We start from the raw sequence: 71,489 nt of genomic DNA, 5'->3' as shown, positions 1-71,489 counted from the left end.
ATCTCTTGTCATTCTGTCTTCAAGACTGTCCAGCAGTTGGATCTTTTTCACCTCTCTTGATCCAGTAGGCTCACCTTGCTTCTGAATTGCCTCCCAATCCATCCTCCATCTGTGGAACTCGCGTCTGTTGCCACTGAACTTGGGAAGTGCTGTTGGCTTTAATTTAATGGATGCTGCAGGATATCTGGCTGAAGCAGCCGTCTGCATTCCTTCAGTGTCCTTCTTTTTCGCCTGAATGAAGTCTGCCTTTCTGGAGAACAATCTTGGGAAATGGAGTTCAAACCCCCGTAGCTGGCTTTGCAGGTCCTCCCGCATTTCTGGAGGGATCCACTGCCTCCACCGACTGTGCACTTCTTTTGCAGTCCTCATAAGCTCTTTCAGATGGCTGAGTGTGGAGTCATAGGCCTTCAGATTACCACCAGGCTCTGCCGCAGAGCACATTCACCTTCAGCCTCCGCCGCATGAAGCGCTACTGACACTTCATGTTCTCCAAAGTGAGTCCACAGAGCTTCTTGAATAAGTCTCTTCAACTCCTCAAGCTTCCGCATACTCTCCTCTGCAGTTTCTTGTAGGTTGTCTTTTTGCTGACTCGTTAACTCAGCTTCTTCAGCTGTGTCCAGCTCTGCGATGAACCCAGCCTCCAAGTTGTCATTTTTTTTTCCATGACTTTTTCAACTTCTTTAGTGAATTTCTTGAAACTGTCTCTGAGTTCTTCTTCAGACATGTCCTTATAAGTCCTGGTGATGGTGTTGGCCAGTCGAGAGGCTAACCGCTTTGCCGTCGGCCTCTCCACCTTTAGTTGCTCCACAGCCTTTCCTCTCGCTTGATCCGCCATGATTTCCCCTTTTTTGGGCATTCTGCACTTTGCCTGGGGAGTGGTGTGATCCAAGAAGGAGGAACCTTGGATGATCAGGTCTCAGGTGTCTGCTTGAGTTGTAGTTCAGCGTCTCAGGTGTCTCAGGAGTTCTTCCAGTTCCTGGTCTCCCGGTTGTTCACTGTCAAGTTTCCTGGGCTTTTTGGGTGTATTCCCCACTTGAAAGGGATGAGGCGTCTACCGGACTTTGGGAACAGGATTTCACTCCAGTGACACAGCTTCTTTTCAATACTTTTGATTTTGATTTAGAAGTTCACTTTATGCAGGTGAAAAACCTTTGAAAACAAGAGAACTTTTTAGAATTTGTAAACATGTAAATAACGCAGATTCTTTTAACTTGACTTTTTTCTGGAAATGTTGACAAATCAAATTAATTATTATTTTTAAACAAGAAACTATTATGTCCTCCTTTAACAGAGGTATTCAATGAATAAAATAAGACTACACTATTAACGCTTCTACTAAAACAAATGAATTCTTTATAAGACATTACTTATCTCTTAAACAAGAGAGCTTCTTTCCAAGCTAAATAAGAAGCGCGTCTAAGCTCTGAATGTGCCGCACAATTTACGCACCACATTGAAACCACACATATAAACAATGCTGCGCAGCGCTCTAACAAGACACGTGCATATTATAAACAACTTAACATTCTGGCTCTGCGGAGCTCTCACAGCATGATGGATGTGATCTTACCGGCTGCCTGTCCTGACTCGGTAGAAATAAGTGTAGCCTCCCGTCTACACGCTTCCGTCTACTAGGATCGCACACAGCTACTATTTAAACCCTTCTTGAGGATGCAGCACTGGGCTCTGTAATTAGGGTGATTACACCCAGCTTGCCAGAGGAAGCAGGACTGCCTGCGATCATTACACCTGTTGTCTATTCTATTAATTGGTGGTTTGTCTTTCAATTAAACATTTGTAGCGTTTATGATTTAAATTCTGAATAAAGTTAAGATATTTTGTTATTCTATGTATCCATACCTATTAATATTCAACTACTTTTAATCTGTTTTTTATTTTATATTTCTTAAAGCCTTAGGCTCTGTTTGACTTTACAATGTAAGAAGTAGAAAGTACAGGTATTTGTGTTCAAAATGTAAGAAGTAAAAGTTAAAAGTCGTCATAGTAAATAAGTAGTGGAGTAAAGTACTGATACCAGAAAAATGTACTTAAGTACAGCAACAAAGTATTTGTACTTCACTAGTTCCTACCTCTGATTATTAGTTATTTTCTCACATTCCCCTTTACATACAATAGTACTCCACTTTAACAGTGTCTTTAACAAGGGCTCACAACATGTTTGAGTCTCATATCCTAAAATGTCAACATGAGTGTTAATAATGGGGTTAGGAAGGAAAAGAGAATAAGAGAGGAGATACGAGGAAACAGGAAAGCAAAAAAGAAAGCAGATATGAGGAATCAAGAGAGGAGACAAGGAAGAGAATAGAACATGGGCTAGTGAGGGGAGGAAGGACACGAAGTGAGAAGACATGAAGGTAGGAGACGAGGAAACAAAACAATAGAGGAGAAAGGGAGAGGAGATAAGAGATATCCTTATCTCCTCTCCCTTTCTCCACAAGAGGAAACAAAAACAAACGAGACCAGAACATTTTCCTACTTGTTTTAATGCTATTTTATGTCTATTGAGGTGTTTACATTTTGGAATGTTTATTTTGAGTCTTTTAATTGTTATTGTACAAATGCCTTGTCGTTGTATGCTGCAACGCAAACATTTCCCACATTACGCTCAATAAAGTTCTTCCTATCTTATCTTATCTTACCAGGCGGAGAACAGCAGGGGGTCTGCCTCGAGACTCAGAGCCCAAAGAGAGGTCTCCGTCGGGGGGGGAGGCTTCAGGTGTGTGTGTCCCCCCCCCCTTAAAGATTAAAGACGCTGCTGCTGGATGTGAAGAAGTGTTCAAAGGGTTCACACTGAACAGCAGATTCAGACCCGGGGATCATCTGCTCAATCCATCATCATTTTATGGGGAAATCGTAACTTGGATCAGTGCAGTAATCACATTGCATTTAGCACAATATCATAAGGGTAAATATGTAAAAATGTATGAATCAAGTAAAGCAACGCAAGTTTATTTATACAGCACAATATCAAACACACCTGTGTCTCAGTGGGCTCTACAGATCAACACACATAGATTACAGTGTGTGATGTCATTGAGACAAGAAATTCAAAGTGCTGTACAAATACATAAAGCATTACAATGTAGTGACATGACATTGAAAACAGTCAAGAGAACAATTTCACCGAGCTAAGATAGGATAAGAGAGGTATAAAATACAAGCGTAAAAGTCACAGTTCGGTATGAGATATAAATAATTTTTACAATTAAATCGGAAGCAGCTGCAAAAGGAAAATGTGGAGCTGCATATTTGTTTGGTACAGATCCTCTTAAAGGGGCCCTATTCTGCTTTTGGGGGTTTCCTCTTGCATGTAGTGCTTTCTATAGGTTTCTGTGCATGTAAATGGTCTGCAGAGGCTAAAATCCCTGCATTGGACTCCTTTGTTGACTTCAGGAACATGGTGACATCACTATAGAACACTCGCGCTCCTATTGGCTTGAGCTCCAACACATCGTACGTGATAGGCTAAGGGGTGGGACATCTCTAAGCTGGTTGACCAATCACAACAGAGCTGGCCAGCTAACCAATCAGAGCAGCTCTGTTTTCAGACAGAGGGTGAAAAGAGGTGCTGCAGCACAGGCAGTATGAGAACAATAAAGAGCTTTCTGAACATCAAAGCATGGAGACATGACCCAGTAGAGGAATAGCAGAATAAAGCCCCTTTAGAGATGTCAAAGTAGTCATTCAACTTAATATATATTACGATGAGGTTCCCTCCAATATCATAAATCATATCACAATTGCAATATCAGTCAAAATAATCACAGTTGGTATTTATTCCAAATCGTTCAGCCCGAGTCTGAAGGTTTTTTTGTTTTGTTTTTGCTCGTTAAGACGCTGGATTTTCTAAAAGCAGCTGCTGCCTACAGACATTACTATGTGAGGAAACAACTTCTCTGACTATTGCTGCTCTGCTCTGATCTTTATTTTTGTATAATCTATCATTTAACTGCTCTCTGTTTGTATCAGGGTTTCTGTTAGAATACAATGTCTGCAGTTCGTGGGGGAAAGCACAAATTGTCTAAAATACTGAATGAATGAAAGATAATTTGAAAAAATATTGTGTGTGTGTGTGTGTGTGTGTGTGTGTGTGTGTGTGTGTGTGTGTGTGTGTGTGTGTGTGTGTGTGTGTGTGTGTGTGTGTGTGTGTGTGTGTGTGTGTGTGTGTGTGTGTGTGTGTGTGTGTGTGTGTGTGTGTGTGTGTGTGTGTGTGTGTGTGTGTGTGTGTGTGTGTGTGTGTGTGTGTGTGTGTGTGCATTAACATCCATACATTTGTGTGGCTGTGTGTTTTGGTCTGTGTGTGTGCAATATTTAATTCAGTTAACACTAATAAGATCCAAATTTAAATCTGATGAGAATCACAGAAAACGGAGAGATTTAGAAATATGTCGGATAACGGAAACCCTGGTTTGCATCCATTAAATCAAATATCCTTCTTTAAAATGTCCTGTGGAGTTTTAAGTTTTAAAGCCTTCAGTTGGAGTTTCTCACTAAGACATACTGTGTGGATCTTTAAAGCTGAGAGTGATTAATATAAATTCATTTCCTTTCTTCTTTAAACTATTGAGTTAAATCTCCCTTCAATAAATCAAACACTGCAATATTTAATATCTTTAAATCCAACTTTTCTACAAGTTGAAAGTCATAGCGCAATTGGGTTTTCTGCAGAACTGATTATTTCCTTTCTTTATTTGTTTGTTGTGAGTTCTTCATCAAAAACTGCACAAACGTGTCGTAAATAACGTGTTTAAATGTGACGAATACAACCTTTATAAGGCAACCTGTTTTACGTTTCATTCAGAAAAATGTCTCGAAAACAAGTGTGAAGTTTTGCTGTCAGACATCAAGGATTGTAAAAGTTGTCATGCCAAAAACACTCCAGTATATTTAGCATCATTGAAGCTATGGTAATGGTATATCTATTAGCCGTAGCACTGCGGGTTGAAATACCGACAGGATAAATGGATCTAATACTTCGAATAATGTCTAAAATAACGGACAAACAATGACATTCCCATAAGCCTCAGCAGATCTTTGTTTTAAGTATGAATTTGCCAATGTTAGCATGCTAACACGCTAAGCTAATACCATGCTAAATATAAGCATGTTAATGTTTTAGCTGCGTTGACATACAGCCTCACATGCTACTAGCGTTGCTTCAGACTTTTATTCTTCATTTTTTGGGGTCGAAATGATTACACAAAAACTTTAACTCCAAGTGTGAAGTTTTTCTGTCAGACACCAAGGGTTTTTATAAGTTGTCATGCCAACACATTCCAGTATTTAGCATTATTGAAGCTAATGATATTTCTATCAGCCATAGCTCTGCGGGTAGAAATATTGATCTATCGTTGGGATTTATTTGTTTAATACTTCAAATTTTGACTAAAGATCTCCAAAATAATTGACGTTCCCCGCAAGCCTCAGAGGTTTTCTGTGTTAATTGCGAATTTGCCAATGCTAACACGCTCAACTAATACCATGGTAAACATAAGCATGTTAGCATTTAGCTGCGTTGACATACAGACTTTAATTCTTATTTTTTTGCGTTGATTTGGGGATTTTTAACTACAAATAATATAATTTAAAGGTGGGGTAGGTAATTCTCTTCAGAAACACTTTTTGTTATATTCCATGGAATGCTTTTAACATCCCGATAGCAATGAATACATGAAATGCTTTGACAATAAATAATTAAATACATAAAAAAATGTCCTCTGTGGAAGCCGTGGCGCTGTAAAAAGAACGACCAATCATCTGAGCCGGCTCGGCTAAAATAACTGGATGGCCTACCTACCTGTCAGCCTTCCATCTCTGCACAAACTTATCTCGTGCCCTCATTGGTCATGTGCGCGTTCGTGTGTGTTGGAGGAGGGGCTCTGTGAGGAAGTCTGAAGGAAGGGGCAGATTTTTTTCGGTTGTGTATTTACAAATTCTAGCGCACTCAAGCTAGTTTCTCCATTCTTACCTACCCTACCTTTAAAGTGGTAAAACAAGCTCTATTGATGAAATCTCCTGAATAACAGGGCAGTTAAGAACAAATGTGCTCATATGAATGTCTTTTCTTGAGGCCTTATGTCCTCAAAGGGCCCATTCTTTGTGTTGTCAAATGTTAAGTGTGTGTGCAGTGGGATTGAACCTTTTGTGTGTTGTTTGACATTCCCGGAGAGCATGATTTGTTTTGTGGTGTGTTGTTTATTACCCGAGTACAATCTGTTTTAACCCCCAGCTTCAGAGGATAAACAGCTGGTTATTTCAAGTTTTCTTTACTGATTATTCGCTAAATGTATCTGGAAAAATTGTCATATGAATAATGACAACTCTACAAATTAAATCAGGGTGTCTGCAAGTCTTGAAAAATATATTGAACACTTGAATGGCGTTAAAATAAAACGTAAAATAGTTTGACATCATTTTGAAATGCTTACATATCAAATCAGTCCTGCAGACATTGTGATGTAATGTTTTCATATTTTATTCTGAAAACACCTGAAAGTACAACTTTAAACAGACGGTTGACTTGGAGAACGTTGTTGAAAAGAAAACCCAGAGAGTTTGACTTGCAGGGAATGTATCTAAGTGGAAGTCACTGGACATTTGTTTTCTGTGATTTCTGAGATTTTGATATGTTGATTTGTTTCCACTTTCAATAAACGTAGTCCCTTTCTACCTCTTGAAAGTATTTCAGCTAGTTTTTTATTGTTATTGTGGGAAATGAATCCATTGACAGCACCTAATAAATACGTAGTGGATGTAAAAAGGTGTAAAAAAGAGAGCAAAGGAGAGGGGAAAACTGGATTTGTATTTAGTTATCTATTCAATTGTTACTAGTTACGATTCAATTTGTATTCATAACCATATGGCAAGCCGATTTAGCTTTTATTCAATTCTGGAGGATATCAACAAATCTATTCTTAGTAATAATAATGTTTATTTCTGATATAAAAAATGTAACGTTAAAGGTGGGGTAGGTACCTTTGAGAAACCGGCTCGAGATACACTTGTTATATTCCATGGAATGCTCTTAACATCCCGATAGCAATGAATAAATGAAATGCTTTGACAAAAAATCCATTAAAAAATGTCCTCTCTGGAAGCCGTGGTACTGTAAAAAGCACGAACAATCATCTGAGCCGGCCCGGCTAAAGTAACTGGATGGCCGACCTGCCTATCAGCCTTCCATCTGTGCACAAACTTATCTCGTGCCCTCATTGGTCATGTGCGCGTTCGTGTGTGTTGGAGGAGGGGCTCTGTAAGGAAGTGGCAGATTTGTTCAAGCTGTGTATTTTCAAATCCCAGCGCACTCGAGCTGGTTTCTCCAAAATTACCTACCCCACCTTTAGTTAGACTAGTTAGAATGTGAATTCCTGATATCAGAAAAAATATTTTTAACTAGTTCAAATTGTATTTCTGATATCAACAATTGGCATTTCTTCTAGTTCAAATTCCAACTCCCATTGAAATGAATGAGAAAAACGATGCAAATCTCACTACTTAAAGGTAGGGTAGGTAAGAATGGATAAACCAGCTCGAGTGCGCTAGAATTTGAAAATACACAACCGGAACAAATCTGCCACCTCCTTAAGACTTCCTTAGAGAGCCCCTCCTCCAACACACACGAACGTGCAGATGATTGGTCGTGCTTTTTACAGTACTACAGCTTCCAGAGAGGACATTTTTTAATGGATTTTTTGTCAAAGCATTTAATTTATTCATTGCTATCGGGATGTTAAGAGCATTTCATGGAATATAACAACAAGTGTATCTCGAGCCGGTTTCTCAAACGTACCTAACCCACCTTTAAGAGAAGATTATAGCTAATAGCTAATTTCCATCTGTGGTCCTCAAATTGAATTCTTGATATCAGAAATTGGTATTTTTACTAGTTCAAATTCAATAGTAATTAGTTGTAATTTGTATTTTTGATATCAGAAATACAAATTACAACCAGTTACAATTTAATTTAACTAGCTAGAATTTGCATTCTAGTTAAATTCAATTTTTGATATCAGAAATAAACATTTTTACTAGAAAGAATTGATTTTTTAATATCCTCCAGAAATTAATAAAAGCTAAATCGGCTTGTCATACCATTTCTCTCTTTCTCATTTGAAATTGTAGTCAATGTTAATAACTTCATGGAAACCTCAGATTTTTTAAATTTAGGATCGTGTTTAGTCTAGAAAAAGGTAAATGTGTGCATTTTATTATAAAGTTGTGTATATTTACAGACTGTTGCAAAAACTAAGAAGCTTATAAACATCAGGCTCAAAAACTAAATTAAAGATTTTTGGAGTTTTATTTTAATTTGAGTTATTAATTTAGAATTTGTGTCCAAGAGATGCCGGAGAGAGAGAGAGGAGTTTGTTCCAAAGCTTTCTGCTGTTTTTACATCCTCAATCTGATAGGACAGAGACTCATTTAGCTGTGAGTTTCGAGTGGGAGTGGGTAGGGACAGGGTGTGGTTTGGAGTTGGGCCTATTGTTTGCACGGAACTATTTGTAAGCACAAGCAGCTTGTTTCCTAACGGACACACCCAGCGGTGAGTCCTTTCAGATGGAGCAAATCCACGGGAGCAACCAGGTGATGCCGACTCGCTGTTGAAGGGCTCTATACGTTATAACTATAACTTATAACCCACTCCCCCTTATCACTCGTTGGTTTGGAACAGCACTTAATGTTGCGAGAACATGCAAACGGGGGGGTAGCGTGTACGTGGCGGTTTGGAATTGTGAAAAAATCCATGGAGTTAAGAATGCTAGCGGAAGTTAGCTAGCTCCACATAAACGGTGACGGAACTTGACTACACAGCGTTCATTGCAGGGACCAATCTGTATTATTTGTCGGGGGGAAACCGTCAAAACACACCTATCTGAATGGAGTTTGTGGTGTTTATTGCTTAAGAAAAGTCTGGAATATCTCCCCCCACGAAGCTAAAGATGTTAGCTTTCTAGCTCGAGACGGACGGGAACGTCGCCTAGCAACACAGCTTTGACTGGAGGAAAGGTTGCTGTGATTTGATAAAAACATGTCTAAAGTTGAAACGATGAGAGCATTTGTCAACGAGCGGCTCACTGCAGCTGCTGAGGAGATATTCGAGCTGTTTGAGAGGACGATAGCAGAGGAACTGGAGTCAACTTTAAAGGAGAATCAGCGACAACAGAAGCTACTGGACGCCCTTTTGAACCCAGAAGTCCGGCTACAAAGAACAGGTTTGTCAACTGTTTTTGTTTTTCAGACGTGGAAAGTAACTAAGTACATTTACTCAAGTACTATACTTAAGTATCATTTTGAAATACTTGTAAATACTTGAATACATTTCCTTTTTATGCTGCTTTGTACTTCTACTCCACTACAGTTCAGAGGTAAATGGTGTACTTTTACTCCACTACATGTATTTAATCCCTTTAGTTACTTCACAGATGTGGATGAATGATGTGAAATATAATCAAGTGTTAAATCAGACTTTAGTTCCACCTGGAGTAAATCCACCAGCTACCCTGCAGTATACAAAGTCATTCAAACTAGCTGCACCTTTACCAGCTTTGAGAACACTTTAATGATCAATCATTATAAAACATATCATATATATTATTCTGAAATGGACCAATCTGCACAACGACTACTTTTACTGTCGCTACTTTCACTATATTTTCGATGGACTTTCACTGTAACAGAGTATTCATACACTCTAGTACAGGAGTATTCAACTAAAATTCAACGAGGTCCAGTTCGAGAAAATCTCCCCATGCAAAGGTCCGGAACATCAAAATGTCTAACTTGCTTCATGAATTAGTGTGATATATAGTGAAGTAGCCTGTAGCTTTATCAACGTCTGCATGTAATCAACAACTGACTGCCAATCAAATAAAGAAAGTACAATTAAAAAAAAAAAACAATATTTATTGTCAACTGTGGACATGTGTAATGTTCCTCTGGCTGCATTTATGTGAAAATATGTGCATCTTAAAAATGCTTAATTTTAGATAAATAAAATAAAGTGTAGCAGCAGCTTGAGTTTCCCTTTTTCTTTGTTAACCGTTTCACATCATGACTTAACTGTTTCAGACGATTATAGAACAATATCAGTCTTTAAACACATCATAACAATTGAACAGTTTTAAAGTTTCTCTTTCTTTCCCTCTTATATTGCAGTCCCTCACTCACTTTTTGTATTCAGTGCGAGAATTGAGCTGGAGCCTGTCCTGCCAGGAGTTTAAATCTGGGCTGAAATGGTGTCAGGGCCATTCTCATTCACACATGCAGGTGCTCATTGGTTAGCCTCGGTTAGTCTGCCCTGGAACAATATTTAGTTTTGATTTTGATCCTGGTCGACTGATCATATTGGGCTCTCAGTTCTGACTTGAGAGGGAATGTTTGGTCAAACACTTTGTGTTTTGTCTCATAGTGGCGTTTTGGCACTTTTAATGAGCGCGGTCTCTGAACAAATGAGACACACTGGCTCTGTGCTCCCAGTGGGCAGGATGAACATGAATGAGTCCACTCGGAGTTAAAAGCTCTGTTCTCTCTGTCCACTTTCCTCTTCTTGGAGAGCCCCATGTGTAATTATTTGTCTCTCCCCGTCTGCCGCTAACAGCCTGTTCACTCTCCTCTACGTCTTCTCTCCCTGTATCGCTAATTATTCTCTTCACTCACTTTCCTCTCCGCTTCTCTCTGCCGCGCTCTCATCTCTTCTTCTGTGTTTCTCTCTCTGTATCGCTCACTCGTCTCTTTCGCCCCCTGTCGGCGTCGGTTAAAATAGAATCACCCCGTCAAAATTGAAATCCCTGTTTAAGCCCTGAGCCTGTTTTTCAGGTCTCAGGCTCGAAAATGACACTCCCAGAACAAATGACCATATCTTCACTTCTAAAAGGGTTAAATGAATGATTTTTGTTCTCAAAGTAATGATAAACCTGTGAGTTGGTTGTAGAAAAGTCAGAATCAATATTGATGTTTTTTATTTTAAAGACAATTCAGATTGAACATAGTAAAAAATTGTAAATGATAGTGTCTGTGGAAAAATTCTTTTTTTCCTTATAGTGAAAACCAGGGACATGCACAGGTACGGGCTAATGTTGCCTGGGCAACGGCCTGTTTGCAATTTTTGTCTGACCTGCCCCTCTGGAGAGAGTGAGAGTTTTTTTTCTTTCTTTTCTGTTGTGGCCGAATAAACATGATGAGCCCACAATTGGTATTGTAGCGTCTCGCTATGGGAAACACACCAAGTCAGCGCTTTCATCTGACCCCAGTCACGTGACTTTGTTTACAATCTGACGGCTGGAAGCAAAGGAAAGCCCTCCGAGTCCGGCCTTATATGGCTATGGTGATCATACCAAATGCCCGCCTGGCTCTGGTGGCCAATTCCCGGGTCAATCTGTCCCCGTTTTTTAAATATGCTTTTAAGACCACCTCTAGTGTAGGATTTTGGAAAATAGATTTAGAATTTTCTCGTCTTGAGACAGTCGTTTCTTTTAACAAAAAAAAACACCTAATTATTAGGGGTGTAACGGTATACGTACCCGTACCAAAATTATTCGGTACGGCCCTTCGGTTCGGTACACGTGTGTACCAAACGAATATAACGTTAAACGTAAAAAATTGAGAACGTGAACAACTTTTTGGAAGTAATCTCCGGTGCTGCGTCTCAGCATTCAGAGTAATTTGCTCACATTGGGTTCAGCGCGTCATAGAGCGACCAAGTCATTTCATTGGACGAGAGGCATACTATGAGAGCTGTTTTGAACGTATCACAGGGATACGTTCAAAATAAGTCAGTAATTTGAGGAAATGGCGAACGCATATAAAGTTGAGCTTGAAAATCCTCCAGCATCATTGAAGTCTCCGGTTTGGGAACATTTTGGTTTCGCAGTTACGTACAAGGATGACGGACAAAGACAGGTGGACCAAACCTAAGCTGTTTGTCCGCTTTGTTCAACTAACATTGGTTACGCGGCTGACAATACATCAAACTTGCACACTCATTTGAAAAGGCATCACCCGAACGTGAATATCACCGGTACCAAAAGAAAACAGACTGAAGTGCAAACCCAACTCCCACTAGCATTTAAGCCTCCACCACTCGCAAAAAGTTCAGACCAAGCCAAAGCTATTACAAACGCCAAATATCCTTATGTTGCCATGTTAGCAAAGCTCTACCTGGCTGTATCTGCTACCTCTGTCCCTAGAGAGGGTGTTCTCCACAGCAGGAGACATTGTTAGTGCCAGCAGATCTGACCTTTCAGCAAGCAATGTGGACAAGTTCATTTTTCTTTAAAAAAACATGAAAATACAATGACAAGCAAGTCCTAATGTCAAACTGGCTGCTTAGGTACGAGTACAGTACGGTTCAAATACAGATTATTTCAGTTCATCGAAATGCTGCACCTTAATGTTTATTTTATTATATTTTTTATTTATTTGAGTGAATATTTATGGAAGCCCATTTCCGCCACTTAAAAAAATAAAAATCCCCATGAAAAGTCATGAGATAAAAAGTCATAATTATGAGATAAGAAGTGCGCAAGCGCTGCAGTGGCGCTGTCTTCAAAAGTCCCTTCATCACCTTGCTGCTCTCCACCATGCAAACGGCATCTAGTCCTAAATAAGGTAACTATTACAGGTGACTTTTGTAAATGTTAGATGTTACACATAGCCTATATTGCAGCTAAACTACAACAATGCAGTTCATAGCTTTGACATTACCTGTTATGAACTATAATATACATGCCTATAGTTTTGTGGTAACGTTCACGCCATTAATGACAATAGTGTAGGCATACTGCTGCTGTGAGTTGCTAGCCTAACTCTAACCTGTGAACGTTACCACAAAACTATAGGCATATATATTATAGTTCATAACATGAATAAATGTACAAATGGTTGATTACATGTTTAAAATATGATGCCATTTATAACTGTTTAAGTTCTAGAATTACAATAAATACATTAAAAAGCTTACAGTAAATATAACAAGGCAATTCAATTCATGTTAAAGCTGTGTTGATTTATATACATTTTGCATATTTGTGTATATCTATTTTGTCTTGTTTATTTTTTGTTTCACACCATCCTTATATCGTTAAACCTGTGGGCAAAGGATTCACGTCTTCAGAGTCTTTGTGTCTTTGGAGTTTATCTGGTTGTTAAGCTATATACCGGGGACAGCACACTGTTATTAAAGGTGACCTATCATGCAAAATGCACTTGTGTACGTCTTTTCTACATGAACATGTGTCCCCGGTGTTCCAGGGAACTCACCAAGTGTCAGAAAACACAACCCTCTCTATTTTCCTCCATACCCAAATCTCTTAAAAAGGGGCTGCAACGGATCTGATACAGACTGATCCAGGAGGCGCAGGAAGATTTTTTTCATTTGATTATTTTCTCCTTTTAGCTTTGTTCAGCACCTTGAGATGACGTTGTTTTTAAAGTGCGCTATATAAATCAAATGTATTATTATTCAATTGTAAACAAACACTGCTCGATCATATCTCGTTGGTCAGAGAGCTGTGGGCATATCGCTGCCTTTTGCAACCTCCTACTTGTGTGAGATAGGCTGTTCTGCTGTTGCTGCCATCAAAGCTGAACATTGAGAATGAACTGAGAGTGGCAGTCTCAAAACAACAGCCCCGGTTTGAGAAGATCTGCGAGGGAAAGCAAGCACACACAAGTAATTGATAAGCTATGTGTGGAATAGGAATGGTAAAGTGATGTGATCGTTTGCAGCCTGCAGTAGAAATAGTAGTTAATTATTATATTTTCCTTAAAGAAATTTGAATTAAAAAAATCTACTACTCAGGGAAGAAGGCCAACCAGTTTTAATTAGGCCAAATTCATTCACAGTATCCATTACAAGCACTTTAGTTCATGTGTAATCCATAATAAAATATAAAATGTATAGTTTGATCTTTGCATCTTATTATTAGCTGAGAAAATGTAATGTTTTTACAACAATATACAATTAATCCTACCAATATAGATGGGAACCGGGTTGGGGGGGGGGGGGGGGGTCCCGAAAATATTTCCAATTACCCAAGGGGGGTCCGACTGAAAGAGTTTGGGAACCACTGGTTTATGGATGATCAGAAATCATTTCAAAGGGACACAGACACATTGGATTAACCTACGGATTAACAAATGATCAGTTAGATTAGTTTCTTCCCGTTACATGGATATAAAACATTCACAGTTTATGAAATGTTAAGATGCCCTCAGACACTGATTCCTGCAAGATGTTGCGGGAGGGCCCCGGTACCGGGGTCTCTCTGGCTTAACAGGTTAATGTATTGATTATAAGTCCGGGTCCGTATAGGTCGGCGTCTGGGTCCGGATCCGGACCGCGGTCCGCCTGTTGCCGACCCCTGCTCTGGTACTTTTTACTTAAGAACACAATCTTAGTACTTCTCCCACCTCTGTTGTTTTTAATCTTTACACTTTAAATGGCTGCTGGGAAGACGAGTGCTGGAGGGAGTAATCAGGTCAGTTGCTAAAGTAAAAGACACTCAAAGTAATCTGTTAAAAGCAGTGGAGGACATTAACTCAATGACACATTTAAAATCATTCCAATGTATACATAGACCTGTCAAGATAATTAATTTAGTTGGACGATACATTTTCCCGGAAATTATTGCGATAAACGATAATATTGTCAACACCGTTGTAAGACCATTTTAGACCACTGACATAATGATAATATATAATAATAATAATAATTCAAGTACATCCTTTCAAATATATAATTTTTTTTAGAACATTCAACATTGCAAATGAAATGTGAAATAATGTTCAAATATATAAATTATATATAATAGCTAAAACTAATTAATTAAATAAAAGGTCTCTCTCTCTCTCTCTTCCCCCCCGCCCCCCCCCCCCCCCCCCCCCCCACCCAAAGACCCAGATGCCTCAACAGGCCATATCCAATGGGGTGGTTGTGTTTTAGGTGTAGTTTAACGTTGGTCGTATTACTAGCTTTTGTTGCTACCTTTTTAAAAAAATAAAATGGGAAAACACCGCCCGGCTCATTCAAGTCCGTAGGTTTGCCTCGGTGATTTGGCTTATATCCCAAATATTCCCACACCGGAGATGTGGAGTTAGGTTTTGCAACCAATTCCATTTAACTTCAAATTCCCCTCGAGTAAGTCACACGTTGTCTTCTGCTTGTCTCTATATTATTCATTTGGCTGCAACACTGCTGCAGCGGAGTGTCCTGAACTGGCTGCGTGTGAGCCCCGCCCCTCGCGGAGCGCCTGGCTAAAATGCCACACATCCTTATGTAAACGGCAATTTATCGAGCTCAGAAAAGTTATCGATTTCATTTTTATTTATTGTACGATAAGTCAATTAATTTCTTATCGCGACAGGCCTATGTATACGAATAGGATAATAAAACACTGTGAAAGGAGAATAATGAATGACGTATGTATCATCATTTGGAAATAATATGAAAGTAAAATAACAGTAAAAAGTTTATGTTTTGTTTGAATAAAGTTGTGTTTAATAGTTATTGGTTATGTTTGGATTATTGTAACGTATACTGATCTTTATCCAATCGGTGTTGAGATTTGATTTTATAGTTGTACGGTATTTGGTTATTAATACTTGTGTACATATTCATTATAAGTATATATTACTTGTCTGCATCCAACCACTTTGTTTTCAAAAGTGGTTGGGACACTTCTTTTAAATTAAACTATATTTTAACATGTCAAGTACGCATTCTGGTTACATTTGACAATAACACAAAGCAAAAAGACATTACATTACATGTCATTTATTAGATGCTTTTATCCAAAGCGACTTGCATACATTCAGTGCTGTGGACAATCCCCACAGGAGCACTTTGGGGTGAAGTGTCTTGCCCAGGGACACAACGACATGCTGACTGCTGTGGGACTCGAACTTGCTACCCCCTGATTTGAAGTCCAGCACTCTATCCACTGACCCACAGCCGCCCGGCTAACAGACAACGTTTACAAAAGACGGTAAACAGGGAAACGGATTCTTTTCGGAGTATTGAAGATCGTTTCCCCGAGATCGAAGGTGCCTGCTACAGGACAACACGGAACATGCAAGAACGTGCATTTGGACACGATGAGCTGGGGGGGGGGGGGGGGGGGTGTTTAGTGGAGCACGCGGCGGAACTGAGGCTCCGTGGTAAACTGTGGTAACATGAAGAACCGAAACAGCCGGTGCTCAGAGAGCCGCGCTAAATGATCCGGCTCACTAACGTAAAACGACAATATCTATAAGGGACGGCTCTCGGGGTGGACGCCCTCTCAGCCCTGGTCTGGTGGAAACACTGGTCTGACGGATTACGTTCTTTCATCATATTAAAAACGATGTATCTCAAGATGCGTTCGAGTTAAACTGAAGGGGGAAAGGTTCTGGACCTCCTTGGTCTTCCATGGTTTCCTGTTTTTGTAAACACAGACACATTTGTTGATACAGACATTTTCAACACAGGACCTGATGCAGAAGAGTTCTTATGAGGCGTATTCCTCTTTATCAGATCAGAGAACATGTCCCGATGTTTGCATTCATATATTTGTTTTGCAGAAGCTCTCTCCGACCATGTTTTGAACCATGTTCACAAACACATTTATATCTATTGGTTATATAAGAGTAGACACTAGGGCTGGGAATCACCAGGCTCCCCACGATACGATACTATCGCGATACTTAAGACACGATACGATAGTACTGCGATTCTACGATACGATATATTGCGATATTGCAAATCTCATGGCTCATATCCATGTCCGTCTTCCCTTCCTGGTTAAAACATGTATTTGCAATATAAATGGTTTATGGAAATAACCCAATTTGTGTTCTTTGAACCTGAAAAGGAGATGGCATTGTTTTTGTTACTTTCATTGCAATAGTATACATGTATTAACGTAACTTCCTGTTTTATATACGACCATCTTTCGGAGGGATATGCTAGAGTTTATATGATAACATATCGATACTTGGCATCCGTGTATTGATACAATATCACCACGCAAAGTATCGCGATACTATGCTGTATCGATTATTTCCACCACCCCTAGTACACACAGTGGGAACATTTCTCATTAAATTGATAATAAATGATTGAGTGTTAGAATGAAATTAGAGTCTTCTAACACGTCTGCATTCATGTCATTGATCTCCACAGATACCCAGCAGCAGGAGTGTAGCCTCAGTGTTGTAGAGGAGGACCCAGAGCCCCCCCACATTAAAGAGGAAGAGGAGGAACTCTGGTCCAGTCTGCAGATAGAGCAGGAGGTGGCTGATACTTACCTCCCTTTCACTTCTGTGAAGAGTGAAGAAGAGGATGAAGAGAAGGCTCAGTCCTCCTCACTGTTCCATGAAATCAAGACTAAGAATAACCGAGAGGTAGAGAAAACAGAAACTGATGAAGAGGAGTGTGAAGGATCAGATCCAGATGATCCTTTACAACCAGCTACTCAATACACAAGTTCACAATCTGAGTACGAGACTGACGACAGCAGAAATTGGGAGAAACGGCAAGACAATGAAGTACCCGGAAGTGGCATTGAGGGTGAACATGGGTGTGCTAGAAGCTTTGTGCATGAGGGGAATCTGCAGAAACACACTGGAGAGACACTTTATAGTTGCACCTTCTGTGATTTCATATCTGTGAAAAGGTCAGGTTTGACCAAACACCTCAAAGTTCATAGTGAAGCAAAACCTCAAAGCTGCTCAGTTTGTCAACAAACATTTAAAAGGAGAAGTGAGTTGGTGTCGCACATGAGAATCCACTCAAGGGAGAAACCATTCAGTTGTCCTGTTTGTGGTAAAGGTTTCACATACAAGTCTATTCTGAATAGACACTATACTGTCCACACAGGGGAGAGACGAGTCAGCTGCTCAGTTTGTAGTAAAACATTCGCAACAGGTGACTATCTGAGAACACACTTGTTCCTCCACACAGGGGAGAAACCATTCAGTTGTCCTGTTTGTGGTAAAGGTTTTGCATACAAGTCTATTCTGAATAGACACTATGCTGTCCACACAGGGGAGAGACGAGTCAGCTGCTCAGTTTGTAGTAAAACATTTGCAACAGTAGGCAATCTGAGAACACACCTGGTCCTCCACACAGGGGAGAAACCATTCAAGTGTAAGGTTTGTGGTAAAAGATTCGCCGAAAGGTCGAATATGAAAAAACACTCAACTATCCACGATGGGAAAAAACCATTCAGTTGCACAGTTTGTGATAAAAGTTTCACATACAAGTCAATTCTGAATCAACACGTCCACCTCCACACAGGGGAGAAAGAATTCAGCTGTTCAGTTTGTAGTAAAACATTCGCAACACGTGGCAATCTGACACAACACTCAACTGTCCACTCCGGGGAGAAACCGTTCAGTTGTACGCTTTGTAGTAAATCCTTCACCCAAAGATCAAATCTGAGAAAACACTTGATTGTCCACTCGGGGGTGAAACCGTTCAGTTGTACGCTTTGTAGTAAATCCTTCCCCCACAAATCAAGTCTGAAAAAACACTTGATTGTCCACACGGGGGAGAAACCATTCAGTTGTTCACTTTGTGGAAAACACTTTGCACAAATGACAAATCTGACACAACACTCAATTCTCCACACCGGCCAGAAACCATTCAGTTGTACGGTTTGTGGGAAAGGCTTCTCCCAGAGGTCACATCTGAGACAACACGCAAATGTCCACGCCAAGGAGAAACCATATAGCTGCTCAGTTTGCAAGACAGATTTCACTCGGGCGTTTAAATTAAATAAACACAAGTGTGTTGGTGAGAGAATCAAAATAGAGTGAAGTTGCAGTGATGAGATGTTTTTTCTTGCTGCAGATATGTTTAATAGAGTGGTTTAGTGTAGAGTCCTAAAACCCTGAAGTGAGCATTTTACCACTTCGTCTCAGAGCCAATGGGTTTTTTGAACATGTTTTCTTAGAGCGCCATGTGTAATTATTTGTCTCTCCCTGTCTGCCACAAACACGCCTGTTCACTCTCCTCTCGCTTCTCTCCCTGTATTGCTAATTATTCTCTTCACTCACTTTCCTCTCCGCTTCTCTGTTACAAAAATATGTCTTCCCTGGACCGCTCTATGGTGTTGGGTTATACATGCTGTGTGAGTTGAGTGTAAATAAAGAATTACAGAAATTCAACCTTGATGGTTTTCTTGTTTTTACTTTGCTTTTACTTTACTAGTTTGTTCAATCAACAGAGCAGTACAAAGAATAATGGAAATGTAATTACACACCGTTATGTTAATGGGAATATTATTTAGTCTTTGCAACCATTTACATGCACTAAAACCTATATAATACACTAGAGGAGAGGGAAAACCCCAAAAAGCATGATAGGGCCTCTTTAAGACATGTCGTTTTCTTGTGATCACTTCTCAATTCAACAACTTATATTCATTACACGCTTAAGGAAATTAGATTTTGAATTTGATGGATGTAGAAATTAATAGCGTTGGCGGAGCAGTCTCTCTTTTTAAATTAATCTCTTCTTGGAAATATATATATATATCTCTATAAATGGAGCAGTGCTCCTCAACTCATTTGCTTACAAGGGATAGTCCTGGGATTTTGTTAGGAGAGGGGGGAGAGGTGACACCCTCTTCATCCCACCTGTGAGGCAGCCCAGTTTTCCCACTGACTTGTTGGTGCTGGTTAATCATTCCTCATCTCTCCCCTCCCTCACTCAGACTTTAGAAAACCTCCTCATTTGTACAGGAGCTCCTCGTGTTGTCAGACATGTTGAGGATTATCCCCTTTTTGTTCCTTGTGCTTTGCGGTCTGGTTCTCGGTGGGCCGCAGACAAACTTCCACGGAAACATGACGGACCAGGAGCTGTTCTGGGGAACCGACCAGTACGACTTCTCCGTGGTGGTTCCTGCCGCCGGCCTCGAGTGTTTCTGGCACTTTGCTCACGGAGGAGAGAGATTCCACCTGAGCTTCATGGTGTGGCCTCGACACGAGAGGAATGTTTCAACATTTAGTTTCACTTTTAAAGCCTCTGAAAGTGAGGTTTTTAAATCGTGAGTATTTCTCGAAAAGCTTTTGGCAGTTAGGACGTTTTATTTTAACCCATACTCAAAGTTAGCTGGTGTTTCATCACAGCTGTCAGTTACTAACTTTCACAAAAAGCAAAACACAATACGTTACATCTTCAGACTGGCTTTTTATTCTTGTTTTAGAGGTGAAATACACAAATATGACTCTTAAAATGAGCATCATGTCCTCTCTAAACACGGAGAAGCTTTAAATAGAGGTTATAGGGTAAGTAAATCCAATGATCAATGAGTTTGGGAGCACACACGTTTTATGTGAGATATTTATGGTCAAAGTGGACATTTTAACCTGAATACATTTACAAAATGTATGTTTTTTTAATCATGTTTCATGGCACGTCTCTGCTTTAAAGCAGAGCATACATACATACATACATACATACATACTGTATATATATATATATATATATATATATATATATATACACATACAGTATATATATGTATATGTATGTATGTATGTATATATATATATATATATGTGTATGTATGTATGTATATATATATATATATATATATATATATATATATGTATATGTATATATATATATGTATATATGTATATATATATGTATATGTATATGGCTTTCAAACGATTACAATTTTTAATCAGATTACTCACAGCTTAAACATTAATTAATCAGATTAATCACCATTAGAACTATGTTCAAAATATGCCATTTATTTATGGATATTGTTGTGGGAATGGAAAGATAAATGAAAGAAGGCGGATATATCCATTTAACATACAGTATGTATGTTTATTATAACATTGTTCTGTGTGTCAAAATGAAAGACAGCCCACACACCTATCAATCATCAAACCGTGGGGTCTTATTTCATTACGTGTTGATAGAAATCATTACGTGTTGATAGAAATCAACACGTAATGTTGTATCGATGCATATAGAGATGTATGATGAGATCATGTATGAAGAGAAGCAGCAAAATTATTCTCCTTCGGGACTTCCTGCAACAACACCATGCCGTTATCTTGATTCTGATTGGCCAGAAGACATTATCAAAGATGTTCTATTGAGAAGACGATCACTACGGGACAAAAGTTTCAAAACCGTTTCTAGTCTTCGGTATTTCCAGACAAGTGGCTACTGAAATCAATCTTACTAACTGCTGTCTGCAATTCTCGGCGCGAGTTGGCGGACTTTATTTTGCTTACTGTAACATCATTTTTCATGGTGGGGCTAAGCCATTTCTTGGTATGGCTGTAGCCTACCCCAGCCATACCCTGGCGTTGCCACTGGTGGGATGTATGGGGCGGTCCATTCTGCACATGCGTTAAATGCGTTAAATATTTTAACGCAATTAATGAAAAAAATTAATTACCGCCGTTAACGCGATAATTTTGACATAATAATAATGTTATATATATATATATATATTCGTGACATGTTGAACACATGGTAGCTTAGATGTCAGGGGGGGAATACAATCAACATTTAAAAAAAAAAAAAGAACTCAAACATGATGTGTTCAATATTGGGCTGTCAAGTTAAAAATTAACGCCACTAATTATTTTAACGCGATTAACGCATATGTTTTTTTCCTCGGCCGCCACGTAGTTTCAGAGCGCATCGAGTTTAAAATACCATCTACAAGCTGAGGCTGACAGTCCCGCTCCTGCCGTCCGCTTGTGGCAGACCCTCTATGGGCAGACCACACTTCCACGCTCACCGGCAGGCACCGACTGGCCATCGGGAGGACCGGGAGGCGTCTATCGTTATTCCAACCTAGTTTAGATTTAACCACGCCCACTTCCGCATTACGCAAGAACGTAGCTTTAGCGTCATAGACTTCATCTGCGGCAGTTATAGCGGTCGCAGTAAAGCAGGATATTATCGCGTAGAGCTACGTCGATCCTTGCGTAATGCGGAAGTGGGAGTGGTTAAATCTAAACTGGGTTGGAATAACGATAACCCGGAATAACCGGGCTGCCGTGGTTTGTTGATAAACGTAGTCTTCTTCTGTTTGCTTTAATCGAGGCTACGTAGTTATGCAGCGCCCTCATCGTCAGTAAATGGAAGTACTACAAAGAACCCCGTTTAGTGGAATTATTTCACAATTTTTTTATACACAGCTCGAAAAAAATTACCGAGGTCCGGACCGGCGACCTCAATGGTGGATACGACCATGGTTACCATGGAAACCAAACAATGGTGGATACGGCCATGCCCAGGTCACATGATCGCAAACTTTCCCAGTGAGAAAAAAAAACATTGTCGACACCCGATTTCTTTTGAATCCTAAATTGTAGGATAGTTTGGCCGTTGACACGCTTTTTGATTACATTTCTAGCGAGAAGTTTATATTGTACTTTTATAATCTACGTCCAGTGGATGTGTAGGATCCATAGTTTGATAGATATTACGAAGATTATTTGAGCTCCATACTTTTTTTTACAAAATATTGTATCCATGTCACAAAGAGGGTTATTTTTGAAAATACTACTTTTTGCCCTGTCGACCAACGTAGCTATTACACGTTTTTTTTGTGAGACTGGGTTGGATACTCCCAAACAATGGGGTGTAATCTGAATTACATTCATCTGTGTATTCTTTTTTTTTAACTTTATTAAACTGTATGTATTTAACACATACAGTATCAAAGACCAAAAAAAACAGGTGTGCAGGTTGTCCATTTTTGTATCCCCCTTTTAAAGATTCCATGTCATGCTTTTCCGGTTATTACCCGCCCCTTGTGTGTTATGAAGGTTTGTATGCATGTAAACGGTCTGCAGAGTCAAAACCCCTCAAAGAACACCCTGTAGGGAGTAAAACTCTAACACAGTCTATGCTGCCCCAAAACGCCTCGTTGGAGATTTCTCCTTTTCCATTGTTTACTTCCTGGGTACTGTGACGTGTGAACACCCAGAGGCCACACCCTCTGCCAGCATTTCACGAAACAATGCTTCCCAAACCTTGCATCGATTCATGACGGATATGTGCAGCGTAGGGCACTGAAGAACGATGCAGTTCCTACTTTGTTTGGACCAGCGGGAGATTCGGGTACACAACCTGTAAGTATTCATTGTTGTTTGTGTATTTATGATGTTTAAAACAAACAAGGTATCTACCTCGACTGTTTAAATGAGTAAACTTTTTTTGGGGTACTACGTTGGGATCGCGGAGAAATGCTCTCCGCAGACCCATGCTCACAGCGTTATAAACCTTTTTCTTACTCAATATCAAGCCACACTTATTGTTTTTACTTCGGCTGTGAGTGTTTCTGTGTGCTCAGGATGAGTTTTGCTTGTTCTCGCTGTATCGCCGAAGCCTGTCCGCTCCTCGCAGCAGCTGCGAGCAGCAACAAGCCTCTCAACGTCCCGACCAATCAGAGCACACTGGGCTCACAGGGGGTGAGGAGCTCCAACAAGCCGTGTAGGACAGAGAGTGAATACACATACTATACAGAGATGCTCTATGAGAAACCAATGTGAGTTTGGAACATTGAACAATGTAAATCTATTCTAGTAGACCTCAACGATGGAATTATGATCAGTAGAAAGAGCCATGACATGGGACTTTTAAAACAATAATAGTACAAACACATTTAAAATGATAGACAAACAAATGGTTGAAATCACAGCACAAAACAACAACACATAAAAAAAGGTTGTTCAGTTAGGGAAGAGTACACAGTTTCAAACTTTCCATTTACGTTAAAAATGGTTGCCATGTCCTATAAAATGTACGAGTGGAGCCACCCAAAGTACACTTTATTTTCTCCATGTGTAGCAACTACATAAGTTCTTTCACCCACTGGACATGAGTGGGAGACGCCTCCTGCTTCCACCTCATAAGTATACGTCGCCTAACAATTAGGGAAGCAAAAGCGTTTGAATAATGTCTGGAAAGGACAATGTCGTTTCCAAACATCTGTGTATTTTTGGCAATACATATATATTGTTACATCAAAAAACAAATCTCTCCTGATTGAAATATGTTGTCAAGCGTATGGCATTGAGATGTAGAATTCGACTTGCAAAGATATGAACTAATCACTGAATGACTTTCATGAAACCTGGAACAAACAGCGTGCAGGATTGTGCTTCCTCTGATACGTTATCAGGCGTTTGTAAATGGTTAATCGTTCTTTTGTCCGCTGATATCTCAGCGTTAGCAGCAGCTGCTCCACAGTGATCTTTGATGCATTAAATAATGTAGTAATTAGTAATTAGTTTAGCCATACATCACATTTCAACAACAAGGCTTCACAATAACATAAAAAAACGTTGTTCTGGTTATAGGGATGGGTATTGTTAGGATTTTATCAATTCCGGTACCGGTACCGGTACTGCTTATCGGTATCGGTATTTTTCGATACTCTTATCGATACTTTTCAATAATTTGGTGCTCAAAATTATAGACATGAATACAAGATGTGAAGATTAAACAGTAATTGTATTGTAATTTTCTTGCAGAAATAACTGTATAACTTATACATTAGCTTCTCAGGAGCAATGAAAGGCCAAATTATTATAGGTGTAGGAGCTCACATTAACACACTGTCAGTGTTAATAAACTAAAAAAAGACAAGGTGATGTGCCTGCAAGACTTCACTCAGGTAAACTCAACATATTACCCGTGCGCAGCAGCTAACCTGCCTGCGAGCCTTCGCTCAGGTCACATTTACACACGGCGCGGCTGAAGCCCGCTAGCACTAGCAGTATCGCGAGCACCGTTTTAGATTCAATGAGTGTCTCGTTTGCAAAGGCTTCATTAAGTTGCTTGTGTTACCCCCTTTACACGCAACTAATTGAGTACATAGATTGCACCTTGCACTATCGCCACTACATTTTTTTAAAGTGCACTCAGACCTTCGATCGCTTCGCTCTGTCCGCCATGCCTGCGGGAGTCTCTCAACAATAATAAGAGCGCTGTTGAGAGACATGACGAGTGGCATTTACAGTGGCCAATCAGAGGGTTCTCAAACCGGATACATCACACGGGATGGGGGTTCCCAACCAACCAGAATGGTTTAAAGTTAAACTAAGGAAGTAGACGTAACACATACCGATAGCAGCACCGTTTGTCCAGCGGCTTAACGGTATACCGATACCGTCCAATCAGGTACCGGTATTGACTTAGTACCGGTTCTCGGTACCCATCCCTATCCGGTTATAATAAAATGCCATAAACATTGTTTCTTAAAACAGACGTTGAAGAGCGATATAATAGGCATTCAAAAAGGCTTGAATAGAATATGATGGGTATAAAATACAAAATAAAAGTTACAGATATGTGTAAGATATTAATAATTATTTGATTTAATAAAAGGCAGCGGCAAGTATTTTAAAATAAGCTCTTCCTTTACCAGTTGCACATATTGCATTTCAATATGTTGTATATAATATATCTAACATAATATAATCACCGTCTGTGATTGTGATTTCTTTGATATGTTATCAAGTGTTTGTGGTTAATCATTATTTTTTCTCAGCTGATATCTGAGTGTTCGCAGCAACTGCTCCACAGTTTTCTGCAGTCATGTTGTTCATCACTGCTCTTCTGTTAGCGTTGATCTCTCAGAGTGTCTGGAGCAGGAAGTCAGAGCCGTCGCTCCATGAGTCCGACGGAGGGTTATTCAGAGGATCCGACAAGTATGACTTTGCTGTGGAAGTTGCTGCTGCAGGAGAGGAGTGTTTCTGGCACTTTGCACACCAGAGTGGAAGCTTCTACCTGTCCTACATGGTGAGAGCTTTTACGGTTAACCTGCACTAATGACTGGTTTTTTAAAATATATTTATTGAGCATTAAAAGTACAAAATATCAACTAGTTGTTAATTAACATAATAATAATAATAATAATACATGTTATTTATAGCACTTTTCCTGGAGCTCAAAGCGCTTTGCAAGCAAGTAAAGAAGATAAATAACAACATACATATTAGAGTCAAACTACTAGCTTATTGTTTATGAACAAGTACCTAATTTTGAGTTATTTTGACACAATTAACACTTGTAGTTGGATGTTACATGTTACATAAGAATAGACCGTATTTGTTAGGTGTTATTATGGGAGAATTACTATTCTTGTGGTACTGCTGCCTTATTAGGTCCATATTGAGCATATTAAGACCTAAACTAATGTACAAGAACTTCCTTGCTTGCAATAAATCACTAATTAGAGGGTTATTGAGGAAAAACTCTCGATAGATAGATAGATAGATAGATAGATAGAGGGATAGAGGGATGGATAGATAGATTTCTGGGAGTTTGTTCCAGATATATGGAGCATAATAACTGAACTTGGTACATTTACTCTAGTGCAAATTACTGTATGTACTTTTACTTTAAGTACATTTGGATGCTGACACATTGTAATTGTACTTAAGAGACTGAATGGAGGACTTTTAATTTAAAATGTACTTGTGGTATTTGTACTTTAGTTTAATATCTGAATATCTCCAGGCTTATCACTCTGACTGTCAAGGTGAACCCGTTTGACTTTGAAACATGTGATCAGGATCAGTGTTCCCATACCGGCAGAAATACTGATAACGTGTCAAAAAGTAAAAAGTCATTCAAGGTGAAATACAAAAGGATTAGCATAACAATGTACTTTAAGTGTTGTAACTTGTGTATTAGGATGTCAACAACCTGGTGGAGTAAAAGTGGAATAATTTTATAGCATAAAGTGGAAATACTCCAAGATTCGAAGGTTTTGTGCAAAAAAGTCCACATTGCTGTATTTGTACTTGTACTTCAAAGGCTCTGAATACAACTCGTGGACTTGTTTAATATGTGCTCTCAGGTGCAGTGGGTGACGGGGATAGCCATCGATCACCGGCTGTTTGTGACGGTAAACTCACCGCAGGGCGACCTCATGGTTTCCGAAAACGCCCCCGTCGGTCAAATGAACTTCCAGACCGAGGTGACAGGTAGGACCATCAGAAAAAATGTCATACTATACTGACAGACGTGTGTATCACAGCATCCAGGTAAAGACTACTAAATAATAAAGGAACTACAGCACGGTCACATGACTTCACGTCACCACCGCTAAGCTAAAGGCGGCTAACGTTAGGCTATAAAGGAACTATGGCACGGTCACTGCTCATTCCTTTGAAAATATAACACGTCTATCCGTGTCATAAATAAATATAAGAGTGCGTGTCTGCATTGCTACAGAAAGATTACATTCCAAACCCAGGAATCAGCTCTACAAGCACATACCAACAAGCACAGCATTATTGTTTTTACAAGCAAGAATTACATATAGAAGTCTCTGAAGCTAATCACAGATTCCTCCCATCAGGTTTTTACCGGATGTGTCTCAGAAACCACAACCATTTCGGAGCCATCAGGGTGTTCGTGAACTTTGGCGTCATCTACGAAGGCTTCGAGGAGACGAAGATGGAGACGGAGGAAGGGGAAATAGCCCTCAACAACACTTTGTCCGGTATTGAGGTATTTCAATTAAAGTCTGTTCGGGATTTTGTACTTCATTTTGTTTGGCATGCTCCAATCAATTTAACTCCACAAAAAAGCTTCCATGCTTCTATTGGCTAGCGCTCCGACATTGTACGCGATAGGCTAAGGGGGTGGGACATCTCTAAGCGGTTGACCAATCACAACAGAGCCGGCCAGCTAACCAATCAGAGCAGACTGGGCTCTGGTTTCAGACAGAGGGTGAAAAGAGGTGCTGCAGCACAGACAGTATGAGAAAAATAAAGAGCTTTTTGAACATTAAAGCATGGAGACATGTCACAGTAGAAACACTAAATACAAAAAGAACTTATCTCTGACACCATATTACCCGGAATAATATGCTCAAACTTAATCCAAATCGCTCGTTTAAGAAACTAGCTGCAGCTATTGGATTAACTTTTTGGGTTAATTGTACCTTCAATATCATTAACATTAAAATATGTCTCTAAGTCAGGGGTTGCCAGGGATCTTTATGATAGAAAAAGGGGGCAAACGGTTTGGCTGATTTACTGATTTTTATACAATATATACAATGTTTGGTTTTAGGAGAGTGTGCAGAAGCTCCAGAATCAGATCTTCCACATGTGGCGTCATTACAACTTCGCCCGCATGAGGAAAGGGAAAGACCACTACCTCCTGCAGTCCATCTTCAACTACGTCACCTGGTGGTCGGCGACACAAAGCCTCGTCATCATCGTTTCTGGATATCTGCAGCTCTTCGCCATCAAAAGGCTCTTCAAAACGACCTCCGACGGACCGAGATGCTGAGAGCAGAACGTCCACACTTCTCCTAAATCACTGCTTCAACCCCTTTGCATGATTTCTACTTGTTAGATCAGACTTTAAAGGTCCCCTATTATACTGTTTTTCATCAATATATCACAGGTCTCAAATATATCCAGAGCCTGTCTCTGATTGGCTGAAACACCAAACAGATCATTGCAGCATTACCCATAATCCCCTCTGTTTCAGCCCTGCTTCCAAAGTGCTGATTCTCTGTCTGTTACTTTAGATGAAAATAAGGAGCCCCTCCCCACGCCCCTCTGAGAGATTTTGTTAGAAATAACTCAATGGTGCTCTAGGAGGAGATTCAGGTGATAAGGTGGGGGGGGGGGGGGGGGTACCTTGGTTGCTGATTGGCTAATGGTTACACAAGCCAAAACATCGTGATGACATAATAAAGTGGCCAAAATCTGATCAGCTCATTTTCAGACAGGTTTTTATAGAAATGGATCAAAAAGAGAGAGAATCTTTGTTCCTGAAACTTTCAGAGTCTCTTTCCACAGAGGGGACACATGTTGATGTAGAAGAGACATGAAGAAGAGGGGACACATGTTGATGTAGAAGAGACATGAAGAAGAGGGGACACATGAAGAAGTGGATTGTGCATAATAGGTGACCTTTAATTGATTCATGTTTGGAAAACACAAGATCCTGCAAGTTGGAGACTTAAACCCTAGCTGTTTTGAATGTGTATCCTCATGGGTGATTGAATGTATTTTGTGTCGCTTTATAAAAATGTCAGCGAAATGAAATGTTAAAAATGTAACGTTATGTAAAACACTTTACTGTGAAAGAGACCTCTATGCTGTGTTTCTGTGTTTTTACTCTTTTAGTCTTTTCTATTTGAACAAGTTGTGTTTTTTAGTACAATCTCAGAGTCCTTGAGCATGACTTATTTTCCTCTGCTTCTCAGGTGATTCCTTCGCTCAGCCGAGCTAACTTAGAATGAACACACATAGACAGTGTGCGTGCATCAGGTGAACACACCCTCATTCACATGATGCAAGCCTGCATCCTTACGTAGCACTACAGTGCCTCACAGTGGTACATAACAGTATTGCATCCCGATAGTACAGAATAGACACAATCTCTCTATACATACAATAACTGAGGACATATGTAAACATTTCCCTTAACACCCCCACTTGTTCTCAGGTTGCTGTACTCCAGAAATTTAAACAAAATAACAAAAAGAAAATGTGGACCTCCTCACACATTTTAAACTCCAAAATGAAATGAGTGGAATGATTTGATATTTGATGTGTTTTTAAGATTAGGCCCGCCAGCTGTGAGGAATCTTCCTCCGAATTCATGCGGATAGGTATGGGTTTTGAATGTTATTCCTGCAACCTCTCGGAAAACATATATGGAATTGACATCAATTAATTTGGTGAATGAAAGTTTGAATGTGCTTTTTATTATCACCGGTCATTTATGAGGAAATGCCTCTAAATTCTATCGTGAGATTTAAAATCACAACTGAATTGGGCAGTTGAAGTTACAATTTAATGTAACAAATAAAACTAAAACTGTGAAGTAGAGTTGCAGTGCCCTCATTGGTCATGTGCACGTTCGTGTGTGTTGGAGGAGGGGGCGGATTTTTTCCGGCTGCCTACTTTCAAATTCTAGCTCACTCGAGCTCGTTTCTCCATTCTTACCTACCCTACCTTTAAGTAGTGAGATTTGCATCGTTTTTCTCATTCATTTCAATGGGAGTTGAATTTGAACTAGACGAAATGCCAATTGCTGATATCAGAAATACAATTTGAACTAGTAAAAAATCACTTTTCTGATATCAGGAATTCACATTCTAACTAGTTAAAGGTGGGGTAGGTAATTTTGGAGAAACCAGCTCGAGTGCGCTAGAATTTGAAAATACACAGCCGGAAGAAATCTGTCACTTCCTTACAGAGCCCCTCCTCCAACACACACGAACGCGCACATGACCAATCAGGGCACGAGATAAGTTTGTGCACAGATGGAAGGCTGACAGGCAGGTAGGCCATCCAGTTATTTTATCTGGGCCAGTTAAAATGATTGGTCGTGCTTTTTACAGTACCACGGCTTCCACAGATGACATTTTTTTATAGATTTTTTCTCAAAGCACTTAAAGTATTCATTGCTATCGGGATGTTAAGAGCATTCCATGGAATATAACAAAAAGTGTATCTCGAGCCGGTTTCTCAAACGTACCTACCCCACCTTTAAAGTATATGATATCTGATATCCAGTGGTGTAGTCTACTTTTTTGTAGTGGGTATACTGTAATAATTGTATTCATCCTGTCTAGAAGCAACACCTCATGAACACCATCACACTTACTAATGCATAGACTAGTCTTGAGACTGGTTATGTGTTATCAACATGTCAATGTATTATAAGCATTTTTATGTGACTTTTAACTGCCAGAGACATTAACAATAAAAAAATAAAAGAATGAACAATGATGGAAAAAGCCCACTTATCTTCTAGGGTTGAACAATTAATCGACATTTTTATCAAAATCTCAATATGGCCTACTGCAAACACTGTCTCTGACACAGCTCTCACCAAATGTCCAACTAAATCCTGTCCACCCTTCTCCGTGAGCTCCTGGGCTATTTTGTGTGCTCTGGACGTCTCATGTCGTCTAGTCTTGTTTCTCAAAGAGGCCAGAGATGTTGATCTGCTTGAATCTGAGGACTGGATCTTAAAGTGCACCCACTCCTCAGACATAGACACTCGTTGTTCTGTGAGGACACCTGTTGATTTTGTAGCGCTGCAAAGAGCACAACCTGGAAATAAACAAAACCATGACTAATTAGCATAATACAAGTTTTTACCAATAATATCTGCAGAAAAGAGCCAAGATTTACTCAAAAGTATTTAATAAACTGCTTACAATATTTACATCATGGCTAACAAATGCATGAAAAGCAGATAAAGGGAGAAAAATGTTCCACTTTTTCAATAGCTACTTATTTGACAACTACTGATAACTAACATATAGTAATATAATGGTGCAAATGTTTTAAATGCACTTTTAACATGACCATGAATTAACTCTCATTTGCATAGTCATTGACTTTATGAATTTCTGTTGTTTAGATCAGCTTTCCTTTGCATGTGTGCTGACATGTACCTAACTTTCTGTCCCTCCACTCTAACCAAGGATGCCTGTTCTTACATTCCAGCTACTGTTACGTTAATGATAACCATGCTAATTCCACTTACGGGGTAAATTTGCGGTAGCGCCGGGCTCGTTCTCTGTCACCTTCAGGACAGCCGCCTGACCTGGCTCTTCTTCTGTAGTGGTAATAGGGGAAAACTTCGGAAAACATTAAAATATTTTCGTCTGTTTTCGTTTCATGTTTGCTTCCTGTTTAGCGCTCCGCGAACTTGAATGATGGAAGGATCAAATTCTGATAACGTTAGAGAAACGTGGGGTTTGTCAGAGCCGAACAAAGTGTGTTGCTGTTGCTTAGCAACAGGCCAAAGGCGACGGAAGCCCCAGACGTCCAAAAGTATTAACACAGAAGGGGGCCAAAGCGTGAAAGCGAAGTCACAAAATGATGTTGTTACGTATCATCGCTCATTTTTAAGAGGGCATACGGAAATCACTGGCATTTTCTAGTGGGTATACGGCGTATACCACCGTATCACGTAGACTACACCACTGCTGATATCCTCTAGAATTGAATAAAAGCTAAATCGGCTTGCCATATAGTTATGAATACAAATTGAATTGTAAATCGTAACAATTGAATTCCTGATATCATTTTTTTTATTTTTAACTAGTTCAAACTGTATTTCTGATATCAACAATTGGCATTTCGACTAGTTCAAATATAATTCTTGATATCAGAAATTGGTATTTTTACGAGATCAAATTCAATTGTAAATAGTTTTAATTTGTATTTCTGATATCAGAAATACAAATTACAACTAGTTAAAATTTAATTTAACAAGCTAGAATTTGCATTCTAGCTAGTTGAATGAAATGTTTGATATCAGAAATAAACATTGTTACTTGTAAGAATGGATTTTTTTATATCCTCCAGAAATGAATAAAAGCTAAATCGGCTTGCCATACCATTTCTCTATTCGACAGAGCAGGAGGAAAACAACAGGAGGAGTGTTAAAACCAGGCTCTATTATTATTTGGTCAGTTATATACTGTTCTGTCAGGAAGACTAAACGTCCGAGAGTCCAATACATGTGAACTTTTCCCCTTTAATGGTTTCGGAGCCTTCATAGCTACGTCCTCAAAATGGAGGGCAGCCTGTCTGAAGCTAGATGTTGTCAGAACTATTTGTTGTATTTAAGAACAATATTTGTTTGGCCCAGAAGTCCTCTGTAAACTGTTACATTCCATATTATTTCAAATGTGTTGCTTTCTTATCTGAAATTGTAGTCAATGTTAATAACTTAATGGAAACCTCAGATTTTTTAAACTTAGGATCGTGTTTAGTCAAGAAAAAGGTAAATGTGTGCATTTTATTATAAAGTTGTGTATATTTACAGACTGTTGTAAAAACTGAGAAGCTTATAAACATCAGGCTAACAACTAAATTAAAGATTTTTGGAGTTTTATTTTAATTGTAGTTATTAATTTAGAATGTTTGTCGAGAGAGAGAGAGAGAGAGAGAGAGAGAGAGAGAGAGAGAGAGAGAGAGAGAGAGAGAGAGAGAGAGAGAAGAGAGAGAGAGAGAGAGAGAGAGAGGGGGGGGGGGGGGGGGGAGGGGGAGGGAGAGAGGAGTTTCTTCCAAAGCTTTCTCTGTTTGCAAGGAACTATTTGTAAGCAGCTTGTTTCCTAACGGACACACCCAGCGGCGAGTCCTTTCAGGTGGAGCAAATCCACGGGAGCAACAGGTGATGAAGACTCGCTGTTGAAGGGTACTATACGTTATAACTATAGGTTATAACCCACTCCCCCTCATCACTCGTTGGTTTGGAACAGCACTTAATGTTGCGAGAACACGCAAACGGAGGGGTAGCGTGTAGGTGGCGGTTTGGAATTGGGCAAAAATCCATGGAGTTAAGAATGCTAGCGGAGGTTAGCTTACCGCGCTAGCTCCACATAGACGGTGACGGAACTTGACTACACAGCGTTCATTGCAGAGACCAATCGTTATCATTTGTCAGGGGGGAAAACCGTCAAAACACCTATCTGAATGGAATTTGCGGTGTTTATTGCTTAAGAAACGTCTGGAATATATCCCCCACGAAGCTAAGGATGTTAGCTTTCTAGCTCGAGACGGACGGGAACGTAGCCTAGCAACACAGCAGTCACTGGAGGAAAAGTTGCTGTGATTTGATAAAAACATGTCTAAAGTTGAAACGCTGAGAGCATTTGTCAACGAGCGGCTCACTGCAGCTGCTGAGGAGATATTCCAGCTGTTTGAGAGGACGATAGCAGAGGAACTGGAGTCAACTTTAAAGGAGAATCAACGACAACAGAAGCTACTGGACGCCCTTTTGAACCCAGAAGTCCGGCTACAAAGAACAGGTTTGTCAAGTGTTATTGTTTTTCAGACGTGGGAAGTAACTAAGTACATTTACTCAAGTAATATACTTAAGTACCATTTTGAGATACTTGTAAATACTTGAAACACTTTCCTTTTTATGCTGCTTTGTACTTCTACTCCACTACAGTTCAGAGGTAAATGGTGTACTTTTACTCCACTACATGTATTTAATCCCTTACTTTACAGATGTGGATGAATGATGTGAAATATAATCAAGTGTTAAATCAGACTTTAGTTCCACCTGGAGTAAATCCACAAGCTACCCTGCAGTATACAAAGTCATTCAAACTAGCTGCACCTTTACCAGCTTTGAGAACACTTTAATGATCAATCATTATAAAACATATCATATTTATTATTCTGAAATGGACCAATCTGCACAATGACTACTTTTACTGTCGCTACTTTCACTATATTTTTGATGGACTTTTACTGTAACAGAGTATTCATACACTCTAGTACAGGGGTATTCAACTAAAATTCAACGAGGTCCAGTTAGAGAAAGTCTCCACATGCAAAGGTCCGGAACATCAAAATGTCTAACTTGCTTCATGAATTAGTGTGATATATAGTGAGGTAGCCTGTAGCTTTATCAACGTCTGCATGTAATCAACAACTGACTGCCAATCAAATAAAGAAAGTACAATTAAAAAAAATATATATATATTTATTGTCAATTAACATTGAACGATACAGATATACTGTGGATATGTGTAATGTTCCTCTGGCTGCATTTATAAATAAAATAGATTTTGAAAATATGTGCATCTTAAAAGTGCTTACTTTTTGATAAATAAAATAAAGTGTAGCAGCAGCTTGAGTTTCCCTTTTTCTTTGTTAACCGTTTCACATCATGATTTAACAGTTTCAGACGATTATAGAACAATATCAGTCTTTACACACATCATAACAATTGAACAGTTTTAAAGTTTCTCTTTCTTTCCCTCTTATATTGCAGTCCCTCACTCACTTTTTTTAAAATTCAGTACGAGAATTGAGCTGGAGCTTGTCCTGCCAGGAGTTTGTAATTCTGGGCTGAAATGGTGTCAGGGCCATTCTCATTCACACATGCATGTGCTCATTGGTTAGCCTCGGTTAGTCTGCCCTGGAACCAGTGCTTGAATTGGAATAAAAAAGGTGCCAGTGCTCTAAATCAGCAACTGTTTCAAGTCAATTTATTTATACAGCCCAAAAACAAGTATTTGGCTCAAAATCATTGTATATCCTATAATGCTGGTGGGTTTGTCTCTTTACTGTATATTTTAGAAAGGCTCACTGTACTTAAACAAAATGACTCAGGGTGCCAAAAAAGAACTGCTATTTTTATAACATTTTATAACATTTTTTTTTAAATATTGAGGTTAGATGCATCAATCTGGTGCACTTTGAGAGCAAAATGAAGAGATATATGGATACCTCTCAACATCCATATGAAACACAACTGTAAGCAGATTAACTTTTTCTTTATGGATATAAAATAAACTAAAGCCTGACTCCTACTGGCGGCTGGTTAAATGACTCCTCGTCCCTGAGTACACTCACCATCTTTCAGCAGGAAAGGAGAGAGGGAATCAATGGAGCTGCCAGGGAGGACACAGGGGAATCCAGACGTTGGTCTATGGGATGTAGACGTAGCACTTTGTATGGAGAACTGAGAGAGAGAGAGAGAGAGAGAGAGAGACAGAGAGACAGAGAGAGAGAGAAACATTATATACTGTATGTGTTCATTATATCTACTATTTCAATATTATTATGTATTGTTTCATACTCACATTGTTAAAAAAGGCTCCAGAAGGCCTTGGGGACAGCAGTATCAGGGGCTGAAGCTGGACAGGCTCTTTCATCAGCACTTCTCCTTCCCTTTGCCAGCCACGACCTCACATACTTTTCTGGATTGAACTGTCCTAGCGGTGGTCCATTGCATTTGATAAAAACCAGACTGGACAGTCGGCTGACAGAGAGAGCATTCCTTTTTGCAGTAAGGATATCATTCATGCTGCTGAATGCCCGCTCACACTCACAGCGATGGTTCGGACTGCTTTTAGTAGAGGCTCCATGGCAGCAGGCGTACGGGATGCCCTGATTTCCTTGTATTCACGAAAGCCCTGAACAGTCTCTCTTCTGTCCACTTTCAGCAGTTCGCACAAACGTAGCACCTCTGCGTCTCCATACTGTATGTCTAACTCCTCTTCAGGCCAACTACCAGGATGGAGAACTTTTATGTCATGTATTAGCTGATTGTCCCGGGCCTCCCGGCCATGTAATGGGCTTTCTCTTGTGCTGACATGAGAGGAGGTTGTGGAAGTCATTCTGTGTCTCAGATTCTCTACCATACTGCGGAAAAACTGACCTGCATGAATCTGTACAAGCCTGCCATTCTCATGCAGGGCAACACCCTTGAAATATTTCTCAGCTAGAGCTCTATGAACTGTAGTCATATGTGGGCCAGGCATGGAGACCATGGATTCAAAAACTCGTATTTCTTGAGTTAGGAGCCTATCTGCTGTAGGCAGTGTCATCTCTCTTTTTTGGAGTTGCCGAGAGAGGTCGCTGAGCTCTGTGAGCGCATCATACATCAGTCCCAGATTGCTGACAAACGGTGCAGATGTGAGCACATCATCAAGGCCCTTGTACTTTGCTCTGTCTCTGGAATCCCTGCTCATGTCGTTTGCAGCATTTGAAAAGTGATCATGAAGCACTCTGTAGTTTTCCCAGACTGCTCTGATGCTCCTTTCACTTGAAGCTACCCAGCGGATGGACAAAACACGCCCGATCACCAGGAGACGCTGTCCGACTGCTTGTGCACACTGCGCTAACTGCCTCTGATTTTTGGGGGAGGCATGAAACAAAGAGTAGAGTTTATCAAAAAATATTTGAAAATGATTGACCCCTGAGACCTCCTTGACCACATCCCCAACTGCCAGCTCTAGTCGATGATTTGAGCAGTGCCACACAAACAGGCTTGGGAATTTACTACACAACTGGGTAGCAACGCCTGTTCTCTTCCCTAGCATTACTGAAGCCCCATCACATGCAAAAGAAACTAAACACTGACCTAAAAAGTCCTCGCTAAAATGTCTTCCAAGACACTCCATTAAAGCCTTTGTGATGTCATCAGCAGTTGTTCCATCCAACTCGATCAGCTCCCAAAAAAACGTTTCGGGCTCAGCATCAGCTAATGCTGAGCGTAGACACACAACAAGCACAGTTTTACCACTAATAGTGGTAGATTCATCGACCAAAACACAGTTTTCTTTTGTTTTCTATAATGTCTTTGGCCATTTTTGTCTTCAGCTCATCTGCTATGTGGTCGATGATTTCACCGCAGGTTTTATTAGAGTGCAAAACCCTGCCCACGTTCAGCCCGTTCAGTTTCTGCAAGTTCAAATCAATTGGCATGTCCGTGAATGGCCGGCTATGCTTTCCAATTTTATATGCCGTTCGAAAAACTCTGATAGTGGTCTCGTATTCTGATCTATGCATAGACTGCACTTGCTTTTGAATTGCTTCACGTGAAGCAGACTGAAGTATGTCAGCAGCTTTTACATGGGCTTGTGATTCTTTGTGTTCTTTGATTTTTTTTCTCAGGCTAGCTTGTTGTTTGCACTTCTCACTACCAAAATGAGACACTGCACACTCACCCCATTCAATCGAGAGTTTCAGTCCTTGTCCAGTGTGTTTTCCCAAATATTTCACCTCTTTACATATCCGACATCCCAGCTTTTTGTCTTTAACAATGAGCCATTCATTGATCTTGCAAAAATAGTCCACCTGGTCCCTTGTCCAGCAGTCAGGTGCATCGCTTTGCCCGGTGTTGTTGGTGGTAGTTACGCCAGCAGCAGCTAACGTTAGCGGGAGAGAAGGCTCTGTTGGAGCTAGTGCTACTGAACTTGGAGCAGGAGGGTCGACGAGAGAAGGCACAATTTCAGACACAGGCACAGCATTTTCTGTATTTGCAGTCGGGTCCTTGTCCGGCGACAACCGCTGTCTTTTCGCACTATTAAGCCACGTTAACATTTTTGAAATGCTAACGTCGTCGTTATGTGATGTATTTTCTGCTCTAGTCTATCGCGGCGGTGCGTCAGAGATGCGTCATGAGATGCGTCATGAGATGTCACCGGCAAATTTGTTGACATGCATCATGACGTGCCGCCGGCTGCCGGCGGCTGAGTACCGGCATTTTACTGAGTACCGGAGTACCGGCAAGGTGCCGGTACTCAGTAAGAAGTGCCGGTACTACAAGGGTAAAAATCAGAAGTGCCGGTACTGCGTACCGGTGAGTACCGGCCCAATTCAAGCACTGCCTGGAACAATATTTAGTTTTGATTTTGATCCTGGTCGACTGATCATATTGGGCTCTCAGTTCTGACTTGAGAGGGAATGTTTGGTCAAACACTTTGTGTTTTGTTTCATAGTGGCGTTTTGGCACTTTTAATGAGCGCGGTCTCTGAACAAATGAGACACACTGGCTCTGAGCTCCCAGTGGGCAGGATAAACATGAATGAGTCCACTCGGAGTTAAAAGCTCTGTTCTCTCTGTCCACTTTCCTCTTCTTGGAGAGCGCCATGTGTAATTATTTGTCTCTCCCTGTCTGCCGCTAACATGCCTGTTCACTCTCCTCTACGTCTTCTCTCCCTGTATCGCTAATTATTCTCTTCACTCACTTTCCTCTCCGCTTCTCTCTGCCGCGCTCTCATCTCTTCTTCTGTGTTTCTCTCTCTGTATCGCTCACTCGTCTCTTTCGCCCCCTGTCGGCGGCGGTTAAAATAGAATCACCCCGTCAAAATTGAAATCCCCAGGCCCTATTAATCTGTTAAATCCTGAGCCTGTTTTTCAGGTCTCAGGCTCGAAAATGACATTCCCAGAACAAATGACCCTATCTTCACTTCTAAAAGGGTTAAATTAATAATCTTTGTTCTCAAAGTAATGATAAACCTGTGAGCTGTAGAAAAGTCAGAATCAATATAGATGTTTTTTATTTTAAAGAAAATTCAGATTGAACATAGTAAAAGACTGTAAATTATAGTGTCCGTCCCAAAATTCTTTTTTTCCTTATAGTGAAAACCAGGGACATGCACAGGTACGGGCTAATGTTGCCCGGGCAACGGCCTGTTTGCAATTTTTGTCTAACCTGCCCCTCTGGAGAGAGTGAGAGGTTTTTTTTTCTTTTCTGTTGTGGCCGAATAAACATGATGAGCCCACAATTGGTATTGTAGCGTCTCGCTATGGGAAACACACCAAGTCAGCGCTTTCATCTGCCCCCAGTCACGTGACTTTGTTTACAATCTGACGGCTGGAAGCAAAGGAAAGCCCTCTGAGTCCGGCCTTATATGGTTATGGTGATCATACCAAATGCCCGCCTGGCTTTGGTGGCCAATTCCCGGGTCAATCTTTCCCCGTTTTTTAAATATGCTGTTAAGACCACATCTAGTGTCGGATTTTGGAAAATTGATTTTGAATTTTCTCATGGCAGTTAGACTAGGGGACAAACCAGGGGACTTTACTTCGTCTTGACACCGTCGTTTATTTACAAAAAAACACCTAATTATTAGGGGTGTAGTGGTATACGTACCCGTACCAAAATTATTCGGTACGGGCCCTTCGGTTTGGTACACGTGTGTACCAAACAAATATAACGTTAAACGTAAAAAATAGAGAACGTGAACAACTTTTTTGGAAGTAATCTCCGGTGCTGCGTCTCAGCATTCAGAGTCATTTGCTCACATTGGGTTCAACGCGTCATAGAGCGACCAAGTCATTTCATTGGACGAGAGGCATACTATGAGAGCTGGTCACAGGGATACGTTCAAAAATAAGTCAGTAATTTGAGGAAATGGCTAACGCATATAAAGTTGAGCTCTAAAATCCTCCAGCATCATTGAAGTCTCCGGTTTGGGAACAATTTGGTTTCGCAGTTACGTACAAGGATGACGGACAAAGACAGGTGGACCGAACCAAAGCTGTTGTCGGCATTGTTCAACTAAAATTGGTTACGCGGCTGACAATACATCAAACTTGCACACTCATTTGAAAAGGCATCACCCGAACGTGAATATCACCGGTACCAAAAGAAAACAGACTGAAGTGCAAACCCAACTCCCGCTAGCATTTAAGCCTCCACCACTCGCAACAAGTTCAGACCGAGCCAAAGCTATTACAAACGCCAAATATCCTTATGTTGCCATGTTAGCAAAGCGCTACCTGGCTGTATCTGCTACCTCTGTCCCTCGAGAGGGTGTTCTCCACAGCAGGAGACATTGTTAGTGCCAGCAGATCTGACCTTTCAGCAAGCAATGTGGACAAGTTCATCTTTCTTTAAACAAACATGAAAATACAATGACAAGCAAGTCCTAATGTCAAACTGGCTGCTTAGGTACTAGTACAGTACTGTATTTGAGTGAATATTCACAGTTTAATAATAATTAAAAACCCAAAACTAATAGTTTGTTTTGTGAGTACTAGTACAGTAAAGTTCAAATACAGATTATTTAGGTTCATCGAAATGCTACACCTTAATGTTTATTTTATTATATTTTGTATTTATTTGAGTGAATACATTATTCACAGTTTAATAATAATTAAAAAAAACAAAAACATATGTTATGTTTTGTGATAATTGTTTCTGCTGTACTGAAAACGTACCGAACCGAACCGTGACCTAAAAACCGAGGTACGTACCGAACCGAAATGTTTGTGAACCGTTACACCCCTGATATATATTTATTTTATGTTTCAGGGGTAGACATTAAGGGTAAAATGCCACTGGCTCTCCGGGCCGGTGTAATTGTATTATCACTGGCCCCACCATTGTAACCGCTGGCCCGGAGCATTCGTCCAAAAAAAATCGACTTATAATGAAGAAAATTAACACATTTGTTGCAATAGTAATTTATGCACTAACTACATTACTACTTGTTCCACAACATTTGAATCATCAGTTCTTCCTCACTTTCCTCAGTTTATTAAAATAATGATATTGTGGTCATTGCTAAAAAAAATCTGCTATTATGAGTATTATTATTTGTATAATGAACTTTCTGTCTTCCTGTCATCAGGAGTTAGAAATGTAATGGCTATGTATTAGATTAGATTAGAACCTTCCCTATAGATTTATATATATAAGATTTCCCTATAGCCAATACCTTTATATTTTCTACTCTTCACTTACTTGTCAGCATAGGTCGGCAGAAGACCTTGTTTATATTGGCATCATATTGAGAGGTGCAGTGACGCATCCTAAAACCAGGAAGTAAGCTGCTGGTTCCCTCGACAAAAAAGCAATGGGATTTCTCCATAGGGTTTTGGAAAATAGCTGGAAATAAGGTCTGTGGAAAACAAACCTGTTTGATAAATGCACGTTTTGTTCAGCCGGATAATATCCACATGTCTACACTACTTTTATCATTTTATAATCATAAATCTAATCGATAGATTATAAAAGGGTTTTAGGACGCGTCACTGCACCATTAGAAAACAATTCCATCGATCAAGCTGGCTGAAACTTTCTCTCCCTCTTCTTCTCATGCTCCCTGTCACTCCTTTCACTCCTCCGGTGACTTTCTTTTATTTGAAGATTGTTTTTTGCCGGGCGCTCACGGGCAAACGGGAGCCTGCTCGCGCTGGCTCTGCAGCAAACAGCTGTTTACTTTTCACCCAACAACGACAACAGCCTCACGAAACGCTATGTTGTAGCGTTAATAAACGAAACAATTTAACTAAATTGCAAGTCAAAATACCAATACCACAGGACAATTCTTTTTTTTTAAAGCAATATTTTTAGTGGCCCGAGCGGGCAAGTGGAAAATACGTTATGCTGGCCCGGGGTGTAAATAGTGCTTCCGGGCCAGCGGGCCATTTAAAATGTCGAGCCCTGTGTTTTGTGGTGATCTTTTCTGCTGTACCGAAAACGTACCGAACCGTGACTTAAAAACCGAGGTACGCACCGAACCAAAATGTTTTTGAACAGGTACACCCTTACTAATTATACTTGTTGTGCTTCTGTCTTTCTGTGTCTTTTCATCTGTAAACTCCCTCAACGCTCGCTCTCTTTTCTTGATCGCCCTCTCACGGAGAACACTTCACTGTCCCGCTTCATCGTAGGATTTCTGCCACGTCTCTACTTCAGTTTGACCATCTCTGTTTGTTCTGTTACAGCTAAGTTTACTCTTGTTTGCATTTTGTGGGCTATTCTTTGTGTGCCTATTGTGCCTAGTCGTGGTCCCTTTAAGAATCAGGATGACATCATCAGATGGGTGTGTCAGGTGATCATTAGAGAGGAAATAGGCAAAGCATGGCTCTGTGAGCAATGTGTTATTGTTTGTTAGAAATCCAGCTAGACTATCGAGTTCATTTTGATTTATCGTACGATAAGTCAATTAATTTCTTATCGTGACAGGCCTATGTATACGAATAGGATAATAAAACACTGTGAAAGGAGAATAATGAATGACATATATATGAAATAATATGACAGTAAAATAACAGTAAAAAGTTGATGTTTTGTTATAATAAAGTTGTGTTTAATAGTTATTGGTTATGTTTATATTATTGTAACGTATACTGATATCTATCCAATCGGTGTTGAGATTTATTTTTATATTTGTATGGTATTTGGTTATTCATACTTGTGTACATATTCTATATATTAGTATATATTACTTCTGCATCCAACCTCTTTGTTTTCAAAAGTGGTTGGGACACTTCTTTTAAATCAAACTATATTGCGCGCCACCCTTTTTTTGGTACACAGTAATGTCGTTACTATTATCTGGCAGCACCTGCTGTGTAGAGAGGATTCACAGTCAGACTTCAGACGGTTTGGTAGGAACCATTATATAAATGTGTGGCGAATGATCTCTGTCTTTCTTATAGAGTCTTGACAGTGCATGACATTAAGGATTTTGGGAGATGGCCCTGTTGGCCATCTAAGCTAATTTACAGATGGCCCTGAGCCCACCAGAGATTGCCCTGAAAAATGCGTGGGGACGAAATGCCACGACGGGTTTGGGGGGCCTCCCCCTAGAATATTTAGATTTTTGCAGGTCTTAGATGCTGTCTGGTGCATTCTCTAGACTGAATTATAAGATGAACCAGCACAATATTATATTGTACAATTTCAATTTTATTCTTCATTTCACTTGTTTGTTTGTTCTTGTTTGTGTTTGCTCTCTTGCATGTCCTGCATAGCTATAAGAAATACTTAAGTTGTTGGTCAAGACACTAAAGTAAAAAAAGTAGAAAACATTACATTCAGTTGTAACTGCCAAAACAAACATTATTTACACTATTATGGCCCCTGTTAAAAATGTTTGTAATGTTATCTACTGTAAGTTGGTCGAACAAATGCCTCCTCCCCCGGACGCTGACCGAGCAGACCCGAGCAGCAGTCGAGAGGAGCCGAGCGCATCCGCGAAGCATACAAAATGGCGACGTCAGAGTTCCCGTTGGCCGGCAAATCTAAATCTCTTCGGTCAAAATAATTTCCCTTTAGCACAATACCGCTTCAGTTGCGCCACTTATGTGACAGACAAGAAGAGTATGTGACAGACAAGAATAGTCAATTCTAATGTCTAACACTTAATGTGGAGAAAGAGATGTCCTGTATGGGTTGATTGTGCGTTGATCTGTTGGTAATGCCTCGGGGTTCCGGTGGGCATTTAAATAAATGCATAATGCTGCGCTATACTTTGTGGCCTCACCCAGTTGCATAGCGACACTTATTGTTTAGGTGTCTTTTAATAAGCAGGTAGTCATATCATTAGCTAGAACTAGCTGCATCTGATTGATATGGACATAAACGCAGGTGAAGTCTAATCTGACGGGAGAGAGAGATCAGCTGCTGCTGACGAGTCGACACGCAGCGCTGCATGATCACATGCAGCGGTGAGCGGACAAAACACACACTTCAGGTTAGAATATCACACGTAGCTTTTAATTACCTCTCAAACTACCGTAACTAGTTATAGATGTTTAGTTTTACTGTCGGGTCACTCATTACTGGATCCGTGAGCTGCTGGCATAATAGATTGCCCGATCGGGCAACCAGCAGGTGAGGCTTCATTGCCCGAGCTAAATACTAGATGGCCCCGGGCCATTGGGCAGCCCTTAATGTCAAGCCCTGCTTGATCACGCCCGTTCTCCACAGTGATGCAAATGCACACGCACATGTTGTGAAAACTATGTTTACAAACCAAAGCCCTGCAGGGGTCTGGGGGATTATTTTTTAACATGTCAAGTACGCATTCTTGTTATCTTTCACAATAACACAAAGCAAAAAGACAACGTTTACTTAAGGAAACGGGCCAAACAACATTCCTGCATGTTTCTGAGTCATTTGAGAGTCAGTAGAGTAAGGAGGCTTTTTTTTTTTTTTTAAAGCTGCAAAGCGGGATCAATTTTTTTTTTTTTTAACATTTTTAAAGTTTATTAACATCTTGACACTAAACCAGTGTTTTTGTTTATTACATTTCTTTGTGCACGCTCTTTCTCAGAACATTTATAAGTTGTGCTTTTAAAAAGTGGTGGGGACAAAATTGTCCGTCTATGGTTGTCTGACGGATTACGTTCTTTCAGCATATTAAAAACGATGTATCTCAAGATGCGTTGGAGTTAAACTGAAGGGGGAAAGGTTCTGGACCTCCTTGGTCTTCCATGGTTTCCTATTGTTGTAAACACAGACACATTTGTTGATACAGACATTTTCAACACAGGACCTGATGCAGAAAAGTTCTTATGAGGCGTATTCCTCTTTATCAGATCAGAGAACATGTCCCGATGTTTGCATTCATATATTTGTTTTGCAGACCCTCTCTCCGACCATGTTTTGAACCATGTTCACAAACACATTTATATCTATTGGTTATATAAGAGTAGACACTAGGGCTGGGAATCACCAGGCTTCCCACGATACGATACTATCGAGATACTTAAGACACGATACGATAGTATTGTAATTCTACGGTATGCTAAGTATACGATGCGATATTGCAAATCTCATGGCTCATATCCATGTCCGTCTTCCCTTCCTGGTTAAAACATGTATTTGCAATATGAATAGTTTATTTAAGTAACCGGATTTGTGTTCTTTGAACCTGAAAAGGAGATGGCCTTGTTTTTGTTACTTTCCTTGCAATTGTATACATGTATTAACGTAACTTCCTGTTTTATATACGACCATCTTTCAGAGGGATATGCTACAGTTTATATGAAAACATATCGATACTTGGCATCCGTGTATTGATACAATATCGCCACACAAAGTATTGCGATACTATGCTGTATCGATTATTTCCACCACCCCTAGTACACACAGTGGGGGGATTTCTCATTAAATTGATAATAAATGATTGAGTGTTAACATGAAATTGGAGTCATCTAACACGTCTGCATTCATGTCATTGATCTCCACAGATACCCAGCAGCAGGAGTGTAGCCTCAGTGTTGTAGAGGAGGACCCAGAGCCCCCCCACATTAAAGAGGAAGAGGATGAACTCTGGTCCAGTCTGCAGATAGAGCAGGAGGTGGCTGATACTTACCTCCCTTTCACTTCTGTGAAGATTGAAGAAGAGGATGAAGAGAAGGCTCAGTCCTCCTCACCGCTTCATGAAATCAAGACTGAGAATAACCGAGAGGTAGAGAAAACAGAAACTGATGAAGAGGAGTGTGAAGGATCAGATCCAGATGATCCTTTACAACCAGCTACTCAATACACAAGTTCACACTCTGAGTACGAGACTGAAGACAGTAGAAATTGGGAGAAACGGCAAGACAATGAAGTACCCGGAAGTGGCATTGAGGGTGAACATGGGTGTGCTAGAAGCTTTGTGCATGAGGGGAATCTGCAGAAACACACTGGAGAGACACTTTATAGTTGCACCTTCTGTGATTTCATATCTGTGAAAAGGTCAGGTTTGACCAAACACCTCAAAGTTCATTGTGAAGCAAAACCTCAAAGCTGCTCAGTTTGTCAACAAACATTTAAAAGGAGAAGTGAGTTGGTGTCGCACATGAGAATCCACTCAAGGGAGAAACCATTCAGTTGTCCTGTTTGTGGTAAAGGTTTCACATACAAGTCTATTCTGAATAGACACTATACTGTCCACACAGGGGAGAGACGAGTCAGCTGCTCAGTTTGTAGTAAAACATTCGCAACAGGAGACAATCTGAGAACACACCTGATCCTCCACACAGGGGAGAAACCATTCAGTTGTCCTGTTTGTGGTAAAGGTTTCGCATACAAGTCTATTCTGAATAGACACTATAGTGTCCACACTGGGGAGAGACGAGTCAGCTGCTCAGTTTGTAGTAAAACATTTGCAACAGTAGGCAATCTGAGAACACACCTGGTCCTCCACACAGGGGAGAAACCATTCAAGTGTAAGGTTTGTGGTAAAAGATTCGCAGAAAGGTCGAATCTGAAAAAACACTCAACTATCCACGATGGGAAAAAACCATTCAGTTGCACAGTTTGTGATAAAAGTTTCACATACAAGTCAATTCTGAATCAACACGTCCACCTCCACACAGGGGAGAAAGAATTCAGCTGTTCAGTATGTAGTAAAACATTCGCAACACGTGGCAATCTGACACAACACTCAATTGTCCACTCCGGGGAGAAACCGTTCAGTTGTACGCTTTGTAGTAAATCCTTCACCCAAAGATCAAATCTGAGAAAACACTTGATTGTCCACTCGGGGGTGAAACCGTTCAGTTGTACGCTTTGTAGTAAATCCTTCCCCCACAAATCAAGTCTGAAAAAACACTTGATTGTCCACACGGGGGAGAAACCATTCAGTTGTTCACTTTGTGGAAAACACTTTGCACAAATGACAAATCTGACACAACACTCAATTGTCCACACCGGCCAGAAACCATTCAGTTGTACGGTTTGTGGGAAAGGCTTCTCCCTGAGGTCCAATCTGAGACAACACGCAACTGTCCACGCCGAGGAGAAACCATACAGCTGCTCAGTTTGCAAGACAGATTTCACTCGGGCGTTCAAATTAAATAAACACAAGTGTGCTGGTGAGAGAAGCAACATAGAGTGAAGTTGCAGAGATGTTTTTCACGTTTTTCATGCTGCAGATATGTTTAATAGAGTTGTGTAGTGTAGAGTCCTAAAACCCCGAAGTGAGTTAGCATTTTACCACTTCCTGTTCCCTCACCTCAGAGCCAATGGGTTTTTTGAACATGTTTTCTTAGAGAGCGCCATGTGTAATTATTTGTCTCTTCCTGTCTGCCACAAACACGCCTGTTCACTCTCCTCTCCGCTTCTCTCCCTGTATCGCTAATTATTCTCTTCACTCACTTTCCTCTCCACTTCTCTGTTACAAAAATACGTCTTCCCTGGACCGCTCTATGGTGTTGGGTTATACATGCTGTGTGAGTTGAGTGTAAATAAAGAATTACAGAAATTCAACCTTCATGGTTTTCTTGTTTTTACTTCGCTTTTACTTTACTAGTTAGTTCAATCAACAGAGCAGTACAAAGAATAATGGAAATGTAATTACACACAGTTATGTTAATGGAAATATTATTTAGTCTTTGCAACCATTTACATGCACTAAAACCTATAGAATACACTAGAGGAGAGGGAAAACCCCAAAAAGCATGATAGGGCCTCTTTAAGACACATGTCCTTTTCTTATGATCACTTCTCAATTCAACAACTTATATTCATTACACGCTTAAGGAAATTAGGTTTTGAATTTGATGGATGTAGAAATTAATAGCGTTGGTGGAGCAGTCTCTCTTTTTAAATGAATCTCTTCTTGGAAATATATATCAGTGATGCAAATTAGTCGCTTTTCGGCGCCTCCCGCTTTTTAACGTTGATTTGGGTGACTTGTGTAATTCGTGGAGAACCGAAGAGTTTTCGTTTTGGGGGGGGGTGGGGGGGTCCGTCAGTCCGTCCGTCTGACTGACGGACAACTTCAAATGAGAAGAAGAAATCTAGATCGCAAAATAATTAAACAAGCGAGTGCCTCTTTTTCCTGGCCAAGGACAGGTTCCATGAACACAACACGAGCAAAACGTGTCGTCACGTGGTTATGTCTCGTCTGAAAGGAGTGTTGTGCCGCTCCAGCTCTTCAAATATTGCAGTACCCATAAGGAGCCATACACATGCCGCAGTGTTTGCGAGGCTGTGTCTTTAGTTGTAAGCACAGTGGCGATATGTTGTTATTAGCATCTGGTTAGCTAGCTATGCTAACGAATTTAAAGAGCTTTTCTACAACCAGGTGGAAGAGAGCTCTCCTGAGAGGCTCAAATAACCTCAGCTCAGTGAGGTTAAGGCACACCTTGATATGATCATTATAATTATTAATGAGACATTAGAGACTAAATGAAAAACAGGTATAAAATACTATATGACAGTAACAAAAAAGTTGTTAAAAATAACAAGAATAGAGTTTAAAAGGGGAGTGATTTGTAAAATATCCCAAAAGAAAAATCTGCTTCTGTTATGCCCCTAATATGGGGAAAATATAAGACAAAGGAAACAGAGACGATGTTAGCTTGCTTCAAGTCTTATGTATTATGCCCGCCAACAACATGGTACACATAGCACGCTGTATAATACAGAACATGGATTCTTGATATAAAACAACAACTAACAATGCGCGTACTGCAAACATACATCCAATTTAACACACAAGATGTCACTTTTTAAATGCACAGTACAAACATACATATCCAAATTAACACCCAAACTCCCCTTCTTGGAGCTAAACTACACTATCATAGCTAGCTGCGCTAGCATAGCTAACGGCGCTCGCAAAGCTAGCATACACAGCTACAACAATTACAGAACCTAGAGAAACCCTCCAAAAATACCTCTAACAACTATCACTATTCACATTAATATTATACACAGTCAGTCTACATATATAACGTTTCTCACGGATGAACTCACCTAATATGGGGAAAATATAAGACAAAGGAAACAGAGACGATGTTAGCTTGCTTCAAGTCTTATGTATTATGCACCCGCGGCAAGCAACACGCGCCCTCTGCTGGACAGACCCGGAAGGTCATCAACCATGACTTATATCTATTACACACTCCCCTTCAAAACAGATGTCGTCCCGACATTCTAATCCACAATATTATGCCTACATGTCAGCAACATCTATAACATTTATTAAACACATACCACGCTCACTGTTCAGTCTGGCAAAAGTGCACACACTCAATTTACACATTTAAGCCCTTGGCTTAGTAGAAAGTCCATCATTGTATGACAAAAATATGTTCACAAGCTCTCCGTTTGTTTTTGTTTTTTACAGTCCCTGAATGTATGTTGTGTGTGTGAGTGCTCTACTTCTTGCTGCATATGTGGCCAGAAGAAACGGTCTCGAATATGCATTATTTCAGGCTAAACATGTTTAGTACATTTACCTATAAAGTGCAATGTTACAGTCTGGAACTCTTTTCATACATTTGATTTTGACCTCCTTTGTCACACATAGTTTCAACATAGTCCGTTGCTACCTTGTTAACAGTTCTGCCTGTGCAGCATGTCCAAGTGAACTACACTCCTTTAAAACAGGTGAGTGAGATATGATTGACTGTAACAGTGTCATGTAATGATATATTGTGTGAAAACACAGCCCATAAATGTATCTCATGTCAACAATCACTTTGAATGTGACCTCTGCCGTCCATTTTCCTTTTTATGTGTTCTTTGAGTGTAATGTATGTGCATTTACTCAGTTCAATGGTGTGCAATGTCACTACCCTCATATCCATAGTACTGCTGAAAGTGGTATGGCGGTACAGTGTGTGTCCATGGCACCTTTAAGTTTGTATGCAGAGGTGGTGCTTTTATGTTGTAGCAGGCTGGTGAGCCAAGCCTATCATATGTGAAGACCTTTGGTCGTCTGCATTGTCGTCGATGCCCTTGAAGCTCCTTACTACTGGGGTCACTTTGAGCAGGTGATGGGACAGCATTCTCCACAGGTAGATCCTCAACGTAGCTGTTTTCAACGTAGCTGTCATTCTCCACAGGTAGATCCTCAACGTAGCTGTCCTCCCCCTCCGGCAAGTACCCAACTTCGTGTGCCATTTCTTGTTCTTTCTCTGGCTCAGCTGACAGGTTTTCCTCAGAGTGTATGCATTCAAGCTCCACAGGTGTACTAGTGCACGCAGGATTCACTGTCTCAGGTGGGCATGGATTTGATTGCTGCTTAAGTGGTGCTAGATAATACTCATCATCCTCTTCCTCCTCCCCTGTTTGCTCCGCTTCCTCATTTCTCTCCACACTCTTTCTCTTTGCACGTGGCTGTACTTGAGTTTCCAGCGGCAGGTTGTCAGATGGGAGGAGAAGATTACGATGTAAAACCCTTGATCTCCCTGTCCCTCTCTCAGGTCTGAGTTCATAAACAGGGATATCTTGACTCACTTGACGCACAACTGTGTGAATAGCATCTTCCCAGTGATTTCTCAGTTTGCCAGGACCACCGCGAGGTGTCATGTTCCTGATTAATACACGATCACCAGGCTGTAATACTGAGCTTCTCACCTTACTGCCATAATGTGTCTTGCTTCTCATAGCAGCTTTGTGAGCATTTTCTCTTGTGATCTCGTATGCCTCCTCCAGGCCCTGCCTCCACTTTTCCATGTAACGATGATGATTACTGTCCCCTTGCTCCACGGTCAAGTCGAACAGCATATCAACTGGCAACCGTGGAGAGCGTCCGTACAACAGGTTGAAGGGTGAGAAACCTGTTACATCACTACGAGTACAGTTGTAGGAGTAAATCAGTTTATTTAGTGAGTCTTTCCAGTTAGTCTTTTGTCTCTCTGTGAGGGTCTTTAACATCTGGAGTAATGTTCGGTTAAACCGCTCGACCTGTCCGTTTCCTTGTGGGTGGTAGGGAGTGGTTCTCGACCCAGCAACTCCACTTTACTTTTTCAATTGTGTGAACAATTGGTTTTCAAATTCACCACCCTGATCATGGTGTATTCTTGTCGGAAAGCCGAATCTCAGCACATAGTCGTTAAAGATTTTTTCTGCAACTGTTTTTCCTGATTTGGAAGTCGTGGCGTAGGCCTGGGCAAAACGTGTAAAGTGGTCAACAATTACAAGAATATATTCATAACCACCCTTACATTTTTCAAGGTGCAAGAAATCAATTGAGACAAGCTCAAACGGTTGAGTGGTGACAATGTTCGTCAGTGGCGCTCTTGTCTGACGGCTTGGTTTCTTGTGCTTGAGGCACACACATCTCCTCATGACATAATCTTTGATTTCTCGTTGCATGTAGGGCCAGTAAAACCGGTCCCGTACCAAAGATGTAGTCCTGTCTGCACCTTGATGGCCCATTTCATCATGGAGCTCCTTTAATACTGTACTTTTGTGCTTTTCTGGAAGCACAAGCTGTGTTCTGTTTGAAGTTTTCCTGTACAACACTCCACTCTCATTCATCTCCAACTTGTCCCACTCTCTTAGCAGACATAAGATTTGTGAACTGAGTTGTTTGAGTTCTGAGCCTGATGGCTTCTTTTCTGCCAGCTTGTACTGAATCACTGCTCCAACATTGGGATCATTTCTTTGGTCATGTTTGATCTGTCCTATTGTCAATGGAATGATGGATGCGTCTACAGTTAATGCTGCACAACTTAATGAGACACCCATGGACCATGACACACTGGATTCATCCTGGTTCTCCACTGCTTGTGTAGCTGCTCCAATCACATCATATGACATTTCCTCTGTACACTCATCCATGAATACTTCCACGTCCAAAGGCATTCTGGACAGACTGTCAGCATCAATGTTTTCCTTACCAGGACGGTATTTAATTATGAAATGGAAGTCTGCCAGTTCTGCTACCCATCGACAACCTGTTGCATTCAGTTTGGCAGTGGACAGTACATATGTAAGTGGGTTATTGTCACTGTAGACGGTGAAGAATGGTGCATAGTATAGGTAATCACGGAATTTTTCTGTGATTGCCCATTTGAGGGCAAGAAACTCTAATTTGCCTGAGTGTAGATTGTAATTTTTCTCTGCTGTTGTTAAAGTACGTGAACCATAAGCAATCACACGAAGCTTTCCATTTTGCTTTTGGTACAATACTGCCCCCAATCCCTGGTTGGAAGCATCGGTATGGAGGACAAATGGCTGTGAAAACTCTGGGAAACCTAGAACAGGAGGCTGCGAGAGACAGTCTATCAACTGTTCCAATATTAACTGATGCATGTCAGTCCATTTGATGGGTGTGTTGGATGAAACTCCTCTACTGTTTCTTTTTGTTTTCGTTTTTTTCAGCATTTCAGTTTCTGTAGGTGCTTTAAGCAGGTCATACAAGGGACAGGCAATACGTGAAAAATCTTTGATATACTGCCTGTAATAACTTAATAGTCCCATTATTGCTCTTAACTCACCGATAGTTCCTGGGTGTTTGTTTTTCAGGGCCGTTACTGCAGCAGTATCGGCAGGGTCCACTCTATTTCCCTCAGCAGACACAATTCTTCCAAGGTAACGTACTTGTGTTTTAAACAGGTCACACTTTCTGGGCTTTAGTTTTATCCCATGCTCCCTCAGCCGTTGCAGCACCCTTCTGACAGCATTGATATGATCCTCAAATGTCCTGCTAAACACAAGAACATCATCAAGATATGGCACACATATTTCATCCCTTAAGCCAGGGGTGTCCAAAGTACGGCCCGCGGGCCAACTGCGGCCCGGGATCCATTTTTTATTGGCCCGCAGCAAATTATAAAAATAGAATAGAATGTGGCCCACACATGAAACTTGCACTTGACTGTATTGTAGTTCTTAGTTTGACCAGTAGGTGGAGCTACTCACTAGCTGCAGTCCTAATGCAGCTTCTCCACAAAAAAAAGTTTCAAATAAAAAAAATCCGCGACGACAAAATGGCAGAACCAAAGAAACGCAAGATAGCAAGTGAATGCAGAAAATTTCAAACACAGTGGGAAAATGAATATTTCTTCAAAGAAGTCAGGGGGAAATGTGTCTGTTTGATTTGCAATGAAACGGTTGCAGTGATGAAAGAGTACAATGTACGACGACACTACGAAACCAAGCATCCGACCTTCACGTCCTACACTGCTGCTGAGCGAGAGGAGAAAGTCAAGCAAATGGTAGCTAACCTGCAGGCTCAACAACAGTACTTTTACCGTGCTAACAAAACACAAGAAAATGCTACAATAGCTAGCTATGAGGTAGCTCAACTCATAGCGCGCCACGGGAAAGCTTTCTCAGACGGTGACTTCGTTAAACAGTGCCTCATTAAAGTCGCTGGAATAATGTGCCCGGAAAAGATGCAGGAATTCAACAACGTGAGCATGTCCAGAAACACAATTGTGCGGCGAATCGAAGACTTGTCAGCTAACATACAAAATCAAGTGTCACATAAAGCTTGTGCTTTTGATTTTTACTCGATTGCATGTGATGAAAGCACAGATGCCACAGACACCGCACAACTGTTAATTTTTTTGCGGGGAGTTGACGATAACTTTTGCATTACGGAGGAGCTGCTTGATCTTCGGAGTCTAAAGGGCACAACAACGGGTAAGGACATTTTTGAAGCCGCGTCAGGTGCAATTAACAAGATGCAACTTAAATGGGACAAGCTGTGTGGAGTTGCAACGGACGGGGCTCCCGCTATGACAGGCGAGCGCAAAGGAATGGCATCTATGGTGTGCGCCAAGGTGCGAGAGAGTGGAGGCGAGGCTGTAAAATTGCACTGTATCATCCACCAAGAAGCTCTCTGTGCCAAGACAGTCCAGCTTGGCGATTTGATGACCACAGTTGTGAAAACTGTCAACATAATTCGAGCACGAGGGCTCTACCACAGAGAATTTCAAGCTTTCCTATCTGATGTCGATGCTGAATACGGGGACGTACTCTATCATTGTGATGTGCGCTGGCTTAGTCGCGGCTCCGTGCTGAAGCGGTTTTATTCCCTGAGATCAGAAATTGACCAGTTTTTGAAAGAGAAGGACCGACCTCTTCATGAACTGAGTGATCCTCTATGGTTGGCAGACCTGGCCTTTCTAGTTGATCTTACTGGTCATCTTAACTCACTGAACAAGAGCCTACAAGGCAAAGACCAGCTTGTACCACAACTTTATGCACACATGAAAGCATTCTGTGCGAAGCTTCGTCTTTTTGAAACACAACTACGCAACTTCAACCTTGCGCACTTCCCTACGCTGTCCGAAATCAAATGTGCTCATCCAAAGGCCGACCTCTCTGCTAAAAAGGGGAAATATGTGTCTGTGATCACAACTCTTATGACAGAATTCAATCAGCGCTTCCAAGATTTTTCTGTCATTGAGAAAGAAATCAAGCTGTTCTCAACTCCCTTCCTGATGGATGCAGAAGAAGTGGAAGAGAGTCTGCAATTAGAACTCATCGAAATGCAGTGTGATGATTCTCTGAAGAATCAACATCAGCTCCTCTCCCTACCCGACTTCTACCAGAGCTTGGAAAAGGCCAAGTTTCCTCTGATGCGACGCCACGCAAAAAGAATGACGAGTCTGTTTGGCACAACATACATATGCGAGCAAACATTTTCTCTGTTAACTCTGAACAAAAGCAGATTGAGAACCAAAATGACCGACAGCCATCTCTGTGATGTCCTTCGCATCTCAACCACCAAACTTACTCCTGACCTTTCAGCCATCCTTCAGTCCAGAGCGCAGCATCACTGCTCCCATTAAGTGCAACGCTGTTCCCATTGTAGGTGAGTTAAAATATATTACACAGTATTCATGTGTTCAAAAGCCCAATTACTTAATAAATTCAGTCAATTAAAGTTGATAACATTTTTCTAAAAAACATTAGCTGATGTGTTAACAACCGCAATAAATTATTTGCATAACTAGGTTAAATAAAGCCTACCCTTTCCCTTGTCCTGTTATTTTTCCCTCTTTATACAGGGCTGTGAAGGGGGTCCCCATCCTGACAAAGAAGCAATCTGAGGCTGCAGTTTTGAGAATGAGCTGCCAACCCTTTTTGTAAAAAGAATTAAAACCCATACATAGAAAGATGTGATGTATAAAGTTTTTTCTTTAAGTATAATAAATTATCAAGAATGATTTACCTACATTTGATTGATTGATTTTTATTACTGTTAATACACTAGAGGTGAGGCGATATACCTTAACTTTAGTGAGTGGCCCAACCTTTCGCATATTTTTCTGTATGTGGCCCTCAGTGAAAAAAGTTTGGACACCCCTGCCTTAAGCCCTCCAAGCACTCTTCCATGCAGCGCTGGAATGCTGCAGGGGCATTCATGAGTCCAAACGGGATTCGTACCCACTCATAAAGGCCCCAGGGGGTCACAAAGGCTGTTAGGTGTCTACTGTCTTTGGCCATGAAACCCTGGTGCAGGGCTTGACATTAAGGCTTGTCCGATTGTCCGGGACAAGTAAAAAAAATGGTCGGACAAGCATAATACAGTTTAACTTGTCCGAACGGACAAGTGCATTTTTGGGGGGGGGGGGGAAATCACCCAAACGAAATAGTAACGTTATTCCATCTGAAGTGCCTGTCTCGCAGTGTCGCAATCTCCGTACCTGTACGTCAATATTATGACTGCAGTGATTGGTAGAAATATTTGACCCGCGGGAAATTGGTGTGAACACGAACCCGCGAGTGCCTGCTTGCGCGGCTGGTGTGTATGCGCTGTCACGCTCGCGACTCATCTATCCTCGATATCCAGTCAGTGAGTAATGAGTTCAAGATGTCCTGGCTGCAGGCGCCAAAAGCAAACCAAGCCCCAGGAAAGCGACCTAGGCGAGATCCTGAAAAATCGGCTGCCTCCAAATTAGATTATGAAACAAAACGCAAAAGAAACTTCCTTCCATCATGGACCGAGAAGTTTCCTTGGCTCCGGTACACCGAAGAAGCAGGAGAAGAGCATATCATGTACTGTTCAACCTGCCGCAGTTTGCCCGACATTGCAGACACGTAAGTGACAACTTTTATTTTTGCTAACGTTAGATAATTGACTATTTATCTGATGTGTGAAGATGATGAGATTCGAAATAAACTGAACTGTGTAGTCTAGCTAGTTATCCTGACTGACGTTCACAGTTGACAAACGTTGTGTAAAATGCTATATAACATTATCTAGATAACGTAAGCTATTTAATGTGTTCTATGATATTATTGATGTCGACGTTATTATTAGGTGGTCGTTTGTTGTGTTATTGGAGTGGACAGAGGAAGGAGTGGTTATGTTGATGATCAGATATCAAGTCTTTCGTGATTTGATTTGACTATAGTGTAAAACGTATAGGCAGACTATTCCTAACGTTCTCACAAGCTAACGGTCACGACTCGAGACATTAATAACTGTGCTAGAGCAAGCTGCTGCTATGCAAAAATGGTTATCGTTGTGTGTAAAACATTAGATCATCAATCCGACTGACGCTGGAAATGATTGGCCGTTTGTGTAGCCAATGAAATTCAGATAATAATGACTGTAACGGATCCCCGTATTATTATCCCCGTATTATAGTCCAGTAGGGTGTGTTCAATTATGTTAATTCATTTCCATTTTTCAAATCCAGGTCCTCGTCCTTGTTTAAAGGAACCGGGTCATTCCGATATGACACCTTGTCAACTCATGCTCTAAGTAAGCGACACCAGCTTACTGAAGCTGCAGACAGAGCCAGACAGAGGGGACCTGATGCTCCACTGCCACCTGTCCTCACAGGGCTCCACAGGATGGAGGAGACAATGTTGGTTAAAATGACCAACATAATGCATGCTGCTTATTATGTAGCCAGAACAGAACAGCCCTTCACCCACTTCACAACCCTACATGGGTTAATAAACAGGACGGGAGGACAACTTCCCAACTGCTATGCGTCCAACAAGGCTTGTGAACGGTATGATATTCACAAAATGTTCATTTATAGGCAGTCAAAAAGAACAAGCAAAGATGCATTATTTCAGTGTTTTTCGTCTTGCTTTGATTCTGACTTTCCAAAACAACACCATAACAATTTGTATTGCTGTCTCTCCCCCATCAGGTTTGTTGTTATTATTTATGAAATGGAGCTGGAGAAACTACTGCAGAAGCTGAAATTGGCTAAATACTTCTCAGTTATGATTGATGGAGCCACCGATACAGCCACCCTAGAGAACGAGTTGGTGTACGTTCGATACATGGACACGGAGGGTCCCATCAATTCATATTTGAAAATTGAGGACGTTAAGCATGCAAATGCAGCTGGTGTGCTGGAAGCTGTTTATGCAGGTGAGAAATGTTTTTTTATCAAACCTTTTTTACGGTACTGTAGCATATAAGTTCATTATTGCTTCTGTATTGGGAGTTATTGCTTCTGTGTTCTCTATGCTGATGTCTTTTCTTTTGTTCAGCTTTTAGTGTGGCTGGCTTGGTGGATTGGAGGGAGCGTCTGGTGGGCTTTGGGAGTGATGGTGCAGCAGTCAATGTTGGATGCAGGACAGGTGTTGCTACTCGCCTCAAAGAGCAAGTCCCGCATCTCATACCCATCCATTGCATCGCTCATCGTCTGGAGTTGGGCGTGGTCATTGCGATCAAAGAAAACCCCAAGATGCAACAGCTTCAGGCGACCCTATGCAGCATCTATGAGCAGTACCATTATGCTCCAAAAGCACTTCGTGAGCTCCGGATGATTGCGGAGGCCATGGAGGAGAAGGTACTGAAGCCCACCACGCTACATGGGGCCCGCTGGGTGCCCTATGTTCACCGTGCAGCCAAGGTAGATGCAGTGGTTACATGTGCAGTATTGTGGCATATTTAATATTATAGATTTTATTTATTTAATTGTTTTCACAAACCGTGTTGTCAGTATAACTTTAAAACTATATATATATATATATATTTTTAACCATTTCAGGTATTGTGTGATAGCTTTCCTGTGATCCTGGCACACTTTGAGGACATGGCAAGCCTCGAACGTCGGCCCAAACCATCGGCTGCTGTGACAGGAAGGGCCAAGAAGGTGTCCAGCTATTTGAAGGACTACGGCAGTGTCCTCTTCCTCCACTTCCTCTGTGATGTCCTTGACCACCTTGCCACCCTTTCCAAGGTTTTTCAAAAGGATAGTGTGACAGTGTGTGAGGCGGTGGAGAGCCAGGAGAGGTGTTTCTGGAACCTGTCCTCCCTTAAGACCAGAATGGGGCTGTACATGGAGACCTTTGTGGAGCAGAGCAATGGATCCGGATGCTACAAGGGTGTCCAACTGAACAGGGCTTCTTCCTCCACGCTTGAGCCACAAAGGGCAGCAGTGATAGGTATGACACCTTTTAAATAAAAAAAAAAATATATATATATATAGTGTCTGGTGTATTAAAAGGTGTCAAAGTCAGTGTAGTGATTGTGCATTTATTCTCATACAGATGCAGTCATCAGTCACTTGGATGAGCGTCTGAAGGACTTGCATCAAGACAGCATAGTAGCTAAGTTCAGGGCACTAGATCCCTCTTGCTGGCCCAAGTATGACCACACTGATGCTGTGGCAAGAGAGACCTTCACTCAGCATGGTCAGGAAGAAATGAAGAGCCTATCTGGATTTTACAAGGAGCTCTTGGCCAAGGCAGGGATTACACCAGAGGAGGTTATAGCCGAGTATGCCCAGTATAAGAGCTTCGCTCTCAGGCGGTCAGCTGTTCCAATGAGGGACATTTTTCTCAGTGTCCTGCAATCAGGTGTGTGTCAGTATAATGTTAAGTGTGTATTTTAAAAGTTACCAAAAAAAAGCAGAAAGTAGAATTTCTTGAAGGAAATTAATTCATATATTTTTGTCTCATTGTATTCCCAGAGGAGAGGAGAGCCATGTTCCGCTGCTTATGTCATCTGATGGAGATCTATATGGTTCTCCCGGTCTCCACTGCAGTGTGCGAACGTGGCTTCTCTACAATGAAGCGAGTCAAGACCGACTGGAGGTCAAGCCTTACCACCGCTCAACTCCAGAGGCTCATGTTCATCTCCATCCAAGGTCCCGCTCTGGAAGACTTTGATGCAGCCTCAGCTGCCCAGCGATGGTGGACATCAAGCCTGCGCAGGCGTAGACCAGGGTTTAACCCCTGGTCGTCAAGAGAGAGGGGAGATGAGGAGGATGAGCTGGTGTTGATGGGGAGTGAAGATGAGCTGGAGGAGTGATCAATCAGTATTATGGCACAAGACTTATTTTCAACACAGGGCAGCAGCGTGAGCACTTTGCCCGGCTCCGGACTGCATTTTTTGCCGTGCAACCAATACATTTTTGAAGAACGTTTATTTTTCATTTCGTTTTGTAAACTCATTTGGAGGCAGCCGAAATTTGCCGCCTTTCAATCGTTCTGAATGAATGGCAGCGGAAGGCCATTTTGGAATTATTGCGGTACACACATTACAAAATACACAAATTTTCCATGGGATTTTTATAGACTTTGGACCTGTATGATTAAGTTTTCAGGCTATGGAACCGTTATGTTTTCCAGCTCCTACCTCTCAGAACACAAAAGTAAGGAGCAACTATTTTATTTCAGTGTGTTCAAACCTGTTTCTCTTTTACATTAGCACTCAAAGTGATATTTTTAAACATAAATGTTTAACATGATTACATAGCATGATATTTTTTATAAGCACCCAAAGTGATTTTTCTTTATTGTGTAAGAAACTTCAGAATGTTACCTTTCAAAAGAGACCATCTTATGCATGTGCTATAAGTATAAAGTATTATAAATAGCTAATTACTTTGGGTATGCAATCGAATGGCGTTTTATGCCAGACTGTTTATGTTATAAAATGTGCCTGATTAAGTTATTAAATCATATTAATTGTCCAAATCTCTTGTCGGTTTTATTCATTTTTTTTAATAGGCTTTTATTTTCACAAGTAAATTTCGGACAAGTGGGTTTAGCCTTCGGACAAGTAAAATGGCTGAGCCACTTGTCCGAAGGACAAGTGGCTCAAAAAGTTAATGTCAAGCCCTGCTGGTGGTATGCCTTACCCTGGTCCAGCAGTGAAAAGAGTGTGTTTCCTCCCAGGTTATCCATAATGTCCTGTACTCTGGGGATGGGATGGCGATCTGAGTGGGTTTTCCTGTTGAGCTCCCTGTAGTCAATACATAAACGTAGAGTTCCGTCCTTTTTTCTTACGCAGACGATTGGAGAGGAGTAGGAAGACATGGACTTTTCAACCCACCCTTGTGCTATCAAGTCCAGTAAGTAATCTTTCATCTCCTTGTATAAGGGTTTTGGAACAGAGCGGTAGGCTCTTGACACTGGCTCAGCATCTTGTAGTGAAATCTTCATTTGCAAGTTTTCCACACAGCCTATGTCGTCATCAGACTTGGAAAATGAGTCTGATTCTTCTCTTAGCATCTGACTGACTATTTGTCTCTGGTGTTCATCAAGGTGAGTCAAATCCACAGGAGGATCCCACTGCTCATGCACAGGGGGGCTTTCACTGGAGATCTGGGCGTTGACATGGTGGATTGATGCAGCAGGTTTTTGGTCTATTTTAAATATGTTTGCAGGATAAACTGATCTGACTGACTGTACAGTTCCAATAATAGTTCTTGCTGCCATCGTAATGTCATGATTTGTTGTGTTTTGCACACTAACAATACTTCTTGGGACTGTATCTGCCTTCACGGACACACGAGTATCACAAAACTCTAATCCTTCAGGCCATTGTGGGTTCTCATTTGGCTCAAAAACCAGAGTTTTATCCTCTTTGAAAAATGGAGCCTGTACTCGACACTCGAGTTGAATGGAGTTACGTTTAGGCACACTAACTCTCTCATTTGCTGTTCTTACGTTATAGTCACATGTCTGTCCTACACTCACAGCATTAATAAAGGCTTTTGCTTTGTTTTTTCGAAGATGAGGAAAGGCAATTTTTACTGCCTGTACAAGCTTCTCTTTATCCCCATGTCTTTTCTGGCCTGGCTGACTGGCTATCACAAGGTGCTCAATGACATTAAAGCCAATAATGGGGCACTGCTGTTGGTTACCTTTTAGCACTAGCATGGGTATTAGCAACTCGGTATCACTTGCAGTAAGTTTAAAGGACACTTCAAGCCAACCAACATATGGCATTTCTGTACCATTGGCCGCTTCAATTTGTAAAGAGTCTATAGGGTCAATTAGCTCTGCTACATCTCTTAGCGGTACATCAGTTAGATGGCTTTCTTTCCATACCTCATCTATAGCACAAATTTGTGAGCCTGTATCCCAGAGGGCCTGAGTTTTCTGTTCGTGTAGGAAACACCTGATGAGGCACTTTTTCCCTACTAACTCCCTCACAGTAGCTGTTTTTTCTTTTGCAATATTTTGTTTGTGCTTGGATTTGTCATGTGACTGTCGCTTTCTTAATACCTGAACATGTGTATGTCTTACAATGCCTTTTGTGTGCAGGCCAATGGTTCTCCTGACATGCTTTAGAACAATACAGTGTAATTTTGCAAGTTGAACAGTATTGTAGTTCCCTACTCTTTTTCTCTTCATTGCAATTTGCACAAGATTGGGACTTATCTGTGTGGCCGGTTGCTGCATGTCCCATGGGAGCAACCCCTCTTAGTTTAAAGGGCTCCGCCTAGTGGGTCCCTCTACCCTCTGTGCCTTACAACCTGCTCTGAAATGTTCACTGCTTCCACACCTAAAGCAATGCTGACAGTACTCTTCGCCTGCATGAGTACAGGAAACACACCTAGGTCGGGGGCGTGGTGCTGGGTAGTATCGCTGCGGTGCATACCCTTGTTGAAACTGAGCCGTTTCTCTTACTCGTGCCGGGTGGAATGCCGGTCGGTACTCCTGCACTGCTGCTGGTGGCTGCTGGTGGTACACGCTGTTGGCATTGAATTCAGCCCTATAGGGAGAGGGTTGTTGGGGTGAAAACACAGGATAAGGGGCGGAAATATTAGCTGGTTCTCTGCTTGGTGAGGGATGCTGTGGGGGTGCAGATGTGGCCGTTTGGATCGTTTCTCTGATTTGGGAGACCTCAGCTCTCAGGGCTTGCAACAGCACCATGTCAGAGCGCATTCCTTTGATTTCTGACAGCAGATCAGTGGGCAGAGTAACTGTGTTTTGCTGGCTGGTGCTTTTCATTTCCACCGGAACTTCAGTGGACTTGACTGTATTCACATTCGTTACTCGTGATGGGGCAGCAAGTTTCTTTTTATCCTGTCTCTCTTTTTCATTGGTGTACGCAATGTTCACTTTCTCCAGCAGCAGCTCATCCGAAGTACTTATCTGCATGAGGAGAGGCTGCAGGTCACTTTTAATATTGTCATTCTGTAGACCAGTCAGGACAGTATGCATGAAGAGACTCTGGACTAGTGCTGGGTCATATTTTAGGTTTGACTCGGCTTCTTGAGAAGCAAACAGGATTTTCTGTCTCATGTCCATAGTTCTAATCAGGAAGTTTTGAGGCGTTTCTTTACTACTCTGAACCTCAGAGGTGAGTTGTTTGTATAACTCTGTGGCACCTTTCTCCTGGTAATGAGACCGGAGAATTCGGCGAAAGGCAGGCAGTGTAAGGTTTTCCTTCCCTTCAAGGTAACTCCGTAACTGCAGGCCTGGTGTGATGGCACGGATTACAGCATCAATGATCTCTGACTCTGGGTAGCCCTTACTAAAGCCATTTTCAATTTGTCTGGCCAGACTAGAAAATGTGAGCCTATCCTTTTGTCCTGGCTCGCCTATTTGGCCTGCGATCTTAAGATCTTTGCGCCACATAGAACTACTGGGGAGTACTTGGGCCAGATTTCTTTCTGGGGGGCTGAACCCGGCAGGGTGGTTCATGCTTGTGTTCATTAGGTCATGCATTGCATTTTCTTTTTCTTGTAATGACAACCTTAGTGCCTCTACCTCCTTCTGGAGATCTTCCCTTTTGACACTGTCATGTACATTTGTTGTAATTTTGGCTTTGTCTATGATATCCTGCACATTAAGAAGTTCGGACATGCCTTCATCCTCTAGCTCGGCCATTTCTTCACGTTCATTATGCTCTGTGACATGAGAAATTAATTGACTGCGAGATTTACCAGTCACATGCACATTATCCGGTCCTGAAATCTCCAGTTCATTGCACACTTTAATCAGTTGTTCTACAGTCAGTGTATACAATGCACCTGTAATGTCCAGCTGCAGCTTCTCCAATTCAGCCTCCATTGTATCAGAGAAGTGGGCAGAAATAGCAAATGAGGGTTTATCTTACTTAATTAGGTTTTTTTGCTGCTCCCTAGTGGTGACTTTTCACACTTCAGGATGCAGGTTACCAACGTTGTCTGAAAACGACCTCGACTGCCTTTCCAAGCTCCTTTCTCCGATGACTGGGTTGTTTAAGGGGATGATTGATCAGAGGATTCCACTAACAACTCAGGGATGGTCCTCAAATCAAATCTCCCAGCAGCGCCTCCAAATGTTATGCCCCTAATATGGGGAAAATATAAGACAAAGGAAACAGAGACGATGTTAGCTTGCTTCAAGTCTTATGTATTATGCCCGCCAACAACATGGTACACATAGCACGCTGTATAATACAGAACATGGATTCTTGATATAAAACAACCACTAACAATGCGCGTACTGCAAACATACATCCAATTTAACACACAAGATGTCACTTTTTAAATGCACAGTACAAACATACATATCCAAATTAACACCCAAACTCCCCTTCTTGGAGCTAAACTACACTATCATAGCTAGCTGCGCTAGCATAGCTAACGGCGCTCGCAAAGCTAGCATACACAGCTACAACAATTACAGAACCTAGAGAAACCCTCCAAAAATACCTCTAACAACTATCACTATTCACATTAATATTATACACAGTCAGTCTACATATATAACGTTTCTCACGGATGAACTCACCTAATATGGGGAAAATATAAGACAAAGGAAACAGAGACGATGTTAGCTTGCTTCAAGTCTTATGTATTATGCACCCGCGGCAAGCAACACGCGCCCTCTGCTGGACAGACCCGGAAGGTCATCAACCATGACTTATATTTATTACACTTCCAGTTGTGTTTCATATCTGTTGAAAGATGTATCCATAGATCTCCTCACGTTGCTCTCAAAGTGCACCAGATTGATGCTTTTAACTTCAATATTTAAAATAAATCTTCCCGGGGGAGCATGTCCCCGGACCCCCCTAGAGGAGGTTAGGTCCCCCCCACTTAAATCATGTTCACATGGATAGGATACTAAATACATTTGCACACATCTTGTGTCCATATCGTTCTGTTTTGGTGGTCATGATGCCACAACCGTGCACGTGAATGCATGCGCGAGTCATGGTGAGATATCTGGATTAAGAGGTTGCTTGTTCTTTGCACAGCATGAAAGAAAGGTGAAATGAATGGGCTGTGATTTTAGTTTTTTCAAGCAGAGGTTGAGTTCAATCATTTGTACGGCCCTCGGAGGATGTTGTAAAAATTTAAAGGAAAAAGGTTCCCCACCCCTGCTGTAAATAATAATAAAACCCTTGATTTATAACTTACCATCCCTGTCTCCTATTGATTTGAGTATATTATAAAGAACAGTTAATTGAAGCATTATAGCACAGGCCTTTGTCAGATGGTATATTACGCTGTTTATTTTCTGCTTCGAATAGTTATCTTTTTTCAACATACCTGTGTTTGCATCACTGATATATATATATATATATATATATATATATATATATATAGAACTTTATAAATGGAGCAGTGCTACTCTACTCATTTGCTTACAAGGGATAGTCTTGGGATTTTGTTGGGGGAGGGGGGAGAGGTGACACCCTCTTAATCCCACCTGTGAGGCAGCCCAGTTTTCCCACTGACTTGTTGGTGCTGGTTAATCATTCCTCATCTCTCCCCTCCCTCAATCAGACTTTAGCAAACCTCCTCATTTGGACAGGAGCTCCTCGTGTTGTCAGACATGTTGGATTATCCCCTTTTTGTTCCTTGTGCTTTGCGGTCCGGTTCTCGGTGGGCCACAGAGAAACTTCCACGGAAACATGACGGACCAGGAGCTGTTCTGGGGAACCGACCAGTACGACTTCTCCGTGGTGGTTCCTGCCGCCGGCCTCGAGTGTTTCTAGCACTTCGCTCACCGAGGAGAGAGATTCTACCTGAGCTTCATGGTAAGGCCTCGACACGAGAGGAATGTTTCAACATTTAGTTTGACTTTTAAAGCCTCTGAAAGTGAGGTTTTTAAATCGTGAGAATTTCTCAAAAAGCCTTTGGCAGTTAGGATGTTTTATTTTAACCCATACTCAAAGTTAGATGGTGTTTCATCACAGCTGTCAGTTACTAATTTCCACAAAAAGCAAAACACAATACGTGACATGGCACGTCTCTGCTTTAAATGTGTGTATATACAGTGGGGCAAAAAAGTATTTAGTCAGCCACCAATTGTGCAAGTTCTCCCACTTAAAAAGATGAAAGGCCTGTAATTTTCATCCTAAAAAATCCAGAAAATCCCGTCTGATTTTTAAAGAATTTATTTGCAAATTATGGTGGAAAATAAGTATTACCTTCGTCACAATCAGTTTTTGAGCAAATCATATTATGAGCGACATGATATGTGCAAAGTTTACATTTTATACAAAATATATGCACAAAGGTGTAATTTTATAACGAATATTTGTGCAAAGTTTACATCTTATACCTAATATATGTACAAAGTATGTGTTTCATCACATTTCCCCCAGATATTGCGATGTAAATGATATCTTCGCTATTGTTTTGATGTATCTTGTCTCGCTCTATAGATCACTTTGGGCTGCATCTTGCTTGAAATGCGGTGTATAAATAAAGTTATTATTATTGTTGTTATTGTCTGTGTGCAGGTGCAGTGGGTGACGGGCGTCGGCCATGACAGGCACCTGTCCGTCACTGTGAACGCTCCCAGCAGCCTCATCATGGCCACTGTTGATGATGCAAAGGGTCAGATCAACTTTGAGACCGAGGAAACAGGTGACACACAATAATGTTGATGCATTTCATAACAAACGCGTGCACACACACACACACACACACACACACACACACACACACACACACACACACACACACTGTGTTATTTTTATCAATTAATTAATAGTGAAATTATATGTTTGAGCATCATTTTCAGAGGTTGATACGACAAACAAAAGCATATTAAAATACATATTTTACATTATATTAATTTAATATGCTATTCCTTGCACACTTGCATGATATCCAGCTTTTAAAATGTTTTTTACTGTATTTTGGCATTTATTAGACAGATAGTCTACAGATTTGTATCTTTCACTCTCAACCTTTCTATGTTATATTTTATATTTGTTTATTTCTACTTTTTTTTTGTTTCAAATGATGTGCAATGCCCTTTTTAACATGCTGCTGTGACAGAGAAACACAGTCCCAATTTGGGATCAATAAAGTAAATAAACTAAATCCTATATTATACTTAAGTATAACTTCAAGGTTTATTTGAGTATGTCCATTTTCTGCTTCCTATTCTTCCACTTCAATACTTTTTTGAGGCAGATTTGTTTATTTTTCCTCCACTAAACTATGTCTGAGCTTTAGTTAATCTGCAGAACAAATCCATGTTTAGATTTTTTTATGGATTAAGAAATAACCTTATTGATTGTTTTTGTTAAACAGCAGTGTATAGGTAAAGACAGGTTTGTTTGTTTATTTACACATTTCAACAACAAGGCTTCACAATAACATAAAAAAAGTTGTTCCAGTTATAATAAAATGCCATTGAACACTTTTTTTTAAACAGATGTTGAAGAGCCATAGAATATAAATGTAAAAAGGTTTGATTAGAATATGATGGGTATAAAATACAAAAATAAAAGTTTCAGTGCTGTAAGGAATTAATCATTATTTGATTGAATAAAAGGCAGCGGCAAGTATTTTAAAATAAGCTCTGCCTTTACCAGGTGCAGCATTAAGGCTACCACTTTGACTGAAGAATCATTTCAATATTTTATACAAAATATATCCGATATAACGTTCTGTCTCTACAGGTTTCTATCAGATGTGTTTCAGCAACTTCCACAACCGCTTCGGCACCATGCAGGTGTTCCTCAGCTTCTGCGTTTACTACGACGGATACAAAGACCCCGACAAGACCAAAGAGGAAGAGAAGAAGAAGAAAGAGGAGGCCAGCAAAGACCTCAACAACACACTGAGCGTCATAGAGGTACACACACACACACACACACACACACACACACACACACACACACACACACACACACACGCACACGCGCACGCACACACACTGATTGGCTAATGGTTACACAAGCCAAAACATCGTGATGACATCATAAAGTGGCCAAAATCTGATCAGCTCATTTTCAGACAGGTTTTTATAGCAATGGATCAAAAAGAGAGAGAATCTTTGTTCCTGAAACTTTCAGAGTCTCTTTCCACAGAGGGGACACATGTTGATGTAGAAGAGACATGAAGAAGAGGGGACACATGTTGATGTAGAAGAGACATGAAGAAGAGGGGACCAAGTTGATGTAGAAGAGACATGAAGAAGAGGGGACACATGTTGATGTAGAAGAGACATGAAGAAGAGGGGACACATGTTGATGTAGAAGAGACATGAAGAAGAGGGGACACATGTTGATGTAGAAGAGACATGGAGAAGAGGGGACACATGTTGATGTAGAAGAGACAAGAAGAAGAGGGGACACATGTTGATGTAGAAGAGACATGAAGAAGAGGGGACACATGTTGATGTAGAAGAGACATGAAGAAGAGAGGACACATGTTGATGTAGAAGAGACATGAAGAAGAGGGGACACATGTTGATGTAGAAGAGACATGAAGAAGAGGGGACACATGTTGATGTAGAAGAGACATGAAGAAGAGGGAACACATGTTGATGTAGAAGAGACATGAAGAAGAGGGGACACATGTTGATGTAGAAGAGACATGGAGAAGAGGGGACACATGTTGATGTAGAAGAGACATGAAGAAGAGGGGACACATGTTGATGTAGAAGAGACATGAAGAAGAGGGGACACATGTTGATGTAGAAGAGACATGGAGAAGAGGGGACACATGTTGATGTAGAAGAGACATGAAGAAGAGGGGACACATGTTGATGTAGAAGAGACATGAAGAAGAGGGGACACATGTTGATGTAGAAGAGACATGAAGAAGAGGGGACACATGTTGATGTAGAAGAGACATGAAGAAGAGGGGACACATGTTGATGTAGAAGAGACATGGAGAAGAGGGGACACATGTTGATGTAGAAGAGACATGAAGAAGAGGGAACACATGTTGATGTAGAAGAGACATGAAGAAGAGGGGACACATGTTGATGTAGAAGAGACATGGAGAAGAGGGGACACATGTTGATGTAGAAGAGACATGAAGAAGAGGGGACACATGTTGATGTAGAAGAGACATGAAGAAGAGGGGACACATGTTGATGTAGAAGAGACATGGAGAAGAGGGGACACATGTTGATGTAGAAGAGACATGAAGAAGAGGGGACACATGTTGATGTAGAAGAGACATGAAGAAGAGGGGACACATGTTGATGTAGAAGAGACATGAAGAAGAGGGGACACATGTTGATGTAGAAGAGACATGAAGAAGAGGGGACACATGTTGATGTAGAAGAGACATGGAGAAGAGGGGACACATGTTGATGTAGAAGAGACATGAAGAAGAGGGGACACATGTTGATGTAGAAGAGACATGAAGAAGAGGGGACACATGTTGATGTAGAAGAGACATGAAGAAGAGGGGACACATGTTGATGTAGAAGAGACATGAAGAAGAGGGGACACATGTTGATGTAGAAGAGACATGGAGAAGAGGGGACACATGTTGATGTAGAAGAGACATGAAGAAGAGGGGACACATGTTGATGTAGAAGAGACATGAAGAAGAGGGGACACATGTTGATGTAGAAGAGACATGAAGAAGAGGGGACAGATGAAGAAGTGGATTTTGCATAATAGGTGACCTTTAATTGGTTCATGTTTGGAAAACACACAAGATCCTGCAAGTTGGAGACTTAAACCCTAGCTGTTTTGAATGTGTATCCTCATGGGTGATTGAATGTATTTTGTGTTGCTTTATAAAAATGTCAGCTAAATGAAATGTTAAAAATGTAACGTTATGTAAAACACTTTACTGTGAAAGAGACCTCTATGCTGTGTTTCTGTGTTTCTGTGTTTTTACTCTTTTATTCTTTCTATTTGAACAAGTTGTGTTTTTTAGTACAATCTCAGAGTCCCTCTAAAACATTTGGGATGATGTAAGTGTTAAGGTTTAGGATGGCAGCTTCTTCATACGCCGCACTCGGAGAGAAATAGTGGAGACGGAGATGATGAACTGTTTAGCTCTTGAGCATGACTTATTTTCCTCTGCTTCTCAGGTGATTCCTTCGCTCAGTCGAGCTAACTTAGAATGAACACACATAGACAGTGTGCGTGCATCAGGTGAACACACCCTCATTTACATGATGCAAGCCTGCATCCTTACGTAGCACGTAACACTACAGTGCCTCACAGTGGTACAATAACAGTATTGCATCCCGATAGTACAGAATAGACACAATCTCTCTATACATACAATAACTGAGGACATATGTCAACATTTCCCTTAACACCCCCACTTGTTCTCAGGTTCGCCTGGTATACTCTCTCCCGGTAAAGCTCTCTCCATGGAGAGCTGGGTTTTTGCTCTCTGTAAGGTTCTCTCAAACTTGGTAAATGTCTCTTGAATTTCTTTGTTGAAAGTTGAGTGAATTTCTGGGTTGAATGAGTGGAATGAATTGATGTGTGTTTGTGAGTATTAGGAAGGAATATAGGTATGTGTTTGTGAATGTTAGTACCCGCCATCGGTCGGAATATAGCTATGGAATTGATGTGAATTGATTTAGTGAATGAAAGTTTGAATTTCTTTTTATTATCACCCGTCTTTTATGAGGGGAGACCTCTAAATTCTATAAAAATCACAACTGAACTGAATTGGGCAGTTGAAATGACAATTTTTGTAAATAAATGTAAAACTGTGAATTAAAGTTTCATATTAGAACATGATCACAGCATGATATGTTTAGTATGATTATAATGTTGTAACGAGAGAAGGTAAAAACCCTGTATTAGTTTGGACCTATTTTTCTTCAAATAAACTGATCCCACCTTTTGGACTGGGACAACTTAAAAGACATCTGCGCTCTCCTCTCCTGCTTCAAAGGTACGATGCACCCTGCCACACTCACACTCAGGTAGGGCCACACCTCATTACTGATATCAAAATCCTTCGGGATCGCTTAAACAGATTTAAGAGAGTTGTCTGAATTGAAACAGCAGTTCATTGAACCTGGTTCTTCAGGAGTTAATAGAGGTGAGATCCTGCTGACGTCGGTGGATCTGAGCCGAGCAGTAAACTTACATAGACTCAATAACTTCTGTTAGGTTAATTAGTAGGTCTGAGTCATTTGCTGGAATAAATTATAAGCTCCTCCCGACTCTTACATGGCGCCCAACTGTGGGACTCTGTGAGAAGTCATACTTTTACAGAGTTAAACTACAAGAACCAAAACGGCCTACTAGTGACAACGGTCGATGAGTCTCAATTAGCTAAATACAGGCTGAAAGTCTTATTAAAATACCTACCCAAATCCTAGAATATATATTTAAACCTAAAAGTATAGTAATTAAAGTTGATACTATTGCACCGGACTAAGTGTTATACTATATCGGCTGTCTGTTTGAAGAAGCTAAAGTAGACCCTTCTTCCCCTAGCCAAACTGGGAAGCCCCTGTGGTCCCTTTAACACAGGTTTAGTGGCTAGAAGTTATTAGTGAAGTCAGCCGTAGGAGCACTGCTCAGTACCTGTCCAATTACTGTGAAACTTATAGGTAGGACTTGACAAAGAGCTGCGGTTAGAACTTTTGCGTTAAAACATAACGTGGTGAAGAGTTAATAGGATATTTAATAAAGATAAACCGTAGGTCGAAAAGGTACCTGGCTGTTGGAAAACCTCGAAGCTCGATACATAACCCTCTTAGTTGAGGTATCCGCATAGACTAGCTGAATCCAGGAGAGTAACTTATAACCAAGTGACGGTATAGTCGGAATGTACACCTGGCGTGATTGATAGCCTAGGAACTTGCATGTGCATAAAAGAGTGTCACCCTTAAAAAATGGCGGATGAGGTTAGAACGCAGTTTAATGGCTCAGAGCCAGCAACAGATTGGGAGGGATACACAGAAGCTAGATCCGAACCTTCTGCCCCCCCTGGTCAGCTTAGCACAGACCCACGGGCGTACCACGACCTAAATACGTTCCTGTTAGACTACCGTTTAGACAGAGAGCAACAAGCAGGTGGTATAATGTCTGAGACCCTACCTCCACCCTACGGGGGATGATAGCTCACAAATGCCATTTCTGAGTATCCCATCTACTACTCCTAGAAGAAAACACGTTGTTAGACATGATATTCAGGGGAAAGGAATGTTGGAAATAAGAATGGCAGATATTATAAATCTTAAACTGGATCAACCAATCATGTTAGTGAAACCAGCTAATATGGAGCCAAAACATGCAGGAGGAATAGCAGCAGCTCTGGCAAAGAGAATAGGTCCTAGCATGCAAGCACAGAGCGATAATATGATAAGGACTATTAAACTGCCAGAAGGCAATGTGGTGATCAGATGACCCACAAATACGTGTCGTTTTGAATGAACT

General features: G+C 40.9%; 6 protein-coding genes and 1 long non-coding RNA gene across 15 annotated transcripts in view; all 7 read left to right on the top strand.

Annotated features, from left to right (window-relative positions):
• The window catches only part of LOC307040822 (palmitoyltransferase ZDHHC7-like), a 27,801-nt gene extending 21,101 nt beyond the window's left edge, over positions 1-6,700 (top strand). For all 7 annotated transcript variants that reach the window (XM_079683967.1, XM_079683966.1, XM_079683969.1 and 4 more), the window contains one exon: positions 2,664-6,700. The gene's annotated coding sequence lies outside the window, so the exon portion shown is untranslated. The remainder of the gene's footprint in view (positions 1-2,663) is intronic.
• Positions 6,701-8,625: 1,925 nt separating this feature from the next.
• LOC307040123 lies at positions 8,626-19,167 on the top strand. Its single transcript, XR_013808434.1, has 2 exons — positions 8,626-9,233; positions 17,180-19,167. It is a non-coding gene; the product is annotated as an uncharacterized lncRNA (long non-coding RNA).
• Positions 19,168-25,507: 6,340 nt separating this feature from the next.
• On the top strand, positions 25,508-28,638 carry LOC307040121 (transmembrane emp24 domain-containing protein 6-like). Its single transcript, XM_079682689.1, has 4 exons — positions 25,508-25,789; positions 26,853-26,979; positions 27,357-27,508; positions 28,076-28,638. Exons 1-4 carry the CDS (start codon positions 25,586-25,588, stop codon positions 28,295-28,297), a joined length of 705 nt encoding a protein of 234 aa, XP_079538815.1. The 5' UTR covers positions 25,508-25,585; the 3' UTR covers positions 28,298-28,638.
• A 4,402-nt stretch (positions 28,639-33,040) lies between these two features.
• LOC307040119 (uncharacterized protein) lies at positions 33,041-47,236 on the top strand. The gene is made up of 2 exons (XM_079682687.1): positions 33,041-33,800; positions 45,229-47,236. Exons 1-2 carry the CDS (start codon positions 33,617-33,619, stop codon positions 46,863-46,865), a joined length of 1,821 nt encoding a protein of 606 aa, XP_079538813.1. The 5' UTR covers positions 33,041-33,616; the 3' UTR covers positions 46,866-47,236.
• Positions 47,237-52,472: 5,236 nt separating this feature from the next.
• On the top strand, positions 52,473-55,022 carry LOC307040118 (general transcription factor II-I repeat domain-containing protein 2-like). 2 transcript variants are annotated; one of them, XM_079682686.1, is made up of 2 exons: positions 52,473-54,529; positions 54,730-55,022. In XM_079682686.1, exon 1 carries the CDS (start codon positions 52,570-52,572, stop codon positions 54,508-54,510), a length of 1,941 nt encoding a protein of 646 aa, XP_079538812.1. In that variant the 5' UTR covers positions 52,473-52,569; the 3' UTR covers positions 54,511-54,529; positions 54,730-55,022. The 2 variants fall into 2 exon arrangements, with proteins under 2 accessions (XP_079538812.1, XP_079538811.1); XM_079682685.1 differs by having other exon boundaries at positions 52,473-54,533.
• Positions 55,023-55,174: 152 nt separating this feature from the next.
• LOC307040117 (zinc finger protein 862-like) lies at positions 55,175-59,617 on the top strand. 2 transcript variants are annotated; one of them, XM_079682684.1, is made up of 6 exons: positions 55,175-56,688; positions 56,833-57,059; positions 57,182-57,546; positions 57,685-58,081; positions 58,187-58,495; positions 58,609-59,617. In XM_079682684.1, exons 1-6 carry the CDS (start codon positions 56,525-56,527, stop codon positions 58,947-58,949), a joined length of 1,803 nt encoding a protein of 600 aa, XP_079538810.1. In that variant the 5' UTR covers positions 55,175-56,524; the 3' UTR covers positions 58,950-59,617. The 2 variants fall into 2 exon arrangements, with proteins under 2 accessions (XP_079538810.1, XP_079538809.1); XM_079682683.1 differs by having other exon boundaries at positions 55,175-57,059.
• A 4,888-nt stretch (positions 59,618-64,505) lies between these two features.
• tmed6 (transmembrane p24 trafficking protein 6) overlaps positions 64,506-71,489 on the top strand; it is a 19,718-nt gene continuing 12,734 nt past the window's right edge. Inside the window, exons 1-3 of the mRNA XM_079682690.1 lie at positions 64,506-64,907; positions 65,616-65,742; positions 66,789-66,964. Coding sequence (XP_079538816.1) covers positions 64,905-64,907; positions 65,616-65,742; positions 66,789-66,964 — 306 coding nt within the window. The 5' untranslated portion in view covers positions 64,506-64,904. The remainder of the gene's footprint in view (positions 64,908-65,615; positions 65,743-66,788; positions 66,965-71,489) is intronic.

The sequence above is a fragment of the Notothenia rossii genome (genome assembly GCF_949606895.1).
Source record: "Notothenia rossii genome assembly, chromosome: 5".
Taxonomy (NCBI): Eukaryota; Metazoa; Chordata; class Actinopteri; order Perciformes; family Nototheniidae; genus Notothenia; species Notothenia rossii.
The sequence above is the reverse complement of the archived record's forward strand: the minus strand, read 5'-3'. Positions and strand labels throughout refer to the sequence as shown.

Coding starts and splice junctions, on each gene's coding strand:
- LOC307040118 (XM_079682686.1), top strand. CDS start 52,570: ATGAAACTTGCACTTGACTGTATTGTAGTTCTTAGTTTGACCAGTAGG.
- LOC307040121 (XM_079682689.1), top strand. CDS start 25,586: ATGTTGTTCATCACTGCTCTTCTGTTAGCGTTGATCTCTCAGAGTGTC. Junction 25,790..26,852: donor GCTTCTACCTGTCCTACATG/GTGAGAGCTTTT, acceptor ATGTGCTCTCAG/GTGCAGTGGGTGACGGGGAT. Junction 27,509..28,075: donor ACACTTTGTCCGGTATTGAG/GTATTTCAATTA, acceptor GTTTGGTTTTAG/GAGAGTGTGCAGAAGCTCCA.
- LOC307040117 (XM_079682683.1), top strand. CDS start 56,525: ATGGAGGAGACAATGTTGGTTAAAATGACCAACATAATGCATGCTGCT. Junction 57,060..57,181: donor GCTGGAAGCTGTTTATGCAG/GTGAGAAATGTT, acceptor TCTTTTGTTCAG/CTTTTAGTGTGGCTGGCTTG. Junction 57,547..57,684: donor ATGTTCACCGTGCAGCCAAG/GTAGATGCAGTG, acceptor TAACCATTTCAG/GTATTGTGTGATAGCTTTCC.
- LOC307040119 (XM_079682687.1), top strand. CDS start 33,617: ATGTCTAAAGTTGAAACGCTGAGAGCATTTGTCAACGAGCGGCTCACT. Junction 33,801..45,228: donor AGTCCGGCTACAAAGAACAG/GTTTGTCAAGTG, acceptor TGATCTCCACAG/ATACCCAGCAGCAGGAGTGT.